This window comes from Aythya fuligula, chromosome 1 (genome assembly GCF_009819795.1).
Source record: "Aythya fuligula isolate bAytFul2 chromosome 1, bAytFul2.pri, whole genome shotgun sequence".
NCBI lineage: Eukaryota > Metazoa > Chordata > Aves > Anseriformes > Anatidae > Aythya > Aythya fuligula.
Genome location: NC_045559.1, coordinates 82,077,933 through 82,147,594, shown reverse-complemented (window position 1 = coordinate 82,147,594; position 69,662 = coordinate 82,077,933). Strand labels below are relative to the sequence as shown.

General features: G+C 39.0%; 2 protein-coding genes across 2 annotated transcripts; one reads left to right on the top strand and one right to left on the bottom strand.

Annotated features, from left to right (window-relative positions):
- Positions 1–18,747: 18,747 nt before the first annotated feature.
- On the bottom strand, positions 18,748–19,683 carry LOC116502002 (taste receptor type 2 member 40-like). Its single transcript, XM_032207679.1, has one exon. It carries the CDS (start codon positions 19,681–19,683, stop codon positions 18,748–18,750), a length of 936 nt encoding a protein of 311 aa, XP_032063570.1.
- A 20,423-nt stretch (positions 19,684–40,106) lies between these two features.
- Positions 40,107–65,433, top strand: KEL (Kell metallo-endopeptidase (Kell blood group)). Its single transcript, XM_032201832.1, has 18 exons — positions 40,107–40,176; positions 46,587–46,728; positions 48,247–48,450; positions 49,053–49,177; positions 52,184–52,330; positions 52,933–52,995; positions 54,136–54,324; positions 54,734–54,879; positions 56,329–56,452; positions 56,906–57,016; positions 58,122–58,220; positions 58,699–58,776; positions 59,207–59,310; positions 60,199–60,309; positions 62,459–62,526; positions 62,767–62,924; positions 63,816–63,908; positions 65,112–65,433. Exons 1-18 carry the CDS (start codon positions 40,159–40,161, stop codon positions 65,286–65,288), a joined length of 2,157 nt encoding a protein of 718 aa, XP_032057723.1. The 5' UTR covers positions 40,107–40,158; the 3' UTR covers positions 65,289–65,433.
- The last annotated feature ends 4,229 nt before the right edge of the window (positions 65,434–69,662 follow it).

Sequence of the window (69,662 nt, the reverse complement as noted above, 5' to 3'; positions counted from 1 at the left end):
CCGTTATTTCTCACCCAATAAAGCATTGTGAAAATGCAGAACATTGGTCACTTTGTGAATCATTTTGGAAGGTAAAAAGGGAAAGAAAATTCGTAAATTTGCAACTCATCAATCTCATTGGGAGCAATTATACTCTCATGATATAATCCCCAACTGGAGTTTATCACTGGCGGTAGTTTTGTAAGTAACAAATGACATCCACTCTGTCTTTGAGGCAAGGGCCCTTCAAGTGTTGAAAGAACATCTTCCTTAGTATTAAAATTGTAGGACTTCCTGTATTTTCTGCTGAGTTTCTTTTTGTTATGTACCACCATTTCTGGTAGTTCCGCCTACTCTCTCTTTCACTCTATTTATAACACATATATATATATGTATATAAGTAAAAATAAACAATGAATTTAGGGAATAAAAGCTGCTTCTAATTTTAACTCTGGCTACTTGGCACGTTCTTGGAAACTGGAACAAGTTGCAACGTTCTGTCTGTTTGCACCAATGTGAACACACAGTTTATGACACTGATATACCTGTGGTTGTTACCTGATGGAATCTATCTGATGTTCATCCCAAATCTCAGGTTTAGTGAGATTTAGTTTCATTGGCTGCTCTTAGAACTCTTTTCCTTACTGATTAGTGGCCATGAACAGAATTCTTATTAACATTTGAAACCCTCTAAGAGTGAGATCTGTTCTTCGTCATGCAGGCCCTTGATGACCAGAGTATGGCTCCTGGGCATTACAACCAATTAACCAGGTACATGGATGCTATCTACTGACACCAGGATGTTTTTATAGTTAAATGACCAAGAGAAGGCATTTATTTAAGGACAAGATCAATGGCAACATGACAGCATGTCTGCCATCCAGCCTTATGTACCTAGCAGCATTTATGAAGGACCTCAAGGGTATCTTCTCACTTGACCTGGACATGACATATTTCTTTATGGAGAAGTAATCCATAGGTTACCTTTGCACAACTCATCATTACTGTTGGTGTTCTCTGTCTGGATGGAGTGACATTCTGCAATAGCACTGATGGCAGTAGTTACAGGGCCAGCCTGAATATACTGAGAAAATACTGATATAAAATGGCTGCTAAACACTGACAGAAGAAAATAACTGCCAGTTTGGGAACTCAGCCTGGGAACTTGGCCTTTGACTTCAAAACTTGGCCTGGGAACCAGGGACATCTTTGTGGCACTTTAAGAACTGGAGACATTTTGAAGATACCATTGATAAAACAAGAAGTTGAGGAACAACTGAAAAAGTGGGTGGTTCAGAAAAACTTATCATCTGTTTTGTTGCGGATGGGCAGTGAGACAGAGGCTGTATGATGTTTAGGTAACCATTGCTGTTAAACCATCACACTGTCAAGTAGATGCTTCAATATATACTGATGCCCATGCAGCACTCTTGGCTGTGTCATAGTTTAATGACAAAAAGAGCTGCCAGTTCATCATGTATGTTTCCTACACTGGCACAGTATACTTGAAGCTAGGCCAGCTCCATAATTAAAGCCCTCTACTGTATCTCAGCTGTTAAGTTATGCACCAGGAATGCTTGTCATCTACATTCCTTATATCACAGCTTCTGTGGCCAGATGTGCACCTTCATGGTAAATATGGTAAAGTAGGCAAGGAAATAACCAGGAATGAAGTCTGCTTCACAGCATATGGAATTTTTGTTGTTTTCATAATGGCAAAATCAGGTGGCTTATCTCATGTCGAGGAAAGCCACTTCTGGAGGACCTTAAGCCAGGTGAGAGAGATCAGCTCTGCTATTATCCTATTCATGAGACATGTAAAAATAGTAGCACAAATGAGTGTTCTTTCTAAGAGCACAGCACTTACAACACAAACTTCACTACATGGCATCATGGTGCAAGCAGAAGGAAAGAGTGGAATTAGCAATATTGTTGCTAAAGTGCAGTTGGAAAATATCTCCAGGCACAGCAGTAAATCCTTCACTTTAAAGGAAAATCTAGAACTTTGTTAGAAGAAAGACTTTTTTGTCTATTCTCTTAAAGAGTACAAACAAACAAACAATCACGATGATTGCTAAGCATCCATTAAAATTTTCTAAGAACACATAAGAACCTCTGAACCTTCATTTGGTGGTCACAAAACATAAAACATCACTGCTAAGAATGTCTAAGACTTTTCTGTCTTCTGTGCATAGCTCTCTTCTGTGGACAAACACCTCTTGTCTCTGACAGATGGTTGATATACAACTGAGAGCCAACATCAAGGTAGCAATACAGGAAGTCCTAGGGAGCAGCTCTGAAAGTGTGTGTGTGTTACAAGATATGTGTAAGTCAAACTTGAGACATTTGTATTATTACATTTATTTGATGTGATTATCTCAGAGCTTGTCCCTAAAAATGTTTGCTATAATCAATAGAAAACAAAAGAAATAATGTATACTTTCAGGAAATCAGCAAACACACAAACATGTAGCTCCAGAAAGACTTTTCTCAGGTAGCTACTTAAAACATTATCAGTCCTATACAAGATTTAATCTTCTAAAAGACAGCACTTCACTGTAGAGACACAGTAAATACCTCTTACTCTGACTTCTTTCTTACTCACAAATACATCCAGCAAGACAGAGACAGGAAAAAGTGGTTTCCCCTAGCTGCTTTCCTCTGGCCCCAGCTGATCACTTCCCCTCAGGAAATGCAATTCTCATTCTCACTACCAACTTTGCAGCTACGTTTGCAACCTCAGTTGAAATTAAACAGGGACTTCAAAAAAGCATTTACAGAGAACTTTGAAAGCTCTGTAATTCTTTTCCTAACCGTTTCTATGGAATATATAGCTGGTTTCACAATTGACATCATATTACCATAGGTAGTGACTGATGACCAATATTCATTAATAGGAAGAGAAAGCATTCATGGCTGGAAGGAAGGGAGACACTGTCAAACCTTCCCTAAAACCCCACTGCAATGCCAGCCTAGGAAGGGAACAGGATCTGTGATGCTATACAAGACATTTTAAAAGCTGTAATGATGTAAATTACTCAGATACCACAGCCTTATTGTCAGATATCCAAACACATGTTGTAAATTCACAGTAGAAATTAGTCAATCAGTTCAAGAGGTCTCTATCATCAATGTAAAAATACACGACCACAGAAATCTGGTCACTTGGCACACTCCTGGCCATCCCCATTAACAGCTTTGCTCAAATTGTTTTCAGTGACTTAGATTACTAAATCATGCTTCTGAGAGATGTGATTTGGGTCACTACCACGCCTAATACAGTCCTCAACATCTTCTGGGAGGTTGTGTGGGACAGCTTCACCCATCACAGTTTTTGTCACAGCCTGCTACATGAAATCCCTGAAAGATGTGATTTCCCTCACAGTTGTCTGCAAAATAGCCTCTTAAATTCTCTTGGAGTTATCTTGGGGTAGCCTGATCAATGTGTATTTTTTTGACAACCAGTTCTGAAACAGTATACTTTAGGGTCACCTGTGACAAAAAATAGGGTCACAGAAGATCATTGCCAACAGCCCACATGAATACCTTGCATTTTGTGCCAGTTGTGTTGAAAATCCTTTCAACCAAGGACATGGCTGGTAGCTTCCCCATTGATTCTGCAGGTCCTTTAAGGCTGGCAGGGTTAAAACAGTCTCAGCTACACAGAATTACTATGTTATTGTGTTGAACGTGTTGTCCTGGCACTCAGTGATCTGTGAACGTGACAGGAATTTATTTACCTACGTACTATAAACAATGAAGCTCCTACGCCAGCTTGCATAACCAAAACATAACTCAGCAGCACCACTGACCATACTAAGACAAGACAAAAGGTGCATAATGTCCATGGGTCCAAGCAAGACTACGTGGAGGTACTGCAGTAACTCTGACCCTGCAACTGCTCTTCATTAGGAATGATACTGTAAGACACAGGTCACCAGATACGCATAAATCACCAGATACACATAAATCTTAAGAAGATTTATGGTGGTTTTACTTAGGCGGGCATCTGAGCTTCACCACAACTGCTCTCTCACTCCTCATTCTCAAAGGGAAAGAGGGAGAAAATACGATGCAAAGGGCTTAACGGTTGAGATAAGGACAGGCAGCTTGCTGAACAATTATTGTGACTGGCAAAACAGACTCAGATTAGTTTTAGATTTAGGGAGATTAGTAAAATTGATTGCCTATTACTAACAAGATAAAGAAGTGAGAATCAAATGAAAGAAATCAAAAACACCTTCACTCCATCTACCCTCTTCCACCCCCTCCCCCCGAGTGGCGCAGGAGAACAGGGGGATAGGGATTGTGGTCAGTGTATAGTACTTTGCTGCCACTCCTTCACAGTCTCTTCCCCTGCTCCATGTGGTGTCCCTCCCATGGGATGTTGTCCTTTCCGAGCTGATCCTATGTGGACTTCCCACAGGCAGCAGCTCTTCAAGAACTGCTCCAGATATCAGTTCGTACCACAGGGTCCATCCATCAGGGGCAAACTGCTCCAACATAAGTCCCCCATGGGTGGCAACTCCCCCCAGAACCCCTGCTCCTGCGTGGGCTCCTCTCCACGGGCTGCAGCATGAAAGCATGAAACCCTGCTCTACCATGGTACACCACAGGCTGCAGGGGGACAGCCTGCTCCACCATGGTCCTCTCCACAGGCTGCAGGAGAGGCTGCACTTCTATTCCGGCAGAAGTCCTGGAGCACCTCCTCTCTTTCCTTCTTCACCGATCTTGGTGTCTGCAGGGCTGGTTCTCACTCCTCACTCTCCCAACTGCTGTTGTTGCAGTAGTTTTTTTTTTCTTTTTTTCTTCTTTTTTTTTTTTTTTTTTTTTTCTCTTTCCGTTCTTATGCTCTTGCAGAGGCACAAACAACATCATTTTTTGGCTCGGCTCTGGCCAGTGGTGAGCCCCATATCTATCATGGGGCAGCTTCTGGAATTTTCTCACAGAAGCCACCTTGCCACATAAACCCACTACAAACTCATATGCTCAGATGTCAGCAGCTGGGGGGAATTGGGAATTCAAGGACTAGCAACTGGATAGATTGCACATGGAGGTACGTATACTGTATGTATACATTTCACAGTCTTCAACCTGGTAAGCCAAAGAGGGGCACAGAATGAGGCCACTGGTGCTGTTCATGCTTGCATAAGTGTTGGATGTTTCTGTCTGTGATATTCTGTGGCCAGCTGTGTGTATGTATGTATGTGTATTGTATACATGTGTTTGTTTTTGTGACTACTGGAACACATGCTCAGCCTCACTACTAGTTGGACCCACAGTACTGTTCTGTCTGTCTTGCTGCTGTTGGGGTCCCAGATTTGGAAACACCCTAATTTCAGGAACAGCACACAACTGTATTTCAAGATATACTCTACTGAGTTTTCCTTTTAGGTCATGATTATATCTTTACTTTTGTTTTTATTCTTAGAATCTTCCTGTCACCTCAGTCTTCTGAGGTCAATTTCTGAAGAAATTTCAGATTTTTTCATTATTTCTAGGTTTTTGCTTGTTTTCCATATATTTCCCCTTCCATCCTTCATTTCTTCTTTCCTGCTCTAATACTGTTGTGTAGCATCATTCAGATCTGATTCAAATGTCCACATTTTTGTGATCCCCAGACCTGGTCTTCTTTATCTAACATTAAATTCTGATCTGTTTTATTTATTTATTTATTTATTTATATTTATATTTTTATTTATTTATTTATTTTTTTTACCTTGTGCTCTTCTACCTTTCCCTGTATATCAGACTTCATCTGTACATCTGTGCTATTTTCCAATACTTCCAGTTTCTCAGTTTCTCGGAATTAGCATGTTTCTTCTCTCTTTCTCTCTCTTTTTTTTTTTTTTTCTTTTAAATTTTATAACTTTTTTTTTTCTTCCCTTTTTTCTTTTTGATGGTAAAAGTACTTTTGAATGGAAATTTCCACATCTATCTAGATAGTCTACAGAAACAAGTATGCTGTTCCTTTAAGAAAGTGGGAAAACTGTCTTGGGCTGGTGGAGCAAAGTTAGCATGCATTAACTGTGCAAAGGAGGATCCTATTGGAAGTGGCTAATCTGAGGATGACAGTGAATTGGCTGTAGGAAATATATCACAGAACAGGATGGTTTCATTAGTAGAATTATATTTTTTCCTCATTAATGGTTCAAGCCAGGAGAGAAAAATATAATCAATGTATGTTAGATCACATTTTGCTAGTTAAACTGCTATCCATAGGATTAAGCTGTTATTATAATAGCAGATAACAATTCACACAGTATGTTCAATTATTGCCTCACACACAGACATTCAATAACAGTTAGCTGTTTACAGCAGGATCCAAGAAACTCATCCCAGAAGCAGAGGGATGCTGTACCAGAAGGTTCTGACTGATGCTCAGAAAGGCTTCTGAGGGTATATTTTTCAACAGGATAAACCAATCTTTATCTTTGTACGTAGCAGTCACTGCATCCTAGGACTAAGATACACAACACACTGTTGAGATTATTGTGTGCTGGGTGACTGTCTAATCTGTCTGACTCTTGATGTTCTGACTTAGTCTGTTCTTGCGGATCCACAAGACTGCTAGTCTCCACATCTTATATATTCTTGGGAGGATAGGCAAGAATACTCATCTTACGTATTTTGGGAGACCATTACGTGCTGCCTTTCAGCACCTACGTCTCCTTTCTTTGACGTCCTTATTTCTGGTTACTGTTTCTCCCTTCACACGCATAGGCACAGCTCACTCACACAAATTTGCCTAGTAGGATCTTTTATGACATTATGACAGAAATGCAGTATCTAAGCAGAGGCATAAACCAGCATGTGTCCCATAAGGTGCCCCTTATCCCAGGATTTCAGCTTGCAAAAATAATCTTTAGCTTTGACTCCTCTGGACACAATTCTCTTCTATTTACGTGAAATGTATACCAGTGATATGGTACAGTAAAACTTAGAATCGCAACTTACTGCAACATAACTAGGAAGTAAATAGCTCCTGTCTGATTTTTTTGATACCCTCTACTACATGCTGACACAGTCTTCTCCACAAATAACATGAACTGTATCACTCTACAGCTATTTTCCACACTTTGGACTCCAGGCGTGCACAGCTTTCCAATTAAAATTGACAGAGCATGGCAGATCTTTGTAATTTTTCAGTCTCCATCCAGAAAAGTTAGGCAGCATTCCTGTGACTGTCGTCTTGCAGCTGCTTTTGTTGCCCCTTGGCTGCCTACCCTCACCAGCCTATACAGCATGCTATAAGTAGGCAGGTGAAGGGGCTACTGCCCCAACAATGTGCCAATTTCTGCTCTATAGTGTTCAGAAAAAGCCACTGTACTCTCTGCTTACTAGACAATGGTTTCTGGTAAGATTTCAAATCATCAGGCTTACAGGTGAAAACCAAAACCAAAACCAAAAACTCTTAGGTATTTGTCCTATAGTACTATTAAATGGATTTAATCAGAATGCAGAACCTTTTTGTACAAATTTATAAAAACCTCCAGGTATTAAGACCTTCAGGCCCATACATCTGTGAAAAGTGAGTGAGGAGGATAAACATATATAAAGTCATATCTTGTGGTTCAAAATTTATACAGGGTGTTACAAATCTTGTTTTGGGGCTAGAAAAGTACACACATCTTTGAACTGCTGTTATCTTTAAACTAAAGATATATATATATATATTTTATAAGAGATGGAGCTAATATATGTAATGATAAGGTAAAGATGGGGAGGGAGTGGGTCTGAAGGAAAATGAGCAGTTAGGAAGGAAACCACCTTCTTCCTTGCTCAGGTTGTGCTGGATGAATTTAGAATTTCAGAGAAATTAAATGTATTCTGTGGTTAAGTTAAACCTGAACTTTGAGAGGATCTCTGTATCTCAAACTGACAATGGTTTAAACAAACATCTAAAATGAGGTTATCTGGAATCACTTGCCTTTGTAAATTCTTATGACTGTATTTTTCAGAAACTTCCAAAAGTTAGTCACACATTTGCTGCTGTCTAGTGGACCCAAATTCTTTTGGAGGAACGACAATTAAATTTTATAATAAAAGTATGTATCTAAAAACAATGATTTAAGGAAAGCATATTTTAAAGAAACACATAGATTTGACACAATTTGTTTTTAGAGACTGCACAAGTACAAGCCAATTTGCTATGTTTTTTAAGCCATGTTATAATGTCATTCAGTTTAAGAATAAACCACATCTTGATTCGATAATATATGAAGCATTTGTCCCCAAGAGTTAAAAAACAAATTGAAATTAAAGTTTTATTTATTTTATTTTATTTTATTTTATTTTATTTTATTTTATTTTATTTTATTTTATTTTATTTTATTATTCTGTTTTGGATTATGGTCTAAGGCAGACATTTTCTGTGAACTTTCTCTGAGATATTTTATTTTATACATAGAAACTTTGGTAGTTTCTTTTTGTAGCTGTTATTAAATGTCAGGATCTCAGTTCTTAAGACCAAATGATTCCAGTTCCAAAAGGAAGGAGATGATATATGCATGCTTGTGCTTGTCTCTCTTTATAAGTTAAGTTTTTCTTTTATCTGAATATTTAAACCTTTCATTCCTGATTTTGAAGGCACAGATAAAAAACAGTGGATAAGGCATCTCTGGTAGCTGCCTTCCAGACCTTCAGATTCATCCAAAATTTCTTGTGTTACTGACAAGCTAGTCCAGCTTGAATTTTGCTGACAAACCACACACAAGAGGAAATAGAGAACATACTTACATGAAAATAGGTAGAGTTTAATAAGGAAACAAGACAGCCTGTAGTGATCAGGTGCAAGGATTGGCCAGACTAATTCTATACTAATGTACAACTGCTTTTTTATACTCCACTTCCCCCATTTTTCTATTTCCCTCCATGATCCACCCCTATCCCTGTAAGCAACCCATAATTTCTCCTGTGCCCCTCAAAATTGCATTGTTCAATCCCCAAATTCTCCTCTTCCCCCAAGCACCCCATTTTAACTGCTTTACATTTTTATGCAATAGTCTGCCTTAGTTTTTACAGCATTCCAAAGAGAATTGAATCACCAATGAGTATTTTAGAACGGGAGCAATTACTAAATTATTCAGTGGTTTTAGGAGTAGCTGATTCAGAGTGATTAGTTTGTCTGAGTTCCTAATTTGTCACTGTTTTTCCTATTGATTTATGCTTATTTGCATAGCTGTTAGCCAGATTTCCTTAAACAGATTTTTGTTTAGTAATCTGAAGTATATATATCCTATGAACTTAATTGTCTCAGGAATCTTGATGACTGAAAAGTGTTTTTTGTTGTTGTTGTTGTTTGTTTGTTTGTTTGTTTTTAATAGTCCTGAAATTTGCTATTTATAGTATGGGAACTCGGAATATGTATTGAAGCATACACTTCTGAACTTCTAGAATGTTATTAGGAAAAGTATCAACAAATCCTCAAAAGAAACGTTCACTTCTTGGGTAGATCTCAGTTTGACTTATGACCCTCCATAAAGGAGCAAAGAGATCGAGAGGAGAAAGAAACCATGGCCACCTCAATCAGCATCTGTGTGGTGCCACACTAAAAAAAAAAAAAAAAAGGGCTACAAAACACCCCTAAATGTGAGAAACTATCTGTAAAGGCACAACAACTGCTGAAGCCAAAATAGTACAGTGTACCTCCTGGAGATCCAATATAGTTGGTTGTGTCCTAAAATGTCAGGGAAAGGGTGATGCCTCATATATGCAAATTTCCTTCTGAAGGATCAGTGATACTAGCTGTGGTGGTTTTACCTTGCTAGGTAGCTGAACTCCACCACAATAATAAAAATACACAAGTGACAAACATTAAATAAGGGTCATAAACAATGATTTGCCATGTATTCATCATGGATCTTAAGGGAAACTCTAGAAAACACCTTTTAAAAATGAGTCTTGGGATTAAAATTCATTATTGTTTAAGATTTTTAAAATCTTGGACTTTATGACTTTATGACCCCTTACAAATATACTGATTTTCCACTTCCTGCTAGTCTCTGTCATTTCTACAGAGTCTCTCTGAGCTTTCATATTTGTATCCCAACTACCTCTCTTCTGGTTTCTTCAGAGATACTAACAAATCTTTTCTTTCAAATTATCTAACTGACTGACATAATACGGTTAAAGCAATTATTACTAGCCCTTACTGATGTGATATTTGAGTTTTCATTTCTACCTCTGTAAAGCACTTTATTTATTTACTTCAGTTATATTTTTTGCCATAAGGAATATATGTCATAATCTAGAAGGATATTTTATCTGCTTAATGAGGTAAGTTTCATGAAGCCCACTTCAGGCTAAAAAAAAAAAAAAAAAAAAAAAGTGAAAATATACATAGAAAGATGTCAAGAAGCAGAAGTTGTTGAATTTAGTTGTCTTTGTGGAAGTAATCACTTAAAGAGAGACACTGAAAAATATGAGATATTTTTATATTATATACCACATATATATACTACATATATTTATACATTTTCTACACACTCTTAAAATTATTTTCCAGTTTTTACATATTTACTATAAGTGTACAGGCATTAAGGGAATTAAAATCAGGATAATATTACCGCTTTTAAGATAAAGTGCCCAGAACTCTGTGAAAGCCTCAGAGATACAAGAGGATTTTCTACTTCTCTTCACTCAATAAATAGTACTTTGATTTTAAAAGTCCAATCAGTAATCACAAAGATGCAAACTACAGTGCATGCCTGTTTGCATATCCTCTTTTCATAATTTAACTCTTTCTATGGTCAATCTGTGTATCACCTTTCTGTAACATGCACCCAGAAAGAACAGGCAATTAAAAAATTTCAAGCTGTGCCAGTTAATTTGTATCTTTTATGTAGCTGGTGGCTAGAGAGTCTGCAAAGAATTGAGTATTTTACACCTGGAGTAGAATAGACCTTGCTCATATCAACATCAAGGCTCTTGGCAGTTGTAAGAAATTGATTTGGTAATGCAAAATGATAGGATTCCCACAAGGAAGCAGTAATCCATATACAAACAAGGAATACTTCGGGTTGTTTTGTTGAAAAATATAGGCCAAAATGGATAACTAAAGCATGAATATGACATCACATTCCCAGGAAGACATTTAATTGTCTACATGTTGTATTGTCTTTTTTTTTTTTTTTCTTTTTTTTTTTTTTTTTTTCCCCCAAATACTACTGGATATTAATTCCATAAACATTTCGTGTAAAACTGATAATCTATCAATAGGAAGGGTCTGGAAACAAGGACTCTTTTCTCCTAGACCCAGACACTTTATGTTAAATGGTAGTCATGTTCTCTGTCCAATTAGTATTACACCATGAAACATCATTAAATGAATGGAAAGAACTTCCTTTGCAGCCAACCCCCTCAATGCATAGCAAGCATCCTGAAGTTAAGAATGCTTGTTTGCCTGTTATCAGGTTGAAGAGAACATTAAATACTGCTCCTCTTCCTTGAAGAAATACTCTAGACAGTAGACTAAGAAAGGGAGGAGAAGCACATTCCTCTCCTACCAACTTTTAATGAAAGTAAGTCAGTTGTGATTCAGTCTTTGGATCTGCTAGCTATGGACAGGACAAATATAATGCATGAAGAAGGTATATGCTGCCTTACCTAGGTTTTATTTTATCTTCTCCAGAATTAAAATGAGAAATAGGATAGACTATTTCTCAGTTCTTACACAACTGAAATTCAAAATTCACAGATTCACAAATAAGCAGACAATATGGAATCTAGCAAATTTTATAAGTTTCTTCCAGTGCTTTTTGTACCTCTCTTTAGTATTTGGCTTTCATACAACATGCTATATCAAGGAAATAATGAGGGTTTTAAGTCCTCTTCTGGCTTGCAGAAACAGTGTGGTTGTTGATTCTAAAAGAGTGACAATGACTTATATGTGACAATACCAATGTTCAAGCTGAGTTATTGCTGGCAAACCTCAAAAACATAAAAAAGTGCAACAATAACTAGAGGAAGAGACCACTATCACACCATTTTTATGTATGAGCAGGTAGCCTGTGGCCCTACAACTTCCTATCAGGAACATGGGCACCTGGGAGTTTTTACAAACTCATGTCAGTGAAAGGAGAAAAATGATTCCTTGAGAATAGCAGACCTGTAAATGTAATGTTGTTCATACATGAGACAAGCACATATCACAGTTCATGAATGTTTTGATTAACCCATTAGTAAAGATAAACTACACTATTTAACAGCAACTACAGTACACCTTTTTGATTTCAAATTCTCAGTCAGTGTTCTCAGGCAAACTTGTACAAATAGTCTGTGAAAAACCCACACAGATACCATATGCCTGTACATTTGTATATGAGATATAGAACACTTTAATCTATAGCACAGTGTTATTTGATGAAAGAAGTTACAGGACTAAAAACAGCTTTAGCATTAGAAAGTTTTCCCTACAAATACAAAACCTAAAATTATTCAAGCTATGAAGTATCTGAAACTGTATGTAAATACAGTATGAAACTACAATGCCAGTTACAGGAAGAACTTATATTCAAAGCAAATAATTATACAATTATATGATACATGTACAAAGGAGTTTCAAAACAGTTTGAAAGATTATCTTGTATTAATTTATTTTAAAAATATTTGGTACATTAAAAAGTGTGTATAGAGTTTCAAGTCACCCATTTAACTGTTAAGACTCATTTGTATTTAACAAGCAGAAGAATGTACAAAATCCCACCTCATTTATGGCATGACTCTAAGACTAAGCTACTCTCCTAAAAAAAAAAAGTTAAACAAAGAACCTTTGATTTTCTCAGAAGTACATTCCTTCAATCATTTTTCAAATGATCAGGGAAGATCCACGTGTCTGATTTTTTTCTATAATACAATGTCTTTCTTGCTTCCTAAGAGACACTATATTGTTCTTCTAAAATTGGCACATGCGTGAACATGTTACCCTCACTGTTTCTTTTCCAGACAATGACCCCATTTTGCCATAAGAGAACCAATCTATTGAGAAATGACATAGGCCATTCTTATAATGTGTCCTTATTCTCCTGCATTTGGTTAGAAGAAAAGTGCCAGACAGTGAAGACTTTGATGATACTGACTGTCAAGGAGTTGAAAAATGATTTTACCTCCAACACAAATGGGGAAGAAGTACTCATCCAAATGCTGAGAAAAAAAATAAATTAAAGGTTAATATTAGTCACTCTGACCCTTTTGCTGGCTCTGTCTCCTGCACATGGTATGTGTCTTGCTTGTGTTCTTTTCCAACTGTCTCCAAGTTAGAGTGTGTGAGTTACTTCATGCCTTACTCTTATGCAGTGGGATCTTATTAAGCTTTGTTCAAACCATGTTGAAAAGAATTTGGTACCTAATTCTTCTTGTACTATTAAGTATGATGTCTGTCACTCCATTTTTTCAAAGCTGAGTGCCTGGGTATAAATGGGAGAATTTAAATTTAGAAGTTTTAGAAAAGCGATTTCTGCAGACAATGGATTTGACAAAATATGTACTTTCAGGAACATTTTACACACACACACTGTACAGATGCTGAGTTGTCTTTAAATGAACATTTTTAGTGGGAAAGGGCATGTTTTCCAGCATTTCAGTCATGAAAACTCCAGCTGTGTTTATAAACATGCAAATTTAAAGAGGATGCTGCAGTGAGCTGTCAATTTCATTGCATATCTTTGCATTTCTTGTCCTGAGCTACTTAATACAATCAAATTACTGTTTCATTACTTGAAAAAGAGGCCAGACTGTCAGACTGTGATTTAGAAAACAAATGAGTGTTGATGTTCCTTTTTCTCTGAATGGCTCTTTGATTTTATTTATTTATTTTTATTTTTTAATCATTATGAAGGATTTTGTGATTTATCAGGGATCTATAGGTTAGTTTAGTACAATATGTGGATATTGTCACAAAACTGAAGTTCTGACTGTGACTCCTTCCATTAATCATTTTTTTTCAGTGCCTTTACTGCAAATAGTTCATTAGTATCCAATAGTCCATAGTCCCATGTAGTATAACATACAGTGATTTTCTGTCTTCTACAAAGGAATCTCAAGGCTTCTCATAGACATTGTTAAAATACAGTCATAATGTTGTAGTTGTATAGTACTTTTTCAGGGAACTGAAATCACATCACACAGCAGTTTACAAGGAAGTTGTTCTTTTGGCAAAAACAAAGGTTTTGCTGAGTGTCCAGGAGAAAAAGAGAGTTTATGTCTGGTAGAGGGAGAAAAAGAGTTTATGTCCAGTGGAAGAAGGGGCAGGCAACTTGGGGAGAGCACAAGGAAGTTGTCAGCATATGCAGAGAAAAAAATCAGGAGGGCCGAAACCCAGTACAAGCTTAACCTGGCCGCTATGGTTAAAGATAACAAAAAATGTTTTATAAATAAATTAAATTCAAGACAAGGGCAAAGGAGAATCTCCATCCATTACTGGATGCAGGGGAGAACTTGACTATAGAGTATACATGTAAGGAAAAGGCTGAGGTTCTTAATGCCTTTATCTTTATAATGCCTTTAATGCCTCTATCTTTACTAGACAGAGCACTTATCCTTGGGGTACTCAGCCTCCTGACCTGGAAGTCTGTGACAGAGGAGAAGAAACCCCCATAGTTCAGGTGGAAAGAGAGACCAGCTGCTCCACCTGGGCTGCCACAAGTCCATGGGGCCAGATGGGATCCACCTGAGGGTGCTGAGGGAGCTGGTGGATGGGCTTCTTTCCATCATCTATAAGAGACTGTGGTTGTCTGGAGATGTCCTGGATGACTGGAGACTTGCTAGGGTAAAGCCTGTCTAGGAAGGGTTGTAAGGAAGAAACAGGGAACTACAGGCCTGTCAGTCTGATCTTGGTGTCAGGGAAGGTTATGGAACAAATCGTCTTGAGTGCCATCATAAAGCATGTACAAAACAGCCAGGGGATCAGACCCAGTCAGCACGGTTTCATGAAAGGCAAGTCCTGCCTCACCAACCTCATCTCCTTCTATGACCAGGTAACCCACCTGGAGAATGAAGAAAAGGCTGTTGACATAGTCAACAGATTTCAGCAAAGCCTTTGACACAGTCTTCTCCTGGAGAAGCTGGCAGCCCATGGTTTGGACAGGTATACTCTTTGCTGGGTTAAAAACTGACTGGATGGCTGGGCCCAGAGAGTAGTGGTGAATGGAGTGAAATCCAGCTGGTGACTGGCCACAAGTTGTGTTCCCCAGGGGTCAGTGTTGGGCTCATCCTCTTTAATATCTTCATTGATGATTTGGATGAGGGAATTGAGTGCACCCTCAGTAAGTTTGCAGATGACACCAAATTGGGGGGAAGTGTCAATCTGCTGGAGGATAGGAAGGCCCTGCAGAGGGATCTGGACAGGTTGGGTTGATGGGCAGAGGCCAGTGGGATGAGGTTCAATGTGGCTAAGTGCTGGGTCCTGCATTTGGAGCACAACAGCTCCATGCTCCAGCTACAGGCCTGGGGCAGAGTGGCTTGAAAGTTGTGCGGGGGAAAAGGATCTGGGGGTGCTGATTGATGCTCGCCTGAACATGAGCCGACAGTGTGCCCAGGTGGCCAAAGGCATCCTGGCTTGTATCAGGAATAGTGTAGCCAGCCAGGCCAGGGAGGTGATCGTCCCCCTGTACTTGGCTCTGGTGAGGCCACACCTTGAGTACTGTGTTCAGTTTTGGGCTCTTCAGTACAAGAAGGACATAAAGGCCCTGGAGCATGTCCAGAGAAGGGCTATGAAGCTGGTAAAGGGTCTGGAACACAAGTCCTGTGAGGATTGGCTGAGGGAACTGGGGTTGTTTAATATGGAGAAGAGGAGGCTCAGGGGAGACCTTGTTGCTCTCTAAAGCTACCTGAAAAGCAGCTGTGGGGAGCTGGTGGTCAGCTTCTTCTTGCATATAACTAGTGATGGGACTAGAGAAAGTGGCATCAAATTGTGCCAGGGGATGTTTGGGTTAGAAATTAGGAGACATTTCTTTTCAAAAAGAGTGGTCAGGCATTGGAAAGGGGTTGCCCAGGGAGGTGGTGAAGTCACCATCCCTGGGGGTGTTTAAGGAAAGGTTGGATGTGGTACTTAGGAACATAGTTTAGAGGCTGACATTGGTAGTAAGGGGATGGTTGGACCAGATGATTTTATAGGTCTTTTCTAACCTTAATGAATTTTCTATGGTTCTAGGATTAAACCAGCAACTTATAGAAACCCAGAAAAATCTACTTAATGGAAAAGGGTTTGGTTCCAAAAGCTGACATCTGTTTTATGCTCCATCGTAACAATAGCTTAGAAAATATTGTAGTTTTTCTGGAATCCCAATGAAAACAGTTACAGGATTACATGATTTTTATCATCTCTAGATTTCTAGATTAAAAAACTTCTATGAAAGAGAAAAATGCCTCCTATGAGATAAGATACTTGACTTGAAAGAATCATAGACTCTGTTAACTATATCTTTTTCCTACTAACAAGAGTGTTATTTTTTTTCCCTAGGAAAAAAAAAAAAAGAAAAAGCTCATAAATCTTATTTAATCTTTTGTCAAAAAGAGCAAAACAGATTTGGTAAACAGTTTAGAAAACATATATTAAATAGATTTTATTAATATGACAATTTAGTTAACTGGGCAATGGAAGAAAAATAATAATAATAATAATAATAAATGTTTAGCAGAAGGTAGACCTTAGAAGTTGCCTTCCAGTATTTCTGTCTACTTTCCCTCTTAGATTCCAGAATCCTCCCTCTAAAGAAATTTGTGGAGGAAAGCCTTTAAAACAATATAACAATCTCTTTCAAATTTCATGTCCACTAAAAAATGTAAGTTGTTTGCAAAGAAAGAATATGAAGTAAAACACGTGATGTGATAGATATTGTTCAGGGTGCCTCTGTTGAGTAGCCACATACCTGATAACACCCTGGAGCAGGACAAAATACCTGTTTAATGGGTTGACCATAAACCCGTATGCCTTGTTTGTTCTTGTGCTCAGGGAGATATGAGATGCTTTTGCTATGGCAGCAAGAAAGGAGAGAGAAGACTAAACCTCCAAAAATGTTTCATGGTGCTAAGCTGGGAACCACTGCTATTCATGGATGCTTCCCTAACAATGGTGTCATTGTTTTCATTCTAAATTTTCATCAGCTATGTTAAATGCCAAAAAAAAAAAAAATTTAAAAAAACCAAAACCATCACCCGTGCAACAGTTTATGTTGTAAGGGAAAGAAAGACTCCAAGAGAAATAATTCTCTAATCTGGCATTTTAAAAATTAAAAAACAGATAACAAAAGCACATTCCAGCACAAAACAAGATTAAATACACATAAATTGCTTTTAACAGATTGGCTGTAACTACATATTATACATGAGAATGGGCTTAGTCCAATGCTAATCACAACAGAAGGCTCAAACCATATATAAAAGTTTTAGCGATGATCACTTTAAGAGAATGTAAACTTTGCATACCACTGCAACTGAAAGGGATCATAAAATTCCACTTCTAGTGTAACAATAATGTGCTGAGTTTCAGATTCACAAATATATGATTTGTACAGGAAGTAGCAGTATATTTCTAAAGGTGAAGGAATCCCTCTGTAGAAGAATTTTACAGGACACACCATTATCAGAAGCAAGACACTTTATGGAGATGGGCCTGTTTCAAGAAACATTTAAAGAGTTTCAAACCATATATTTAATTTTTTTTTGTTTAACACTGAAAATGGTGAATTAATTTCTCAACAATGATGATTAATTTCAATATTAAAATAGTAAGTATTTTAATACATTTTGACAATATTTATATGGTACACATATGCAGTGATTCTAAATTTGAGGAATTTATTTTCCATAGCAAAATCTGAAATATTAATCTTTATGTTCATTCTTCAGAGAAGTCTGTTATTAAGAAAAAAAATATTTATGTTTTTTATATTAGCCTTAATCATATGTTTTTAGACAATTTTCTGATACATCTTTTTCTTGGGGACACAGACACTGATTATTAATTCAACAATTCCGAGAAGCTCAAAACCTGCTACTTTTTACTGACTCAATTTGAATCTTCCAGTTTCAGAATCAACAAGCAGTCAAAAATGATCTGTAAGAAATTTCCAGATTCTTGGGTCTCAGCATCCTCATTACATGCGTGTACTCACCAAAAACAGCCTTCAAGCCTCAAATTCACATATGATGTTTGAGCATGTCTATGCTTAAGCAGGTCTGTTCTATTAGCATCGTGAGAATCTGATTTGTAACCCAGAATATAAATAATTCTGTAGAATCATAAAATCATAGAATGATTTGGGTTGAAAAGGACCTTAAAGATCACCTAATTCCAACCCCGTGCCGTGGGCAGGGACACCTCCCACCACACCAGGTTGCCCAAAGCCCCATCCAACCTGGCCCTGAACACTTCAAGGGATGGGCATTCACAACTCTGGGCAAGAGAGAAGAATTAAGAGAGAATTTCATGAGATTACATTATTGTTTGCATCTTTTTTTATTTATTTATTATTATTATTATTATCATTATTTTTTTCCCTGCTGTCTTTCAGAAACAATAGAGATTTCCAAACAAAAATACAGCAGGTACAGTACTTACATGCTGCAGGCAATCATCTTTTAAAACAGGAGAGAGTTTATGAAGTTCTTCATTGCAAGGGTCACATTCAAACAAAGCAAAATCCCATTTCATAATTCCAGATTAGGACTATAGACTACTCTTTTGTGTTTCTATAATTTTACAACTACAGTGACTTCAATTTAATTTATTTGAATCTAAATAGAAAGTCCTACACAGCTCATGGTCTTTTACATGGATCTAGTTCTAACATGACAGTTTATGTGTTGTAAAATCCTAGCTGGCATCTCTCGAAATTTGGGGTTGCTCCAGATTAAGACCATAGAGTGTCCTGCAGGACAGGCAGCCATTACAACTATACATATGGCTTCTCCAATGCTGAAAGGTAAGAAAGCATCGGATAAAATGAGAACCAAAGCAATAAAATTTGTAATGTACAGGATGAGGAAGGAAAAGACTGACTTGATAGCACCAATATGGGCCTCTTGGCTAGGATCCCTGAAACCAGTTGCATTATTTTGCATCTGCCTGGTGTGTCTCCAGAGAGACTTAATCAACAGGATACTTGAAACAACAAACATTATTAAAGGTAAAGCTATACCAGCATTACAGAGAAGGATCAATATTAACAAACTAGTTTTCATTGTGCCTCTCCTTTCTGAAGAGTTTCTCATGGTTAAAGGAGTAGTCAAGTTGTTGTGCACATCATAGATATCCCAGGAAAAAGGCAGAGAGATTACAAAGGAGAAAAGAGATGATGTTATCAGCATCCAGGGCACGAAACTGGAAAACCGTTGCTTCAGCCAGACGAAGAATGATTGAGTAAAACTGGCAACCTTGATACAATAGAAGACACTAAGCCAGGCAGCAAACCAGAGGCTGGAGTAGTTCAGAAACACAAAAACTGTCTTGAAAGTTACATACAAGTTTTCTTCATAATAGGAGGCTTCACAAAACAGACTTAGGAAGAAATCCAGCATCATCCAGGACTGCAAAAATAATCTGGATAAACTCAGAAAAATCATAATCATATCATAGGAGGACGATAGTTTGCTCCTGATGCAGCTAGTTGAACTGACAGCCAAAATAGTCGCATTTCCAAGAAGTCCCATCATTGATTCAATTATAGCAATTATTAGGCATATAGCAGAAAATAAATCAGACATATTGGACATATCAAGAACTCAGAATTTTTACTCAGCTTCTCATAGGCTCTTGAAAGATCTAGACATACAGAGCAATGCTACACCCAACTTAGCACTTGTCCATCTATTTATCTCAGGGGAAGAACTCTTATAACAAGTCATTAAATATTTATGCTATTTTACATTTGTTTGATGATAAATAGCTCAGCTGCTATCTCTAAACATGCAAATTGGATAAGTATTCAATTACTGTCTTTTCAGTTTAGAGAAAGGATTTGCATTTAAAGGGCTCAGATGGATTTTTAAGATTGTGTTGTAATCCGGTTGTTACAGAGACCTCTGAAATTATTTATGTAAAGATGGAGAAAAGTTTCAAATGTCTGCGTTCTCCCATATGACCGTGTTGGGGTAGAAAAAAAGATCATTTCAATATTAGAAAGTGCAAGAAATGTAAGACATTTTCAAAAAGTATACAGTGAACTCTGTGTAGGAGAGTATCTATTATCTCTTTCACTTCCTTGAGAGAGATTTGGCCATTTTCTTTCCTTTTCTTCCTTTGTGTCTGTCTTCAGTGATCACTGGGAAAGTGTGTGATTTCTCTTGCACTGGCAGAGGAAGAGGAGACACAACAACATATCCCAAGATCCTAACACTATGAAATACAGAAGTTTAGGATTATGCAGTAGCCAAGCTGTTGGTTTTTGTGTTTTTGTTTTTTAACTACAGTTTTGAAATCAGGTAACTGAAGTGCCACTTTATAGACCTATATTCGTATTTTATATCTGATGCCTTAACTTCTCCCTGAATTGCATAATTTCTTGATGTATCACTTCTGAGTTTATAAGAAATATTTACCATGGGCTCTTTTACATTAAGAAATAAAATGGATGTCCTTATACTATAGCATCAGATCAGCTCTTTATATTTATCAGATACATTAAAATGGTTATTACAAAGTGGATTATCATGTTTTTCTCATGTGCGTAGACATTTTTAAACATTATAATTATCATTACATGCTTGTTCTGAGTGCCGCAAATTATAACCATTAATTTGTAGGAAGATATGAACAGGGAAAATAAAAATTATTGGAAGTACTGCACTTGACCATTTTGTTCTACTGTCCTGTGAAAAAATATCAAATTCACCTTTGGAATGTGAAGTCTGGACATGTACAAAATTATGTTTGGGGAAATGGCATGAGTGTTAATAGAGTCAGTGTCTTGCTCCAATATGGAATCACAGAATCACAGAATTTCTAGGTTGGAAGAGACCTCAAGATCATCGAGTCCAACCTCTGACCTAATGCTAACAGTCCCCACTAAACCAGATCCCTAAGCTCTACATCTAAACTTCTTTTAAAGACTTCCAGGGATGGTGACTCCACCACTTCACTGGGCAGCCTGTTCCAATGTCCAACAACCCTTTCAGTAAAGAAGTTCTTCCTAACATCCAGCCTAAAACTCCCCTGGCGCAACTTAAGCCCATTCCCCCTCATCCTGTCACCAGGCACGTGGGAGAACAGACCAACCCCCACCTTGCTACAGCCTCCTTTAAGGTATCTGTAAAGAGCAATAAGGTCACCCCTGAGCCTCCTTTTCTCCAGGCTGAACAAGCCCAGCTCCCTCAGCCGCTCCTCGTAGAACTTGTTCTCCAGGCCCCTCGCCAGCTTCGTCGCCATTCTCTGGACTCTTCTGAGCACCTCGATGTCCTTCTTGTAGTGAGGGGCCCAAAACTGAACACAGTACTCGATTTGCGGCCTCACCAGAGCCAAGTACAGGGGGACGATCACCTCCCTAGCCCTGCTGGCCACACTGTTTCTTATGCAAGCCAGGATGCTGTTGGCCTTTTTGGCCACCTGAGCACACTGCTGGCCCCTATTCAGCCAACTGTCAACCATCATTCACAGGTCCTTCTCTGCCTGGCAGCTCTCCAACCACTCATCTCCCAGCCTGTAGCTCTGCTTAGGGTTATTGCGCCCCAGGTGCAGGACCTGGCACTTGGCCTTGTTAAACTTCATGCAGTTGACCTCAGCCCATCGGTTCAGCCTATCCATATCCTCCTGAGAGCCTTCCTACCCTCAAGCAGATCGACACACGCGCATAGCTTTGTGTCATCTGCAAACTTGCTGAGGGTGCACTCAATGCCCTCGTCCAGATCATCGATGAAGATATTAAAGAGGACTGGCCCCAGCACTGAGCCCAGGGGAACGCCACAGGTGACTGGCCTCCAACTGGACTTGACTCCATTTACCACGACTCTTTGGGCCCGGCTATCCAGCCAGTTTCTAACCCAACGACGCGTACGCCAGTCCAAGCCAAGAGCAGCCAGTTTCTTGAGGAGAATGCTGTGGGAGACGGTGTCAAAAGCCTTGCTGAAGTCAAGGTAGACCACATCCACAGCCTTTCCCTCATCCACCCAGCGCGCCACTTTGTCATAGAAGGAGATCAGGTTCGTCAAGCAGGACCTGCCTTTCATAAACCCATGCTGACTGGGCCTGATCGCCTGCTTGCTCTGCAAGTGCTGCGTGATGACTCTCAAGAGGATCTGCTCCATGAGCTTCCCTGGTACTGAGGTCAAACTGACAGGCCTGTAGTTCCCCGGGTCTGCCCTCCAGTCCTTCTTGTAGATGGGTGTCACGTTTGCTAGCTGCCAGTCAACTGGGACCTTCCCCGATAGCCAGGACTGCTGAAATTGCATACTTTCGAAAATCTGTTGTGCTTGATAAAAGAAGTGAATTTAAACACTTTCCAGATATAACAAGAAAAATATTAAATGTTCTTCTGAATGGACAGGTTGGGGTTTAGTGAAAAAGCTGGGGAGGGATGTTTTATATGTAGGATAGAACACAGGAAAGAGCACAAAGCCTTTTTAGAAATGAAGTCACAGAAATTTCTGTCAGTAATATGGTAGATATGGACAGTTATGAACGGAAGTTTTTTTGAAATATTTTCTTCAAAACAGTTTCTTTATGTAATGTGAATTTAAAAATATTTTAATGTAATCTATGTTTGCCTAGGAGAGTAGTCTCCAAACTTTTTTGATTGTGCACCTCTACTGGTAAAAAATTTTTGAGCATGCAATCCCTGATATATGCATATTTATTGTTAAAGAATTTAAATGTACTATTGTGCATGTGTACATGTACGTATTATGTACGTATTATGTACATATTATACCCATTTGCATAATAAAACATACAAAAATAGAAAAAATCAATAAAAATATTTTATTTTTATTTTACTTGACTTCTTAATGGTACAAGACTTTTTTTTTTTTTGTGCTAAAATATTAACAAATTTTATTAGTTAGAATAGTGTGATTGAATATGGTTCATACAGTGACTCAGGGTCTGGCTGTAAGTTTAATTTGTTTCACAACTTGGCTTTAATGGCTGTCAGAGCTGAAAAGATACCTCACAAATATTGAAATGGGAGAAATGCATCTTTGGCTGCAGTTACTAAAAAATGATACTGATTTTTCAGTTCCACTCAATATTTATGTAGTTGTTTTTGCTGTAATTTAGCTAATAGATTTCCATCTTCCCTGAAGTCAGTCGGTTGATCTTGCAAATTAATTGAATTTTTATATCTTTAACAAATGGGTTCAAAATCCACTGAAACTTTCCTCTGGAAGGAAACAGGTTAGAAAATTGTTTTCAAGTTTGTAGAGATATGAGAATTTTTATAGGTAGCCCAAATAATTTTCAACAAGAAAATCTTAAAATCTCCACAGCAAAAGATTCTTTTGAAAAACACTTACTTTCTCACTCATTGTTAAAATGTCACTTTAACCTTGAAGGGACAGATTAGATATGTTTATTTCTCTGAAAATATCTGCTGGGTAGCATACTATTGACAGCCACTTGTCATCACAAAAAGGTCAGTAGATTCAGAACACTTTTTTTGTAAAAGAAATATGTGTAAAAATGTTGTCTTTAAATTTGACATCTCTTTTAAGCCCTTTGCCATGAAATGATGAATGAAACTCTTCGTGGTACAAAACATCTTTATGGTTGTGGTGTAAATGCCTGAAGTAACTAGGAAAATAAAACTAACATTCAAATTTTTAAGGAAAAGGTACAGCATTGAAGAGGCTTTCAGGGTAGGGCATAACTGCATTATCTGAGCGTTCCCTAGGCTCCCAACCTTAGATGCTATCGCGCTGGGGAAACTTGGTGTGTTAGCTCTAAGGAACAGCACAGAGCGTAGAGTGGAGTGGAGACACCACGGCTAGGCTCTATAATCAGGCGGGGCCTCGACTGTTCTTGTGCACAAAGCTGCACTTTTTGCCACCCTGAGCCAAAGACCTGTCATGTTTTGACAAATGCTGTACCCTAGTGTACTTTTTGCTCATTATAATATCATTATAATACCAAAACACACCTCCATCCCAAAAGCTACCTGCCTCCAAGGTGCGACCACCCCTCACTGAGCATGCGCTCTGAATTTCTCGGAGCCTATTACTTTAAACGGAGACGGGAAAACTTTACACCAATCATAACTAAGATATGCTTGACTAGAGCCACTCAAGCTCCACCTAAAAGATAGAAAATAATATAAATCGGCCCAAGAGAAAGGGGATGTTAGGGAAGATACTACCGTCAGGGGAGATACCATCCCGAGGAAATACAACATCCTTAGGACCTCCTGACTCCTGGGATCAGTTGATGGGCTGAGCCTCTCTTCCCCCCCCATTGGGACGCCTTTGGGTGAGATCTGAATACTTGCTTATAAATCTCTCTAGAGTCTTTGATCCTTTTAACGCGTTTATTTCTAGGCTGTGCACCTGTGACATCTGTGACACCTGTAAACACCTGTAACATCTGTAACATCTATAACATCTATAACACCTGTAACATCTGTAACACCTACAACACCTATAACACCTGTAACATCTGTAACACCTATAACACCTGTGTATTTCATGCATACTAGCTTGCTTTTGCAGACAGCCCCTATCACCGGCAATCCAAAAGAACGTGATTATCTGTTGCTGTAATAAACCATACTTGATTGCATTGTGATAACTCTCATTAAGTGCAACGAGGGTGAGGGTGGTTATCCGTGATAGTTTAGTGTTCTGAATCTAACCAGACCCCCAGACGGTTAATGCATTTTTGGTGAATGTCTGAACGGACCCCCAGATGGTTAATGTGTTGATGGTGAATGTCTGACGGGACCCCCAGACGGTTAACGTGTTTTTGGTGAATGTCCAACTGGTTCAGTACTCTGAATCCGACCGGGCCCGTAATGGTTAATCAGCTACACCCCTTAACGCGACAATGGTCATCCCTATCCTGAATACAAAGCATTGTAAAGTTTCTACTGTTTTAAGGTTTGTTTTTATAAAATTAGCCACATTGATGACATCCTGTGTACTTCTGGCTCCCATTTCCTTGCTGCAATAGTTTAGCTCTGAACCATGTAAGGAGCACACCCAAGATCATAAAACCTGAAACCCTGAACATAGCACCAACTATGAAGCCAATCATTCATGTGATGTGCATGCTGCCTCCTCCTTGAGTCCCAGTCTCCAGCTGGGAGGATTGAGGAGAACAGTACTTGTGCTCCTGATCCCTTCACCATCTTTCCAAGGGACATAAAGTCCCTTCCGATGTTTTGGAGTCTCCTTGATGTGGCCTCAGCTGTGCCTACATCAAAGAGCGGGAACAAGTCCGGTTTGACCAAGTTCAGTAGCCTTTTTGTGATGTCACAAATGCAGGCCCCAGGCAGGCAGCAAACCTCCGTCTAGAGATTGCCCGGGTGGCAAATGGGTGCCTCTCAGAGAGGAGTATTCAATTACCAACACACTCCATTCTTTTTTTTTTTTTTTTTTTTTTTTGTGGCACTGGCTCTTGTACAAGTGGTTTGCTGGTCCACTTTTTCTGAGTTGTCCTTTCCTGGGTCTTGTACATTACCATTGCTGTTATTGACACTATCTCATTTTTTTGAGCCCCAGAGAATCATATCTGTTGTGTAGGGACACTTCAAGGATGTAGGGGATGCTTCTCACTCTGCTCTGAGCAGAGATGAGGATCCAGCCTCTTGTGTCTTGCGAGTCCATGAATTCTGATGGTTTTGGGTCAGAATCCACTTTACCACTCCCTTTTGAGGACTTATGGTAAGGCTATTGCTCAGCGTGTGCCAGTGCATAATACCACATGCTAATCTCCTGCTTGGATTCCTGGATGCATTGCAGCCTGCCAAGCTCGTCTCGCGACCTCGCAACTTGCTCAGAGCTCATCTGCCTGGTCACACTTGCACCCATGACACCCAACTCTGCCTTCAGGCCCTATGGGGACCTTAAGATACTGACATTCCCTGCAACAGATAGTCTGAGCAGCTCTTTTGGTCCTTGGGAGGTCTGTCTGGATATAGATGTCTGCCCGGGTGGGTCATGGCTCCTCCATCTGGGTTTCAGTCTCAACCCAGCAGGTGAGGCAGGTGGACAACATTTATGCCTCACTGGAAAGCCACTTCTTGATACTTCCAGAGGAATAGGGTAGAGATCTGCCTGCCTACAGCCCTCCCTGCTTGCCCTGATGTGAAAATTACTGTGCCAAAAAAAAAAAAAAAAAAAAAAAAGAAACATTTGAACATTTGTGTTAAAGTTAGCACTGGTCATATACTCTGTCTTCTCACGTATCTACTGGAAAATCACTCATGGGACTAGTGACAGAATACTAACAGTGGCCCCAGTCATCTAATGAGTTTGTTCCCAGGGGCATTCTCACCTCTTCCATATCCCTTTCTTTTCCAGCAACAGCTGTTCCACAGTGTTATTAAATACACATCTAAACACCGCTTGCCATGAGGTGGCCTACCCTCCCATAGTTTCTTTTGTTTTATGGAATCATCTTGCATATGACTCTTGAAAGTAACAAAGCCCCTAAAGCTAAAAACAGGATGGCTAGGTGTGGTGGTTTGACCCAGCTGGGCAGCCGAACTCCATCCCAACCTCTCTCTCACTCCCCCTCCTCAAAAGGGAAGGGGGAGAATATATGATGTAAAGGGCTCAAGGGTTGAGATGAGGACAGGGAGGTCGCTCAACAATTGTCATCACAGGCAAAACAAACTCAGCATAGAGAGATTAATATAATGTATTGCCTGTTACTAACAGACTAGAACAGAGAGAAACTAAAAGCAAGCTGAAAACACCTTCCCCCCATCCACCCTCTTCTACAACCTCCCCCCAAACAGTGCAGGGGAAGGCATAATGGGGGCTGCAGTCAGTCCATAATGCTTTGTCCCTGCTACTCCTTCATGCTCAATCTCTGCCCCTGCTCCAGCATGGAGTCCCTCCCATGGGATGCAGTCCTTCCTGAACTGATCTTGCATGGGCTTCCTACAAGCAGCAGCTCTTCAAGAACTGCTCCAATATGGGTCTGTACCATGGGGTCCATCCTTCAGGAGCAAACTGCTCCAACATGGGTCCCCCACAGTCAGTAGCTCCTGCCAGACCATCTGCTCATGTGTGGGCTCCTCTCAATGGGCTGCAGCTCGGGCTCAGACTCTGCTCCGGCAGGGGTTCTCCTTAGGCTCTCCTTCACGTCAAATCCATGTACCCCAGAGGAGGGCAACAATTCTGATTTCTCCTTCTTTTGCCAGGAGGCCTGTGTGGATGAACAAGGAGCTCCTATTTGAATTCAAACACAAAAAGGAGGCTTATAGAGTGTGGAAGCAAGGACAGGTAGCTTGGTAGGAATACAGAGACATTGTCCAAGTATGCAGGAATGAAGTGAGGAAAGCCAAAGCCCTACTGGAATTGAATTTCGCCGGGGATTGAAGAGAACAAGAAGGGTTTCTGTAAGTGTATCAGTGACAAAAAAAAAGACTAGGGGTGATGTGAATGTGTTACTAAATGAGATGAGGGACCATCCATACTGTATTTATCAAGATCAGTTTGTCTGTGTTTTGTTTTTTTTTTTTTTTTTTTTTTGTTCGTATGAGAACTGTGTTTATATGTATGCTGGTAAGATAATTATTTTCTATGTGTGGTGATCTGTGTGACTGTGTGTGTGACTGTGTGTGCTTGTGTGTGTTTCTGTAGATGTGTAAGGAGTATGTGCTCTGCTTTATGACCAGACCAACCTCAGGAAAACAGACACAGTTCCATGCCTCTGCTGGGATAATGGATTCATCAAGCTGTAGCAGTACAGTTATTAAGAAAAATAGTAGGCTTAAATACTGCTTTTATCAAGTATTATAAATACCATCTATGCTGGTGATGTTTCAACATTCAATGAAATTATGTAACAATTTATAATCTGTTAATACAGTTATTAACATACTACAGTGCCATCTTAATGCTTTAAATTACTCGTACATTTGTAGAACTGGACACAGTTCATGTCACCAAATTGCTGAGAGAAATAGTCTTTGTTTTTTGTTGACTATTAGTATATTATAATTCATCCCCTATGCAACAAGCAAATTAAAGATCTTGTAACTATTTCATCAACTTTCTCTTGCCCTGGTGATCTGCTACAGAACTTTCCATATGCAAATACTCACTACACAGCTCAAAAGCCAGACTATGATTACCATGTCTGGCAACTGAGTAACAAGCTGACTGATCCTGCTGCCATTCTCACTGCTGTTTTTGATTCTACTGCTGCTGTATTCTCAATTACATTCATGCTCAGGAAGCATCTAGAAAGAACTGAACCAGTCTTTTCCTCCAGGAAGTGAGATGCTGTAGGGCAGATATTTTCTTCACTCTGCAGAAAATGACCCTCCATTACTTGGGGTCATATTGTGTTGAGCATCTGGATGGACCAACAGAAAATATAGAATTTTGACATAAGGAAGGTCACCTTCAAGGTTCTATGCAATGTTCTAGTGCCTACTGTCACGTGTCACCATACCACATTCTGGGTGCTAACACCTGTGGAGAAAGTCCTCCACTGCATTTTTAAGCCTCACTATCTTGGTGCTTATTGGTAGGCAGCCATACTGAAGTCCATAGTGCATAAGGCTGATATATCCCGGAGATCTCCCATGCTTCCCTTCAGTCTATCTACCCATGAGTAAACAACAACACAGAGGTCATATGTACATTAGCCCAACCTGAACTCCCCATCTGTGCGGAGGCAATTAACAAATTAGGTGTCCTCCCACTGTTTATAGAGAAAATACTAGCAGGTCATCTATTTCAAAAGCTACTGAACATTCTTCAAGTCCTGATGAGTCACAGAAGGATAATTATGGATGAAGCATGTATTTGCATCAGGGAACAGCAGGACAGGCTGTTCCATAATGCAAGGTGAGCCAGGAAGTTAGTGTCACCACAAGGTATGCAAGAACAGTAACAGCACTGTAAGGTATACAAGAGTGTAAGGTCCAAGAGTGTATGAGCAAGAATAACAGCTAAGTTCTGTGATAGTACCTAGGGTCAGCCAGCAGTCCAGTGATTGCCAGACAAGTCCATAGAGCACCAGACAGGGCAGAGCCAAGATCAGACCAAAAAGTCAAGTCCACAGGTCAGGATCAAGTACCCGGATCAGCTAAACACATATAAAAACATAGGCATATCTGTAACATAGCTTAAGTAAAGACCAAGGGTGAGATCCCTGCTTAGAAGCAAAGTAAGGGGACAGGCCCAACTGAGGCTTCTCACAGTGATTTGATTTAAGGTCCAACAGCTGAACTATGAAAATTGGACCTGAACCTAGGGAGCTAAAACCCAGGCAGCCAAAACCCCAGGAGCAGTGCAAAAGGAATGAAAATCTGCATTACTGGGAACTTCACCAATGAGTCCATACCAGTACTATCTTCCTACATCTGATGGTGAAAAGAATAATAACAGTGCTGTTCTAAAAAAGTATATTCCAAAGGTTGACCAAGAAAACAGTTTGCGTAAACAAATTTAACTACCACAGCAGTTAAACATTAAGGTACTTAAAGAAATTCAGTAAATGTACAGAGACTATATGCACAGTATACAGTATTCTGTGCTGTTTTAACACCAACATAACTAGTACATCTATGGAAGTGATAATCTCCCTCTTTTCAGCACTTTTTTAGACAACATCTTAAATACTGCATTCAATATTCAAGTCCCTGATAGAAGAAAGACATTGAAAAATTGCCATAAGTAAGTAGAGGAGCACCAAGATAGGGGGCTGGAGCACTCACCCTAAGAAGAGAGGCTGGGGGAACTGAGCTTGTTCAGCCTTGAGAAGAGAAAATGTAAGGGATACCTAATTAATTGTCTTTCAGTACCTACAAGGAGGTAATCAAGAAAATGGGCCCAGGCTTTCCATAATGGTGTGTGGTGGGAAAATGGATATAAACTGATACTGGAAAGGTTCCAACCAGGTAAGAACAACCTTTTCTACTGTGAGGACCTCCAACACTGGAACAGTTTTCTCAGAGACGTTGTGCAGTCTCCATCCTTGTAGATATTCAAGACCAGGTGTTGTGGTTTAACCTCAGTAGGCAGTTAAGCACCATACATCTACTTGCATACTCCCACCCCAGCAGGATGGAGGAGAAAATCACAATGGTAAAAGTGTGAGAATTCATGGGTTAAGAAAAAGACAGTTGGCTAGATAAAGGAAAAGCAGCATGTGCAACAAAGCAAATTAAGGAGTTCATTGCCATCAGCAGGTGTATGTTCAGCCATTTCCAGGAAAGCAGGGCTCTATCACATGTAATGGTTACTTTGGAAGACAGATGCCATTATTTACAACACTCCCTCTTCTTCCTTCTTTTCCCCCAGTTTTTGTTGCTGAACATGACATCATTTGATATGGAATATCTCAGTTTGAGTCAGTTGAGTCAGTTTGAGTCAGCTGTCCTGGCTCTGTTCCCTCACAGCTTCTTTTGCAGTTCCAGGTATCTCACTGACATGGCAGCATGAGAAGCAGAAAAGTTCTTGACTTAGTGTAAGCACCGCTTACACTGCAACAGTCAAACATTGGTGTGTTAACAACTTTATTTTCATCACAAATCCAAAACACCACACCATACAAGCCTTTGAAAAAAATTAACGCTATCCCAGACAAAACCAGGACACTAGGATGCATAAAGCCCTGAGTGACTTGGTCTGACCTAAGACCTTATCCTGTTCTGAGGAAGTCAGGCTAGAGACCCCCTGAGGTTCCTGCTGAACTTAATTGTTCTCCATTTCCACTGTTGGTAGTTTTGTCTTTCCTAAACCATAGCAGTTTATGCAGTTGTTTAGAAAAGACATGTATATAGAGAAATTATTCTTCCTCATTTACTCAAATGAATTACTTTTACTATTTGGATGTGCAAAGACAGAAAGGATTCTTATTTACATTAATGTATATATATATTAATGCTGTGTTACTGGGAATCCTCTGAATTTGAATTTTTACTATGAGAAATTTAATCTCATTTCATTATCATTGCAGGATAAGATACACTTTTCAGAATGAAAAAAAAAACAACTGAGGACAATTTTAAAAAAACATTTTTTGATTGCTAATTTTGTAAAGTCTCCTTTTGTTTAGATTCTTTAGAAAAGGCAAGTACCTCATTACGGAGTCTCATATGGTAATATATATCCTTGTTAGAAATCTAAGAGTCCTATTCTTTTCTCTGTGACTATCTGTAATAGTATAGTCCTTCAAATTCCAAAGACAAAGAACATAGCAAAAAGCTGGAAGAAACTTTTGATTTGTTTCCTTAAGTGGTCAGCTGATATCAGATAGCTAGTATCATTTGCATCAGCAACATAAAAAAAAAAAAAAGGTGCTGGGTTGTAATAGGAAAATAATGTGTTACAAAATACTTAGAAGTGTAGACGTTCTTAATTCAGCTGATCTTGATAGAATTTAACCAGGGTATTTTACTAAAGGTTGAAGAGATGTCAGAAGCATTCCAGTAATCCCTGAGACCACCTGAAGAAAAAATCCTTAATAGCATGTAGAAGGAAATGAATAAATGAATAATAGCTGACTATATCAATAAGGAATTATGTTAAACTTCTCTAATTTTTCTCTTGACAAAGTAGGAGGCTGTGGATTAGGGAGTAAATTTGAAAGTGATACAGCTTCACTCCTGTTTTTTTTTTTTTTTTTTTTAACATTCAAATGATAATCCCATAGGCAAACTGGGAAACCTATCTTGTAAACTGAATGAAACACTCATTGAAAAATTCAGACCTAAAGAGTCATATAAATACTTCACTATCAGAACTGGAGAAGAGAATGGGGAAAATTCCTCAGGGATTGAACAAAGGATTCTGATAGCTTGCCAATTTATTAATAACTTTGAGTAGTATTTTTATTTTTCTGGTCACTGGAGACTATTAATTCTGCAAATAACACCAGGTTGGGACTGGTTGGAAAATTTTTTGGAAAACATATTCAGAACAAAACTTTGGAAGACATGTTCAGTGGACAAACTGGAGAAGCAGACCGAAAAAATATGAACAAATGAACAGACATCTACAAATGTACCAGATGGGGAAGACACTGTCATTTAGCAGAAGAATCTGGTGGATACAATGGATCAGAAGAAAAAAAGAAACAGTTGTGAAGACAATTGAAAAAAAGACAAATGACGTGCTGGAATATAAACAGCACATTTGTTTATTGCACAGATTAAGACATTACCTTTTTCTATATGGCTTTATTAAAACTGTGCAACAGAACTGTAAAAAATGGAAAAAAATGCAAAAAATGAAAGGAATGGCCTTATTTAGTTTAAAGAAATCTACAAAAGAGCTTAAATAATGAAAAGATAACTCTGAAAATACAGGAATAAACTTTTCTCCATGTATATTATGGATAGAGCAAGGAGTGGCAGGCTTCATAATGACAAAGTTGGATCTTTCTTATGACTAGAGGCAAAAAACATGGGGAAAAAAATCATATATAGTCTCTTTGCAAGCTTTTTAGAAGAGTTTGAACAAGAATGTCACAGGAGTTTCACAGGGAAAGTTGATCCTGCTTTTGAGAAATTAGTGAAAGTACAACTTACTCATTTAACTATATAAGAGTCTACTGAAAAAGATTCATTTCATCAGTCTGGGACATAATCCATTTTAGAAATGCACTGGTAAGTTAGCAGATCATTCATGATAACACATTATGAATCAATGATAAGAGTGGAACTTGAAATCTCCATAATCCTAAATTTAGACCTTAATCTCTAAAGGACAGTGCAATACCTGGATATACCAAAGAGGATGAAAAGATGTCCTGGTTTTGGGTGGGAGAGTCAATGTTCCTCATAGCAGCATGTATGGTGCTATGTTTTGAATTTGTGTTTAAAACAATGCTAATACCACACCAGTATTTTAGCTATTTCTAGACAGTGCTTACATAACATCAAAGGCTTTTTTGCTTCTTACACTGCCCTGCAAGTGAGAAGACTGGGAATGCACAAGGAGCTTGGAGGGGACACATCAAGACAACTGATCCCAAATGTGCAAAGGGATATTCTGGATATTCTGTACCATATGATGTAGTATTCAATAAATAAATAAATAAATAAATAAATAAATAAATAAAATAAATAAAACAAAACTGTTTGGAGGGGGGAGGGAGTTGCCTGGTCTGTCATTGTGCATTAATTAGCTGGTGGTGAGTGACTACATCACTTGTTTTGATTTGTGCTGTGTTTTTTTTTTTTTTATATTTTATTTTTATTTTTATTTTTATTTTTTCCTTTTTGACTTACTAAACTCTTACCCTGACCCCACAAGTTTTCTTTAGCCCTTGTGAGTTTCTCTTGGATCCTGCTGTTAACTTAAAACAAAAGAGTATGAACATAAAATGACAAATTTGTGGAACCAGAGGAAATTGAGGGTTCTGCTCAGGAAAGATAAGGTCATTTTCTTTTCTTTTTCTTTTTTTTCTTTCTTTTCTTTTCTTGTTTTTTTTTTTTTTTTTTTTTTTTTAATGTCTATCTTCTTTGTGTTTCACAAACATTATTTGTGACATTGCAAAGTAATGTTAAATATGATCTAAAATGCAAATGGAGACAGCAGATTTGGGGACTGGATAGAAAGAATAATTTCTATGACTGAAGACCGTTAGATACCCAGTTCACAGCTGTAACTATTGGTAAATAATATGGATATACTTCTGTCCAAAACAATTCTGAAAAAGTGTTCTTACTGACACCTGCTAAAGCATAGCCAATAGCTATGGAATTTTTATGTTACCTAACTAAACTGTAAATATTGTGGTTTTGCATAATCTATTTTTGTGACAATACAGTTAAAACAAAATGTTGATATGCATGCTTCTCAGTTGTAATTGTCTATTGCACTGTAACAGCCATGTCTCGAGTGAAATTAATTAGTAAATAATGGAATAGCTAAATATTGCATGTACTCAAGTTCAAACACTTGCAAAAAGTACACATACATGCAATCTGAATGCTTTTATCACTCATTTCCTTTTAACTGCCTTGTCTTCAGACAGTGCTAAATACCTATGTGCTTCTATTCTGCTACTCAGAGTTAGCAGTTTGTTTTAAAAATGGATTAATTTATGCTTAGTACTTACTCTAGGTCAATTACACATTTTTAAGTCATCATTTTTCTTGCAAAATTCTTCTGGGCTTGCTTCTTTTTCCTGGATACTGTCCTGCTCAACTTTCATCCTTTGAGTAGTACAGCCCCCAAAAGATTCCTAAGGATTTGCAGTACTTCCTAAGAAACTAAACTAATTGCTTTATTATTTACATTCACAAACTTTTTCTGGAACACAAGCATACTGTGGCAGTATTTGACAGTGGTTAACATGAGACCATTGCAATTTCTGTTGTTCATTCCTGCACATTCAGTTCTCAAATCCCTTTTTTCCTTCCAATATGACTCTCCTTATGTTCATTTTCATCAGAGTTTAGCATGGATTTTCCAGGGAACAACTGATTTAAGAAAGCCAGCTTGAAGTCTTGTAACTGAAATTGATTCTTCTTAGAGGAATAGCGATTGCAAATTATAGTTTTTTAGTGATTCATCATCAAAATAACATAATCTACACTTGAAATTTAATTGTTTCTGCTTATTAGACCAATAATCTCTGAAATTCAAGGCCCTTTTCACCTCACACATTAGCATCCAGAGTTTAGGTTCTAAGGCTTAGTTTAAATTTACTCTCATGAGCACAGATCTTATCCTGAATTTGCCACAGGTAAAAATTAGTCCGCTTCTCCAGTTCAATGTCCCTTCGGGACAGATAATGAGAAAATACTTTTTTGTAATATTCCTAGATTAACAGCCATCCTGAATGTATTGTAACAATATCTGCTAAATACATACTAATGCACTTAATTCCACATTTCTATGAACCAGAATCAAGGAGATATCTGGAAGATAATTGCCATTTTTGTGTGACAGCTGAAAGATATATCCAACACTTTATTCTTGTGCTGATCAGTGATACACTTGGAAAACCTAACGCACTGTATAGAGAAGCGAAAGAAGTTGGAGATTCTGTCACAAAGAAAAAAGCTAGAGGTCCTCTCACGAACTTGTGGACTTCGGAGAGCACAGCAGGCATCTGCGCCTTAAAGATAAGAAGGGAATCAATTGATAAGGATTACTTATGACGTCTCCCTCCACACACACTGCCAACCACTCTTTCTACCTCTCAGTAATTAGAAAACAAGGAAACTTTTTGTCTTTACTTTCAGAAGTTGATAAGCGTGTCTTCAAATAAATTTACATGCTAACAGGAAAAAACTTTACTTAAACAATACTGTATTCATGTATATGTGGATAATTCATGTATTCACCTCACAAGTTTTCCAGACCTGTACAGGCTGTATATGCAATAAAGACATTATTGCACACTAACAATATGCAGATTCCTCCATGGTAGACCTTTCTCAAGGCTTAAATGTATATACAGATATTCCACTGACTGGTGGCACCTGACAAGAAAAAGACTTGCATATCCAGTTGGTAGTTTTGGACATATAAGATATGCTTGCTTCCTTGGATTATTGCTGCCAGATGAAAATGTGTTTTGTCCTTACCCTGAGTTAGCCAGATGCAGGAGGGTCTGCTTAAAAAGGCACATAACTACAGTGTCTGAGTTACACAGCTTCAGTTAAATGACCACAGGCAAGCAGATTTTTATGATGTGTGAGTCACATAATTTTGGATAAAATACTTGGATATCTCAGAACACAGGCACAGAGAGTGCACCTATGTGAAATGAATCCACATTCTCTCCAAAGGAAGACAGGAATTTTGGAGTAAATGAAAGTTTTAGCATCTTGATTCTCTCCATAACATTGTCACTTTCCCGTTTAACTATTCAACAAACTCTGTTGCAGCAGAATGCTACTCAAGAACACGCTCTCCAAAGGAAATCATAAGAAGAGCAGTTATGCAGTGCTATTATGGTCTGTAATGACTGAAGAGAGGAAACCTTACCTCCTGCATCTTTTCTACTAGGATGAAGAAACAGCTGAAGTATTTAATGTCTTTTTTTTTTTTTTTTTTTTTTTTTTTTACCAATTTTTAATATTTATGATAGATCTTGGGCTGCCTGGTCATTTGAGTTGGACAAACATGACTGGGAAGTAGTGACTTTCCATTTGTGGCAAATAAAATTGTAAGGGAATGGTTTTATCAGCTGAATGTTTGTATCACCTGATGCAACTCACCATAGAGTACTGAAGGAGTTAGCAGATCCTAACTAGAGCTCTCTCAACAATCTACCAAAGGACCTGGGAGTATGAGAAGGTCCAATCTGAATGGAAGTAAGCCAATGTTATACAACATTGCTATGATGCATCTTCTCATGCTACAAAAAGGGTGTGTGAGAAGACACAGAAAAATACAGACCTGTTAGTCTAACCTCATTGCCTGGAAACATTATGGGAAAGATTATTCTGTGTGCTACTGAAAGGCATCCAAATAATAAAGCTGTTATTTGGCATAGTCAAAATGAGTTAATGAAGGGAAAGTCCTGTCTTAGTAATTCAATTTTCTACAACAATATTACTCACTTAGTGGCTGAAGGGAAGGTGGTGCATAAAGTTTTTCTGGATTTTAGTAAGGCCTTTGATACCATCCCTCACAGTGTCCTTAAGGAGAATTCTCCAACTCTGAGATGAATGGGTTCATAATATGATGAATGACTAACTGGCTGAACAGCAGAGCTCACAGTGTGGCAGCCTGTAATCTGGCTGATGGCCAGTCACCTGTGGTGTTCCCCAGGGCCCAATTCTAGGGCCAGTCCTGTTCAACATTTTTGTCAATGATCTGGATGCAGAAGTTGAATGCAGCAAGTTTGCTGATGACATTAGACTGGGAGAGGCTGTTGACTCTCTGGAAGGGTGAGAGGCCTTGCAGAGAGATCTAGACAAATTGGAGCATTGGGCAATTGGCAACGGCATGAAGGTCAACAAAGGAAAATGTTGGGTTCTGCACCTGGGACAGAGTAATATCAGATGCAGGTACAGGCTGGAAGAAGAGTGTCTAGAGAGCAGCTCATCAGGAAGGGATCTGGGAGTGCTGGTTGACAGTAGGCTTAACATGAGGCATCACTGCACCCTGGCAGCCAAGAGAACAAACTGCATTTTGGGGTGCCTTAAACACAGCATAGCCCGCCAGTCAAAAGAGATAATTCTTACACTGTGTTTAGCATTGGTGTGGACTCAATTTGAACATTTTGTACAGTTCTGGTCTCCACAATATAAAAATGATAGTAAGATACTTGAATGAAGAGGGCAACAAAACTGGTAAAGGGTCTGGAAGGCACATCCTATGGGGAGAGGCTGAGGACACTTGATTTGTCTAGTCTGGAGAAAAGAAGGCTAACAGGTCACTTCATTGCTCTCTACAGCTTCCTGAGCAGGGGAATCACAGAGGGAGGTGCTGGTCTCTTCTCCCTGTTAACCAACATTAGGACACAAGGGAACTGAAGTTGTCAGGCAGTTGGAACTCAACTATATTTCTAGGTGCCTTCCAGCTCCTGTCCTGTCCTGTCCTGTCCTGTCCTGTCCTGTCCTGTCCTGTCCTGTCCTGTCCTGTCCTCTCCTCTCCTCTCCTCTCCTCTCCTCTCCTCTGTCCCTCTTCTTCTTCTTGCAAGATACCTTTCTCAGCATCTCATGACCAATGAAATTCACCCAGAGATTCAAAGACCAATACTGTTCTCTGAAATAGTAGCACCACTTCCTGAAACATTCTATCTGAACTGAAAATGAGGTTTTAATCTAACTGCTTTTTCAGACGTGTCTTGATTGGTTTACAAGGTGCAGAAAGTTCATACACATATATACATTCAAAGTATTTTTAGATAGTATATGTGGGAGGATCCATATGGTGTGGCAATACCAATGTAGAATTTTCTTAATTTATATGTTAAATCGCATTTAACCACAAAGAAACAGAGGATCTGTGTAAAAGATACCAGCTTATGAAACCAGGAAACTGCAGTCACATTGCATTAGCATATTGACAAACAGGCTTTTTTGGTCTTCTTACATTATGTTTTAAAACTTAATACTTCAGCCAAGATTTTACCTGTTTTAATTGAAATCATATTGTGTTCTACATGATCATAGCCATTGTATACTAAAAAGGCAATAAATTCCTTGCCTAGAGAGTTTATAAAGCTTAGATAGTTATCATTAGAGAAAGTACAAGTTAAGATACAAAAATATCTCCACTGTAAGATCACTTGTAGTTAAAACTAATCAGGTCCCTACACACATATTCATAACATTTCTTTGTACACAGTTCAACTACTGAAAAACGTTTGTGAAAGACTACTAGAACTATAGCTATTGTGAGAGAAGATTTAAAGTAGAGAAGAGTAAAAAAGGCACAAAGGCAAAAGTGGCAGAAAATACAAAAACATACAAAAGACTTAAAGATGTATTGAAAAAAAGGATTACAATATCATATATATATTTTTAAGACATATTCACATTTTTCAGTTTGCATAAAGATTTGGGATCTGACTAGCTGCAAATTACTTTAGGCCATCATGAACAAAGCACCTTTGCATCTATTGGATGGTTTGAATCACGGTAATGCTCATTCCAGTGATGTAGGAATTGTGACTACAAAAAACGATGTCTTACAGCTTCCCGTAAGACAAATCTCAATCACTTATGCAAGAAGTATTTCAAATTGGAGTCTGAAGTTAAGCTGAAGGGAGGTGACCTATTGCAAGGAAAGAAAGGTCAGTAAGGATCTTTTTTGCTGTATGCAATAATTTTTACAATATTTAGAGATGTTAATTAAATATAGAAATACATAACTACCATTGACCTCAGAAGTAGAAAAAACTGGGTCTATGTAACTGGTCTCAGACATATAACAAGTGTTTTTGTCACAGTATACCAAAAGTTTCAGCACTACTCGAACACAGATTAAAATTTGATTGGTGGTGGGAAGAAGATTTGGATTTTAGGAAAGCTTCCCAAAATTTTTCCCAGAGCTTTTTTGGGAAGCTCTGAACAACTGAACTGATATCTGTTTATTTCCAAACTAGTGAACCAAGACACTGTGCTCCTCTGAGATACTCACAAGGTAGGGAGGTAAACTGTCCTGTCCCAGTGTTCTGCTTGCTTCGGTCATTTTGGAAACTGACACCAAACTCGTGTCTACCATCCCTCTCAAATCCCGGCACCCACTTGATCAGGTCTCAGCTCCCAACTTCCATTACTCTGTTTTTAATGTCTCAGGGAAGTGATGCTTGTTCTCATTACTCAAAGTAAATTAACTGTGTGCCTTAATCTCTCCAATATACATTCTTAAGGAAGCAAATACACACAGGCTGCCATCACCTGAGAAGCAACATTCAATTGCAAATAGAGTCAGTAACAATTTATTTATTTATCTATCTATTTATTTATTTATTATGCCTCTTAATGCAAAAGAAAAAGAACCAGAAATGGATTTCTGTTCATGCCTTTGAATTAATTTAGATGCAGATGAGACAGAGAAAAAAAAAAAGGCAGCATGTCAACCTTCCTTTTGGGGGGAGGAGGAACAACAGGATCCATATCCTGCAGAATCTTGCAGTAGACAGAGGCCTCTAGGCCACAGAGCATCAGGTTGGAACAGCCTAGTAGCAGTGAAAATATCAGACCAAAACAGGCTTGTTGGGTGGACAGGATAGTAAGGCTGTCGGAGAGAAAAGAAGAAGCAAATAATTGAGAAGAGGCTGGAGGAGACAGAATCACATACTTCTTTTCAAATAGATTTCAGTATAAAGCCAAAAGAGAGAAAGACCTTGGGCTGCAGAGAGATGCAGAAGGGAACAATAAAGCTAGTTTTATGAGAAACAGGGGTGTTAGGAAGAGAAGGTGGGTGGAGAGTTGCAGAAATATATCCATTTCCCTCCCTCCCATTTTCTTTAAGGGTGTTTTTCTCAGAGCTTTTCCTTGCTTTTCCCCTCCCCACAGCAATCAGCCAAGCTGGGAAGAAGAGATTGTCTCTGAACTCAGTAGTGTGCCATGAGCACAGAAGACTGATAGTAAACAAGTAAACAGAGCTGACAACTGCGGTAACTATAGAGGCAAAGCCAGCTCAGTGACAAAAATGAAGACTGTTTCAGAGGTAAGGAAGGTTTGTCTTATTTTCTTTCCCTGTCACAGCAGCTCTTCTTCTTATTACTGCCCTAGGGTACTGAAGTAATTGAAATTTGAGACTTTGCATCCAGAAGGACCTTGCCGAGGTCTCAGAATTACTGATGTGGTGGGGTATGTTGTGAGGATTTAGGGATTCTTGCTCTTCCTGTTAGTCATCCTAACAGCCATTCCAAGGCTCTATTCAGACTTGTTTGAAGCCCTGGCAATAAGTAATAATAAGCTTAATAAGCTGATTATTTGCTTCTTATTTTGTATCCTCATTTTTCAACAAACAAATTATTCAAATTATTTTCAGAAAGCACTTATGCAGAAATGTGCTTTTTTTTTTTTTTTTTTTTTTTTTTTTTTTTTTTTTTTTCCTCTCAAAAAATTGTGGGTAAATGTGGCATAGCTTTCTGAACATGAAAATGGCTATTTGCTCTCCATGAAGCATGGTGTCCTTTTCCTGGTTTTACATCTCACAGATGATTAGTAGATGATTAGTAGAGTGTTAATTGGATATTTATAGACAAATTACTAACTAAACTGTTAGCTGAAGGTTGCTAAAAGGTACAAAACATTCATATATAATAACAACAGTAATATTTTCAATATAACTAGATTATATTAAAAAGAAACATATTTTGTTGTGTTGAAAACTGTTCAGTGTTGCAAGAGCTATGTTTTTATTGCAAATGGTCATTCACTTTATCTCATCTGCATTTTTCTAGCTAAAGAATTTGCAGAAACGTTTGGTTTGTATATCCATTCTCGTATTACTGTGTGATAGAGATCAGCCAACAATCACAATTTCAAATAGTTGTTGCCTTTTGTTATGTTTCTGACTTTTAGTAGTTCAGAATATAATTCAACACACTTTCTGTTTAGTTTCTCATGTTAGGAGGTAGGATACTTTGAACACGGTCTAAAACATTATTTCTGAAATGCCATTCAGTGTGCTCAACTTATGTGCTTAAATGATTTGCTGACAAAAGATAAATTTAAGAAAATGCTAAATTAATTTTAAGGCATTAGTTTGAAAACATCATCCACTTAACTAATGTGATATAGACAATTTGGGCAACTATTCAAGTCAGTAATTCCTGAATAGTCTACTGGCTGATAAACAATACCCTTAAATTGTCTGGTAAACATTTATGAAAAATAGCTCCAATTCTCCCTCCTTTGGGTCTCTTTATTTTAATGAATTTAATTTTCCTCCAAGTTACAGTCATCTTTTTCTGCAGCAGTACTAAACACTGGGGAAATAAGAGATGGGAGAGAATGCGGCAGAGGAACATCAACCTCTGCAGAATTCAGAGATGTCTTGGAAAGAGAAAGAAGGAGATGCTGAAGAAAAATCAAATTCTTTGGCTGATTTAATTGCATCAAACTGTTTTTTCTTTAATGTTACCCAGTACCTGTAAGGATTCTGCTAGCATGCTCTCATTCAAATGGGATAATTTGTGTAGTACATATCTTCAAAGTTGTTCATTTTATAACTAATTCATTTGTTTTATAACTAATGACGATTAGAAGTCTGCTTTTAGTGATTTCACAGGCATTTGATCTCACTTAGCTACAGTGAAGCCATTTAAATTTAAGCACTTGTACATTCTTCAAAGAAAAACATGAAAGAACTGAAACTGTAGTGGAAATTTATCTTCAACTTCATGCAAATACTAATCATACTTCTCACTCACTCAGATGAGGTCCATATGTAAGAGCTCTGTCAGAGATTAAAGGCTCTTTATCCTCTTGCACAGGCTTCTTCAGGCCATTCACTTGTCTCTTTATATGGGGCGTGGTGGGTGATGCAACCAAACCTCAAATATACCACATAAAATGCTTCTGCTTCCTGCAAGCTTTGTAACTGTGTCCTGTGCCCTGGGAGTTTGTATAGCCCAGTTCTGGCTCCACCTAGTTAAATCCACAGTTTCTTGCCAAGGATCACTGAATTAGGATGGACTTTATATTTCACTCTAAACTTCACAATGTCAAAGCCAGCCCCAGTAACAGAGGCCAGATTAGAGAGACACTCCTTAGGGAAGGTGAGGTGCTTAAAGAAATTTTTTTATCCTTATGGCTCACATAACACAGACCTTAAAATCCAGTTTCTAATAGAGAAGTAAAATAATAGAGTCATATGATTCTACAATTCTATGATAACATAGACCTTAGACTCCAGTTTTTAATCTAGAGGTACACAACCAATTTCAATTTCCCCCGGCAATGTTCAAGAGGCATTTGGATAATGCCCTCAATAATATGCTTTAAATTTTAGTTAGCCTTGAAGTGGTCAAGCAGTTGGACTCAATTATCTTTCAAGGTTCCTTCCTCCTCTCCTCTCCTCTCCTCTCCTCTCCTCTCCTCTCCTCTCCTCTCCTCTCCTCTCCTCTCCTCTCCTCTCCTCTCCTCTCCTCTCCTCTCCTCTCCTCTCCTCTCCTCTCCTCTCCTCTCCTCTCCTCTCCTCTCCTCTCCTCTCCTTTTTTTTTTTTTTTTTTTTTTTTTTTTTTTTTTTTTTTTTTTGTGGTGTGCAATATTCTGCTATTCTCAGTCTGGTAAATGTGCAATTCTTTAGTCATTTCACACTGGAGTTTTGAGGGGGACAGTCTGGTTTTCTTACAGGTTTTAAAGAAAAGTGGTTATTTGTGAAATTTTCATTTTCAAACGGAATGTAATTTATAGGACTGATGTAGACCTACTGTTAACAAATACTTTGATCTTGAGCATTGATTTCTCAGATTCATTAGTATCTGTGTGTTAGCAGAGGGTATCTATTTCTCTCTTTTGAGTAGTAAATAGCATAATTAGCACTCAAAAGAGAGAAATAGTTATCCTCTAACAGTGTGAGACTGAAGAACTGCAAAATGCTAATCATTTTGTTATAGGTATAGGACAGATTTTCAGTGTTAAAGACAAGATGTATTCCAGAACTCCAGAAAATTCTGGAGCATAGTGAATATAAATAGTTCACTCTTTCCTAAATGGTGAGAGACAAGGGCTTGGATTTTCTTTTTCCATTCAGCAAAGCAAATTTTCTTTTGCTCACTTCCCTCACTTTGTCTGTACTTGGAGAGTAAAAGATAAAATGTTTTACTACAGAAGCATTTGAAAGGAATTTAGATTTCTTCTTTTATATTTCCTACACTATACTTTGCCAGTATGTTCGTGTTTTGTATTTTGCACCTTTTAATGCCAGGATTCACTTGTATGCACTTGCTCTCTGCTTAGTTATCCTGTATCCTGTCTTAAGAAGTCATCAGAAAAGGATTATAAAGGGATAAAAGTAGTTAGGCATTTAACCCTTGTTACAGCTGTCAAATAAGCTGCTTTTGAGAAGTCAATGATTGAATAAATGGACATTTGAAATATATCAAATAATAGGGTCTGTTTTGTTGTTTTGTTGTTATTTTGTTTGTTTTCTGTTTCTTTCTATATTTTCTGTTCTGTTAATGTTTTTGAGCAGAAATCACCACCACAGTGTCCAAACATACTCCAGAAGTGTATTTCCGGAAATGATTTACTAAGATGGTTAACAGCAGGCTGTTCATTTTCTTAGCCTTTCCTTAGAGGAAGGGGCCTATGCTGTGAAGTATATGGCTACATCTTGTAGGGTTTTGTTCTTTTTGTAAAGATATATGTTTTCTGATTTTTGTTTGTTTGTTTGTTTGTTTGTTTTTGCCTAATAAGCATGATGATGAATGCATTTTAACATCATCTTTATCTTCTCCATGTAAGTGAGAAGAAAGGGCAAACAAGGAAAAATTCTGGAAGCTGAGAGCCATGATGAGACAAGTACTGGCCTTAACAGCAAAGGGCGTAAACCCACAGTATGGGAATGAAGGGAGTAAGGCAGGATTGGTGCCAGTAGCCAGGGTCAACCAAGAGTCTAGATTGCAAAGTAAGTCCATTGTGAGGAGGCAAGTCCAAGGTCAAACCTGCACAATCAAGTCTGTAGGTCAGGGTTCAGATCAATGGGGTACATGGCCAGCCGTAGGTGGGGCTATAATGCTGCTGAAGCATAGCTGAGATGAAGATCATACATGAGATCTGCAAAAAGCAGCTCCCACTTAAGGCACTCAGTGGCATTTGGCGGGCACCTCTACCGAGGTTTCTTCTAGCTTTCTCTGTCAAGATTTCTCAAACAACTTTATTATATTGGAGAGGCAGGCTTGAGCACAGGGAGCTAAGCTGGAATTGTGGTGGAGGAAGTGCAAGCCAGGTTCTAACAGTGATATGTAAGAATTTCAGACTAGCACTACCTTCAGCTTTCAAGGCTATTAGGTTTACTCCTTATTTGCTATACTATTTCCTCATTATCCTCTTAGTCTCAGGTTTTCCTTTATTTTCTGCTTTTTTTTTTTTTTTTTCCCCTTCTGCCTTCTTTTTCGCCCTGTATATTCTTTTCAATCATTCTACTTTTCATTTTTTCAGTTCTTTTCCTTTTATTAGACTACCAACATGCATTCCCATGTCTGTTCCCTTGTGGTATGCTGTAACCTACTGTTCTTGTCCACGTTCATGCACACCAAAGTAGGTAAAAGCAGTGAATACACACTGCAAAGGTAACTTTATGTAACTTTACCCAGGTGGAATTTAGAAGTGTAAAATGACATAGTCATGTTGCTTCCTTTGCAGTCAATGGAGAAAAGGACTGGTATCTTTGGAGAATGCTTCAGTTTATCTTAAGACATGTTTGAAATAGAAGCAGTACTCATAACATGGCTAACCTTTTCCACTGACTAAATTGCAAATACAACCGAATTTAAGAGCAATGTAAAGTCTGTAAAAAAGATACTCCCTGTGACTTACAGCATACTGCACTTTTTAGAATGGGACAAATCTCTCTCATTTGAACTTGACTACAGGGCTTAGGGTTCAGATGCTCTTTCTTGAGAAGAGATTAGTGCTCATGTTGAAATTAGTGCTCAAGTAGACAAACATTAAAGAACCACTAGTCCTAGTGTACTGGGTTTATGTGGCCAGGTTTTGGTAGCAGGGAAGCTGCAGATGTGGCCTCTGTGAGAAGAGTCCAGAAGTTGCCCCATTTAGAGAAGGGCCAGTTTTAGCCAGCTCCAAAAGGGACCCACCACTGGCCAGAGCCAAGCTAATAAACAATTGTATTTGCACCTCTGTGAGAGCACTTTTAAGAAAGTGAAAAACCCACTACACAACAGCAGCTGGGAGAGCAAGGAGAGAGAAATAGCCCTATAGACACCAAGGTCAGTGAAGAAGGAGGGAGAGCAGATGCTCCAGGCACCAGAGCAATAGTTCCCTGTGGCCTGTGGAGAAGATCATGATAGAGCAGGATGTTCCCATGCAGCCCATGGTGTAGTGCAACAGAGCAGATCTCCATGCTGCAGCCTGTGGAGGAGCACATGGTGGAGCACATGGATTTGACGTGAAGGAGAGCCTAAGGAGAACCCCTGCCGGAGCAGAGTCTGAGCCCGAGCTGCAGCCCATTGAGAGGAGCCCACACATGAGCAGATGGTCTGGCAGGAGCTACTGACTGTGGGGGACCCATGTTGGAGCAGTTTGCTCCTGAAGGATGGACCCCATGGTACAGACCCATATTGGAGCAGTTCTTGAAGAGCTGCTGCTTGTAGGAAGCCCATGCAAGATCAGTTCAGGAAGGACTGCATCCCATGGGAGGGACTCCATGCTGGAGCAGGGGCAGAGATTGAGCATGAAGGAGTAGCAGGGACAAAGCATTATGGACTGACTGCAGCCCCCATTATGCCTTCCCCTGCACTGTTTGGGGGGAGGTTGTAGAAGAGGGTGGATGGGGGGAAGGTGTTTTCAGCTTGCTTTTAGTTTCTCTCTGTTCTAGTCTGTTAGTAACAGGCAATACATTATATTAATCTCTCTATGCTGAGTTTGTTTTGCCTGTGATGACAATTGTTGAGCGACCTCCCTGTCCTCATCTCAACCCTTGAGCCCTTTACATCATATATTCTCCCCCTTCCCTTTTGAGGAGGGGGAGTGAGAGAGAGGTTGGGATGGAGTTCGGCTGCCCAGCTGGGTCAAACCACCACACCTAGCCATCCTGTTTTTAGCTTTAGGGGCTTTGTTACTTTCAAGAGTCATATGCAAGATGATTCCATAAAACAAAAGAAACTATGGGAGGGTAGGCCACCTCATGGCAAGCGGTGTTTAGATGTGTATTTAATAACACTGTGGAACAGCTGTTGCTGGAAAAGAAAGGGATATGGAAGAGGTGAGAATGCCCCTGGGAACAAACTCATTAGATGACTGGGGCCACTGTTAGTATTCTGTCACTAGTCCCATGAGTGATTTTCCAGTAGATACGTGAGAAGACAGAGTATATGACCAGTGCTAACTTTAACACAAATATTTTTTAATTTTTTTCTGTTTGTCTTATTTTTCTCTCCTCAGACCTATGACCAGGAGCTGAGAACAGGTGCAAAGAAGGAACGATGTCTTCAACGGAAAAGCCTACTTCTGTGTGCACTTCTTCTCAGTACTCTCCTTGGTTTTACATTACTTATCACCTACATCATGATGACTTGTGGTCTAGGTATAATATGGGATATCCTTTTCCCTGCTTCCTCATACAATCTATTTTTAAGTACCCTTCCTCTCCTATCTGCCTCCAATGCTTATTAGGCTTAGCATTTTTTTAAGAATCAGACTTTCAGGATCTTGAAGAAACATATGAAGACACCAGTTGTGAAAAGGTACACTCTTCTGCCTTCTCTTTTTCTCATAGCAGGGATATATCCCCACACTCCTCCTCCTCCTCTGCCTGTCATTTAATAAGCCTGGGTTCAGCTTTGTGGGACAGCAGCATTATATTGTCAAGATGTTCTTCTTGAATCTCCTTGTCCTGGCCTCCAGCTTCTATGACCCTGTAGTAACTTCCGGGAAACTGGTGCAGAATTTGAGATTTGTAGCTCCTCCTCCGCTTTTCCATCCCTGACTTAATAGGTCTAGTCTGGGCTCCCCAGTAAAATAGGGAAGCAGAACTACTGGAGCAAGTTCAGAGAAGGGCTACGAAGAAAATTGGAGGACTGAAGCATCTGTTGTACAAGCTGAAAGTAGGAGGGCAAGTTAGCCTGGAAAAGAGAAGATTGAGGGGAGACCTCATTAATGTATATAAATATCTGAGGGAAGGGTGTCAAGAAGATGGAGCCAGCCTCTTTTCAATTGTGCCCCGTGACAGTACGAGAAGGAACAGGCACAAACCCATTCCAGCCCCTGTTGTACATTGGAAACCATTTATTATAGAGACTAAGGAAAGATATTGGTTAGCTTAGATATTGCTTATTTTCACTTTGCATATTTTCTCCTATGAGAACTGCTGAAACCACAGAATGGAAAGTCTTACCTTGATTTACAAATGGCTTATTTAACAATTGAGCTGATCTGTTGTTGTTACAAGATACCCTGACCCCAAAAGAGAACACATACCCAGGGGTTCACAGCACCTTAGATAAGGAGGGTGGAGGTGGGGAGGGGGGTGTTGATCCCCCTTTATCTAAGGAGGAATACAAGAAACACTAGGAAATTTTTATTCTGTTTTAAGAAATGTCATTTATAAGAAATGTTTGTTTCCTACGCTTGAACATCTCCCTCTATGTATTAAGCTTATCTCTTAATTCTCTGTACTATGTCTTTTCTTTGCTCCATTTGTTGACATCATCAGTAGCTTCTTATCATTTGGCCAAATCACTGTGTGCTGTTTCAGAGAGAGCACACTGAGAAGGCAGAATAATCCAACCTGTTACTGCCTAGATAGAATGGAGGGCACCACCTCTGGACTGACTACCTGTCTTTTATTTAAAGAATCTCCCTTACAAAGTGCAATGGCAGCCTTGTTGTAAAGTTAAAGACAGAATACGTATTGTTCCATCTTCAGCAAAAACTTACAAGGAATTCAACAGTCTGTATGCAAAAGAGTTTGTACCAAAAATAAATCTGGAGGGAGGGGAAAGGCATGTCCCACAGACAACTCCTTTTTATTATTTTTTTTTGTGCATGTGTGGAGTTGTTCTCACTGCCACTGCTCAGTTCTCTCTTGTTTACTTCTGTCCAGGATCATGTGATGCTGAGCTGAGGCTTGCACTGCTGTCCAGACTCCTGAATTCTAGGAATGATGCTGTAGACCCCTGTGAGGATTTCTACAAGTATGCTTGCAGCAACTGGGAAAGCAATCACTCAAGCAGAACCACAGAAGAGTCACAAAACGTCTTTGATATATTGTTGGAGGAAAACCAGCTTGTCCTGAAAAGGCTTTTAGGTAGAGAGAGATGGTTGTTGTGTTACTTTCAGCATCTTTCTGAGTCAGAGCTGAGAATATTTATAACTGAGAGCACAATCATTCCTGTCAGGGACTGAGTCCAGTCTCTTCATTTTCTGTTATTACAGGTGCAGGTATATTCTTGAGAGATCATATTAAAATAGTTGCATTTCAAACATTTCAATTCTCCTTGCCAAGTGTAAGAAATGGAAGTCACACTTCAAAATTCAGGAAACTAAACCATTTTCCTACTGCCTTGTAAAAGTAGACCCTTTTTGCTGTGTATGTCTGAGTGTGCACTGTGACCTTGTCCTGACTCCATGTGGGACCAAAACCTAGGTATGATCAACCTTTCTGTTGTGCTCCAGTCTCCATGCAAAGAAAGTCACATATTTGATCTCAGGAAGAGTCATAGCAAACACTAGAAAACGTCTTGCTTTGGGTTACTTGGCAAAGTGTAGATATATTTACTAAACTGCTCTGAAAGTGCAAGGTGATATTTTCTTACAACCTTCCTCTGCTCTAGTACTGCCCATCTTTCTTTATTATCACCTTTATCACTCTTGTAGTTTTTCATTTTTATTTTATTTTTTTTTCCTCAGAGGCCCCACAGTTTGAGATAAGAGGTTCAGCTAAAGAGAAAGCAATCCAGTTCTATCGTTCCTGCATGGATACACAAAAGATAGAATCCCAAGGAAATCAAACATGGAAGAACCTCCTAAATCAGGTGAATGTTTCTGCTGCATCTTCTACATGCAGAAGACAATTCCTGTAAGAAAAAAGAAAAAAAAAAAAAAAAAAAGGAAAGAGTGAAATTTAGGCCATATATTCCTGCATGGTGGAATTTTGCTAGCATCTGGTTTTGAAATAAGCTCATGGTTCGCAGCCTGACTTCTACAAGATAAATCTCAATTTGAATGCTGTTTAAAGATTTGGCTTTCTGACATCAGGTACATAAATCTGCCCTCATGACCTTACATTTTACAACTGCTCAACAACCAAGACTGCAGAGAGGGATTACTTAATCTCAGAAGCTCAGTTCAATACAATTTGACTTACAGATCAGGAAACATCTTGCAAAATGGGTGAAACGCTTGTCTAAGATCTGACAGCCATCCACTACTCCAGGCTTCAGGAAAACTTGTCTGAAGAGGAAAATGCTTCTATTGCCATTCTGGGAGCTTCCTCCCAGTGCCAGGGAGAATTCCTGTTAGCAGATTGCAGTTATGCCCTGTCTCCAAGGCTGATGTGGAAACTTTCAGCAGAAGGAACAGTGACAGCAAGGCCCCCTGAGTATCTGCCTGTTAGGGAGGAGGAACCCTAAATTCCTGATCTCTGTTTGCCCACCTGGATAACTTTAGAAAAATATATTCTTTTTCGCTCCCTCCTTCACTGCCTTTTTATTTATTTTATTATTATATTTTTCCAGTGTACCCTGTTCTGTTGATAATTATCATTTGTTTTCGCTGTCACAGAATCACAGAATGGTTGAGGTTGGAAGAGACCTCTGGAGGTCATTTGATCCAACTCCCCTGCTCAAGCAGGGCCACCTACAGCCAGCATCTAGGACCTTCTCCAGATGACTTTTGAATATCTCCAAGGAGGGAGACCCCACAATGTCTCTGGGTAACACGTGCCAGTGCTCAGTCACGCACACAGTAAAAATATTTTCTGATGTTCAGAATCTCTTGTGTTTTAGTGTGTGCTCATTACCTCTCACCATGTCACTGGGCACCACTGAAAAGAGCCTGACTATATTCCTTCCATCTTCGGACATTTATATAGATTGATAAGATTCCCTTTGAGCCTTCATTTCTTCAGGCTAAGCAGTCCCAGCTCTATCAGACTTTCCTCATATGTAAAATGCTCCAGCCCCTTAGCCATTTCTGTGGCCCTTGATTGGACTCTCTCCAGTAGCTCCATATCTCTCCTGAATTGCCGAGCCCACTAGCCCAGCACCTGGACACAATACTTCAGGTGTGACCTCACCAATGCTGAGTACAGTGCTGATCACCTCCCTCAACCTGGTGATACTTTGCGTAATGCAGCCCAGGATACCATGAACCTTCTTTGTGGTAAGGGCACATTTCTGGCTCATGTTCTAGTTGGTGGCCACCGGAACCCCCTACAGCTTTCCAGCAAGGAGTCCCCCGGCATGTACTGGTGCCTGCAGTTGTTCCTCCCGAAGTGCAGGAATTTGCACTTTCCCTTGTTGAACTTTATAAGGTTCCTGTCAGCCCATTTTACCAGCCTGTCCAGGTCTCTTTGGATGGCAGCATGATGCTTTGGTGAATCAACCCCTTCTCCCAGTGTTATGTCATCTGCATACTTGCTGAGGACACACTTGGACCCATCATCCAGATCATTAATGAAGACGTTGAACAGGGCTGGACACAGAAGGGACCACTGGAGTACACTGCTAGGTGGTGGCCTCCAACTAGACTGATCACCATGCTCTGGGCCTGGCTGTTCAACCAGTTTTCAATCCATTTCACTCATCTGCCCATACAGCCCATGCAGCTTGTCAATGAGGATTATTTTGGAGACAATGTCAAAAACCTTATTGAAGTGCAGGAAGATAATTCCTAATGACCCTTCCCTCATCCACCATCCACCAGGGCAGTCATTTCATTGCAGAAGCTTATCCTGTTGATCAAGCATGACTTCTCCTTGGTGAAGCCATGCTGACTACTCCAGATGATCTTCTTCTTCATGTGCCTGCAAGTGATTTCCAGGTTTAGCCATTTCATCACCTTCCCAGGGACTGAGGTGAGGCTGACCAACCTGCAGTTCCCTGGGTCTTCCTTTGTGCCCTTCTTGCAGACAGGAATGATGTTTGCTTTCCAGGTATTTTTCCCAGTCTCCATGATCAATCAGATTATTGAGAGTGGTCTCACAATAATATCTGCCAGCTCCTGCAACATTCATGGGTGCATCCTATCAATGGTCATGGGCTCTGTAAATCCAGTTTGCCAAAATATTTCCTGACGTGATGGTCTTCCACCAAGGGTATGTCTTCCTTACTGCAGCCTTTCCTCTTTGTCTCTGTGACCTGGGTTTCTAGTCTTTCTAGTAAAAACTCTGGCAAAGAAGGCATTCAGAATCTCAGCCATCTTAATTTTCTGTGTAACCAGGTTCCCCATCTTGTTTAGCAACAGACTCACATCTTTCCTGGCCTTTGTTTTTTAATTGATACACTTACAGAAGCCCTTCTTGTTGTCTTCAACATACCTGGCAAAATTCAATTCCATTAGGGCTTTAGCTTTCTTAACTTCATCCCGGCATATTTGGACATCTCGGTATTCCTCCCAGGATACCTGTCTTGCTTCCACTCTTTGTAGGCTTCCTTTTTGTGATTGAGTTTGGCCAGGAGCTCCTTGTTAATCCACTCAGGCCTCCTGGCATTTTTGTCTTACTTCCTATTCATTGGGGTGGACCATTCTTGAACTTGGAGGAGGTGATCCTTGAATATTAACCAGCTTTCTTTTTTTTTTTTTCTATCTCTTTCCCCTCCAGTGTCATCTTGAAATTCATTACTTTCCTTAAGTGAAAGTGACAGGTAGTTTTAAAGCAGGGTATGTAGAAACCTTCATGAGTTTCCCTGCTGCTATTTGCTCTATTGTTTCTCTGTTGTCATAATGACTGAGTTCATAGGAGTGAAAAAAATGTTTGTAAATAAGAATCAAAAAAGTGTTTTTCTCACCTGTGGTTATGCTGTCTATCCCTTCTCTAGGTTGTTGGATGGAATATCACAGGCATAGGGAAAGCAAAAGATTTTAATGAAACTCTTCGGATTCTCATGGGCAGATACAACACCTTTCCCTTTTTCAGAGTGCATGTGGGACCTAGTCCTTTTGATCCCAAGACCAATGTAATTCAGGTGAGTGGATTAACGAAAGAGAGTTATCAGGAAGTGCCAGGAACAAAGAGTCAGTAACACAGTTCATGAGATCCAGGCTTGCTCAAGTTCTTCTTTGAAGAAAGTTTTCATAAAATTTTCTGTAATCTTCATAATTTTATTGCAAAAAAGACCCCTTAATTCTGGAGAATGAGGAGATGAGGAGGAATAGATCGCTTGCTTTCACCTCTTCTGGTTGATTGGTGTAAATTTCTGCTTTGTTGTGGAATTGTCACTTGTTCACAGGTGTGGCTAGTAGAGCAGTGTACTCTACAAAAGCACTCTAACTGTTAAGCATCTAATACATTATTATACTATTAATTTTGCATCTCATGAGAAATATTTAACAATGTGGTTTATATTTGAATGTCAGTCACCACAGATTTGTAATGAGATTGTAAATAAGCTGCAGAATGCGATAGATCCACAAAAAGTACCTAGGAAACATTTTTGAATCTTTCAGGCAATTTATTAACATTTCAAATGCTGTGACACAGAGACAAAGAAAGCCTATTTAACATAGTCTTAACACTTCTAGTGTTTCTGGAAATAGCCAGATATTTGTCCTTTACTCCTTTTTGCAGATTGACCATCCTGAGTTTGAGATGCCACCTGAGAGTAAATTCAAAGAGAAAAATTATCCTGAGGTAACATATCAGAGACTGACGAAAGGTAAAAATAGTAATTTGGTGTAGGGATCTCTTTGAATTTCTTCCTGATTCAGAGTGACCTATTTCCATGAGGTATGGTCGATGGCCTCTAAAAATGTCTCCAGATGGAATTTGTTATAAAATAGTCTGCTTTTGTAAAATACTAGCTTCTATAATGCAACCAATTTTAGATGCCATTTTTAAAACTTCTAGTATAGAAAGAGAATGTTACAATTTTGAGATATGATTGAGATATAAAATTGAGATGTGATTTAGTAGCTTAGTGGGTAGTATTGGTGATAGGAGGATGGTTGGACTAGATGACCTTGTAGGTCCTTTCAAATCTTGTGTTTCTATGATTTTTATGAATTTTATTTTGTATTTACTAGGTAATATGAATCTGGGGCTCCCTCTATGTTGAATGAATGTTTCAAAACTTTTTTCTTGTTCAAAATAAAGGCTTTATAATCTATTAACATTGGTGTAGTAGGGGAGTAATTTTAAAATGTTTTAACCTAAGCTAGGGAAATAAGGTCTTTGAACATGGGAGTCATTGCAGCAAAGATAATTTCATCACAACTATCTAATTTTTCTGAACTGCATAAAAACTGAGCTGATTTCAGTTTCTCAGTCTGACTCTTTCAGAAGAGTTCTCAAAAAATAAACCCTTTTAGCCATCACAAGTATTCCTGTGATAACTCATTAACATATAAGCAAGACTGCCATTTCCTCTCCATCCAAAATACTGAATTGTGTCACTGTCTACTACAGCTCTCCTAACTCCAGAGACAACAAGCCTGCAGCCCTAAAGTGATTCTGGTGTTTAAAGCAACTGTTAGCTGGGACAAATTAAAATTATTACCTTTTGAGAATTCACTGTTCTTCACTGAGAAAGGAGCTGTACTTGGCAAAGTGTGTTCCACTTGAAGAATTACATGAGGATGTTGTGGTGAAGATGACAGTTTTCAGGACAAGTGCTACATTGTTTTTGAAAGAGTGAATCTTATGTGGTCAAGATGGGTGGATGGATGGATGGATGGATGGATGGATGGATGGATGGATGGATGGATGGATGGATGGATGAGGTGACTAACTTTCAGTCATGTTTCTCCCCCGGTCATATGCTCTGTATTGCAGGTTCTCCGTGTCTATCTCTCATACCTGGAAAAAATTGGAGGGCTACTTGGAGGTCCACAGGATGGTTTCCCTCATTCATTTTCCCTTACCTTGTCCTTCATCTCTAAACTCCAGCGTGTTGTTACCCCACTGCAGGAAAGACAGAAGAGGGGGATGCTGTTCTTTCGCACTAACATTAAGGAGCTACAGGTATCTATCTGTGCCTTAGAACTTGAGAAACACAATTACATGTGATGTTCACATTCTGAAGATCCAGATCAAAAGAGATGTGAGCTACACTGTTTAGATGCCCTTCTTGCAAATTACCCTTGGAGACTGTTGAATTTTAAATAACCTATTAACTTACTGTCTCTTATTGATAGCAGTTGGAATTTCCAGGTCCCCAAATCCACTCCCTGTCTCCCCCATGCTGTTCTGATAAAAGAAATAAATGTCTATTCTCCTTTTCTAGTATAATCAATACCCACACCATAAAAACAGCTCAACTTGTTGAAAGTATCCATTACCAGTATCAAGGAGACAATCCCAGTTTCCCTGTTATTTCTTGACAATCTGTTTAGGCTGACAGCTCAGCATGTAAGCTTTGTTTTACTTCTAGGAAAAGGCACCTGCTATTGATTGGTTGTCATGTCTCCAGGCCCTCTTCCATCCTATGCCAATGAACCTTTCTCAGCCAATTGCAGTGCATGACATGGATTACTTAAGAGGCATGTCACAGCTCATTGAAGGCTGGAACAATGAAAGGTAGGAGTTGTACAAATCTGTGGTTGAGGTTATTCATGCCTTAAGAAATATTTACTTCTGATAACGTAAGTTAATGAGTTGCAAGCCTGCTGTGTCTCTGTATTCACAGGTCCAGTGCTGAGGATTAGCATATACTCCCAATAGGCTTGCACATGCATACAACGTATATGTACACATATAAGGATATATATTGCCCCCCACCACCACCCATGCAAACATGAATAGCGCAGTCAGCCTGATCCTAGTCCTCCTCTGCACATGATCAGGATTGGACTACACTAGTGAAATATAAAAAATATATATTTACGTACACACACAATATGGATTACTGCAGTATTTGGCCTTTGATACTCAGAATGTTCAGTAGCCTGCCCCAGATGCCCTGATCTCCACAGCTGCTGGCACCTGGATATGCGGGCCACTGAGACTTGCAGCCCAACTCTGGTTGCTGGTATTCAGATATCTTCTAGTTACAAATACACATTAAAAACAGATCTCTCCAGTAGCTGGTCAAACTGTTGTTCTCTCCAATAGCCAACCTTGTCTCCCTGGTATCCAGTCCCATTCCCACAAACAAACTCACCCACAAACAAAGATATTTAAAAATAACTTGATGAGACAGACTCTGGTGACCATGCACAGGACTCAACCAGACAGACATACTGACAAGACACAAGTTTACTCTAGTCCATTCTCTGTTATCACCTTTCCCCTTAACTTTACCATGCATAAACTCCTCTCAGTCCACCATGATCCTTTCCTTTCTCTGCCTTTGGTGCTTCGTACAAGCATCCCATATTAAGTCTCACAGAATCCTACAGTCCCCTCAAAGTATCCCATAAGAAGTATTACCCAGTCCTAAAGTGCTCTTTCCCCTTCTTCCCATAATGAATCCTGTACTCAAGTAGGTAATTATCCCTTGGGTATTCAGGGTGTTCTTGAGTGTGAGTTTCTTTGGTTGACTCATGTCAGCGGCTTTCATAGCAAAATGAATGAGCAAATCATCGTTCTTTTGTTAACCCCAGGAGTAGTCCATTCAGGATACTTTGTTGTCACTGTTCAGGTTACCAGGTTTCCTCTGCCTCAGATTATTCCTCTGACACTTGCCATGCTTCTGTGTTTATGGTGACCTCTTAACGCCATAATCTGACTGTTGCTGAAAAAAATCACTGTATTGACTTTGTTCTCCTCTTAGAGTTATTCATGATTTTTGTCATTTCCATCAAGCTTTTGCATGGTATCCTGTCCACATATTTGCTTTTAATTCATAACATTGAATATTGTTTGCTGTTCAGTGCTGACTGGTTTCTGCTTATTTTTTTTAGGTCCAGGTTTTTGATGGAATAACTGCTTAAATATTTGACTTCATCCAGCTAGGAGGTGATCCCATCTTAATGTGGGCTAAAGTGGTCCTCTCTATTGGTCTTCCTAAATGTCATGTTCCTACAGGGTCCTTTCCATCTATATGATTCTTTGTCTGGTTGGGAATCTCTCCCCTGCCCTTGACAGTCGATTCCAAGATGCACGCTTGGAGCTATCTAGGACTCTTCATGGGAAAATGGGATCTAGAGTGGTGAGTTAGCTTTTAAACATCTTCACTTCCACAGCGCACACCTTCTGGATATTCTCTTGATCCCTCACCTGGATGGAGCTTCTTAGATCTGGGGTGGAGAACCACTCCTACTAGGCCAATTAAGGCTTCACATTTCTCAAGGATTTGTAAACATGACACAAAAAAGATTTCAAGGGCTAATTGCACTGTATCATGGGGTGAGGAACAATGTATAGATAGCCACCTTCCTTCTATTTATTTGTTACAGTCAGAATATGAGTATTCATCTTGTGTGAATACAAGTAGGGTAAATAATTCTTTGTTTTACTGTATTAAAATTTTCAGTATTTATGGCTGTCATTTTTAAATAACAACATATAAACTACTGACAGCGTGTTTATTTATCTTTTTACCATCTTCATCTTTCTGTCTCTTCACTCTCAGCTGTCTTTATTTTTTTCTCTATTCTTACAGACCCCAGTTGAGCGCTGGAAGAAGTGTTTGACTGATACCAGCTCTTTCTTTGAGCCAGTCCTAGGGCAGATGTTTGTGAAGGAAATTTTCCCTCAGCAAACCAAGAAACTTGTAAGTATTCATCCTCTTAAACCCCAAAACCCCAAGCATAGCTCAGCTTTGTTCCTTTTTTTTTTTTTTTTTTTTTTTTTTGCCTTGTCAGCTTAGAACAGCATCAAGGCAGCAAAAGCTTTTGTACCTTTTTATGTATTCCTGTATGTTACATACTTCTCTTCTGTTTGGGGGAAATGTGTGATATCAACAGAACAAGAGCACTGTCACTGCTAGAATAATCAATGTTAAAATACCACTTAGAATCTTTATCTCATCTGTTAGCAAAGCTATATGGACTGCAGAAATACCTATGAGAACCCTGTGAGTGCATGCCATTTCAGTGTGTTTAACTGAAATGGCAGTTATTATTCATCAGAAATCCTGAGGTATTTAAATAAACTTTTCAGTCATAAAGCCAATAAGGGAATGGTGGGTGAACAAGGACTGCATAATATTTATGACCAGTTTTACAGAAACAAATCAATATCAAAACATTCTGAGAGGATCCACAGTAAACGGAACACCTGTTGGCACTGTGGAAAAGATATCTTTCTTTACTTTGATGATGAGACTTTTTTTTTTTTTTTTTTTTTTTTATTTAATGGAGGGAAATTAGTGTAGGCATCAAGTTTTTTGAGGTTTTCAGTGTATACAAGTAACAAGGATGATAATAATAACTCCAAGAAAGAGACTATGTACTGAAGCAAAAAGCTGAATAAGCAAAGCACAATTTTGTGAAGGAGAGACTCAGACTGCTGTAACTTTGGAAAGGGAGACACCAATAAGAAATTATTGTGGATGTTTTGTGAAATGGGACAATCATTTGATCCATTCCCATCCCGAAAGGGATTTAATGAAAAGGGATTATGTTTCCCCTCTTACTATGATGGTCGAGAGGAAAAGGTGTGTGGGAAAGAATGATGACATCTGTGAGGAACCACTGGATGCCTAAGAAACTTAAGCCTAAATAGATATAGAAGCTGCTATTTCTTCTTTCATCAAGAGAAGAGGAATAATATTCCAACTATTGTATGGTTGAATTGCTGGAACATGGGAAGACAATAACTAGGCCTGAACAATGTTTTTCTGCAGTTCTGAATGTGCCTTCTGTTCTCCATGGCAGGCTGAAGAGATGTTCTCTGAGATCCAAGATGCTCTCTACAGCCAACTGGATCAGTTGGAGTGGATGGATGAGCAAACACGCCAACAAGCTAAAGTTTTGGTGCGTGCAGAAGGCAGAAGTTACTGAGGCCAAACTTTCCCTATAGTCTCTGGAGAAAAATGGAAGGGGCCTACATATTTCTACCTGTTCCTACAGGCACACAATTTTAAATAGATTCCTTATACACACTAAAACCTTTATGTGGTTCTATAGGTGTCATCACGCACAAGACACTGATACATAGGCCACAGATACTGTGAATTAATGTAATGTGATGAGTTACATAGTACCTTCAGATTTACACATCTATAGAATTTTAAAAATATAAACTGAATTCCAGAAAACTGTACTAAAAAAAAAAAAAAAAAGTAGAACAGAATAACAAGAGGAGATGTCTTGTTGAAAAAGAGCAGTTGTTTTTGTAAACTGCTGATTAATAGATCCTATTTTTGTTTAGAAATAGAGTTTAAAAGGGACTTCCAGAATGTAAAACTCCCTGTTGGTCACATTTTTTTTTTTTTTTTAATTATGATTTTAGATGTCCACGCTACAAGTGGAGATTGGCTATCCAGCTTACATACTTCAGACTGCCAAAGTGAACCTGGAATACCAGAATGTGAGCTATATAATGTAAACCTGTCTGTCTCACTACTGGCAGTTTACTTGTACTAACTGCTGTCTTGTCTGCTGATAAAAGAGGCCATAACCTCTGAGCAATGCACATATCACTTTCTGAGAAGAGGTGGATCCAGACAACCCGTATCTATTGCTTCTGCATTGTCCAGTGTTGCCTGTGCTGCCTCCTACTGACTGTGACCTGTTTGTATGTTCTATTTGAAGATAATGTTCTGGTCACATCTTAAATCAAAAGTCTTTTGAACTGGGAGAGGAAAAAAAAAACAACACAACAAAAACAACAAGTGTTGCATTAGTTTGTCTTTTGATGAAACTCTTTTTTACCTGTGGGACTTTCCTCTCTCTCATACTGTCCAATTCATTCCTCTCTCATGCTCTGTGACATTGACATTTCCCAACTCTTCCCTCAGCTGGAGATAAATGAAGACACTTTTTTCCTCAATGTGGTGGCTTGCTTGAAGACAATGAGGGAGAATTCCTACTCAAAACTCCTTCAGCATCATTCACATGTTAAGTAAGTGTCAGATGTTGATATGAAGAAAACAGATTACCTGAGGTTGGAAGGTAATTGTGGTGATCTCCTAGTCCAATCCTCCTGCTCAAAGCAGGATCAGCTGGAAGAGGTCACTCAGGAGTGTATCCAGATGTCTGTCTATATCTCTCTTTTATTAAGGATGGGAAAGGCTCTGGCAGAACTGGACACAGTACTTACAGCTGTGGTTACACTAGTCGTGAACAAAGGTTCATAACCACCTCTTGACCTAGTGGTGACTTTTCTCCTAATGCAGGGCAGGATGCCGTTGTCCTTTTCTGCAAGGACACATTCCTGCCTCATCTTAAAAAAAAACCCTGAACATGGCACTCTATCTTGTGTTCAGCATGAGTTCCTGCTATCAAAACCACCACTGTTGTGGAGGGAATCCCAAACCCTTCAAAATGGAATCTTTTCTGCTTATTGTCATAAAGCCGTAATACAGAGGAATATCTGGTGTTCCTGGGCTGAGCTATCTGACAGTAAAGCATTATGTGGAGATGAATATTGGCAGGAACACCTCGAAGTCAGGACATGGATGCTTCTGAAGGCAGGGAGTGGAGATAGGCATACTTGGGACTTGAGGTGTATTCTGTGCAGGACGTTACAGAAGGTTAATAATTCTGACTTATTTGACAGTGAAATTGTGAAGGTGAATCTCTAAATGTGTGTGAAAGCTAAGCTACCAGCTCTGTCTGTAAATGAGTAAAGATTTGTTTCAAGCACCTTTAACTCTAGATAATGTGAATTTCATCATTTTCCTTCATTGTGTGAACAGTTGTATGGAGCAAAGCATTTCTGCGCACCCAATGGAGGAAAGGAGCAAGGTATGAGATACAGATTAATACATTCTCTCATTTCTGCTTCTAGCTGGCAGGTGTTCCCCTGGGCTGTCCATTCATACTACTCACTAAGGCACCACATGGTGGTCTTTCCTGCTGGAATGTTCCGCAGCCCTTTTTTCCACATGGAGTTTCCCAGGTATGAAGGGGCTGCAAAAGTGGAAGCTGAATGTAGTCCTTTTGCTACACCATGTTTCCAGGAAGAATCTCAGTGAATGTGTCCTGAACCTCTATTTCTAACTGCATCCCAGAAAGATCAAGTATAAGGGGAAAAATAGCTTTTTTCTAAAGCCACATGGATGTGGCTTGCCAGTTCTGCTCTATGAACTCTGAAAGAGTGTGATCTTTCTCTGGAAGCAGAGAAAGAGTTTGCTGGAGCAATATTAGAATATAGGTGAAAGTAAGCTGAGACAAGTGTATCATCCCAAAGCAAAGAGGTAGAAGTCTTGCATAGGTTAACTGAAAAAAACAATAAAATAAAAAAAAACACCTCTGCCTTTCTTTTTCTAGATTCCAAGTATTTCTTCAATCTAATTCATAGAAATACAACCCAGAGCAAATAGGAACAACTTCTTGTAAAAAGTCTTTTCAAATGGATCAAACACAGTTCTGTTCTTCCTTTTCTTCAAGAAACCTCCTCTAATTAGCAGACATATTTTTCATTCTGAGACTTCTCCTGCAACAACGATACCTCTATAGACTATACTTTCATAGTTTGGTTCTTTCATCATACTGAACAGTTCTTTTAAACTTTTTTTTTTTTTTTTTTTTTTTCTGGTATTAAAAAGCACTTAAACATCTGACTGTAAAAATATTATCTGATGTCCTTTTTTTGCATGATAACTGACAGAGACTTGACATAATCCCATCATACTCCAAAGATCAGTTCACACAGTGGGAAGAGACTGAAGTCTGAAAGAAACCCATCTCAGTTAAAGTAATTATTTTTTCCATGGTAATCTTCTGCCACTACTTGTATGACATTTGCTAGTGTTTGCATTGTTTCATGAATTCATTATATTATGGAGAATAGGAAAAGAATAATAGGAAAAAAATCCAGTGGTGTAGGTTTTCACATTATTGTTCCTCTGAAAAAAAAAAAAAAAAGAAGAAGAAGAAGAGAGAGAAAGTGTCTGCAGCTTCTTATTCCTTTTGTATTTGGTGTTAGTAAAATATATTTTTCTCACCTTCATTCTGGGTCAGTAGACTCATAAGTCAAACTTGTGTTGGCACATTAACAGTTGGTCAGATGATGCTCCAGAATTTAAATTTTACTGTCAAAAATAATTTGCCAGTTCAGATAACTATGAGTATACTTGTTAAAACTAAAATTTGGCAAGACAGTTCAATCATTATAAGCTCCAGAGTTTCTGCAAGAGCAACTCTAAAATAAGATAAATTATCCTGTCCTTGTCGGTGTCCTAATGAGTTCCTGTTGATATAATAATGATACCCCATCTCTGGAAGTATTCATGTCCAGGTTGCATAGGGCTTTGAGCAACCTGGTCTAGTGGAAGGTGTCCCCATTGGCAGGGGGGTTGGAACTAGATGATTTTCAAGGTCTGTTCCAACCCAAACCTTTCTATGACACTATGATTCTAGACCCATTTCATGCTTTAGTAGTGTTAATCAGTGGCTGTAAAACAAACAAACAAACAAACAAAATCATCATTTTGTATTATGGAAATATATTTTAATTGTACTCATGCTTGTGTGACTGTAAATTCATTGCACAGAATGATAGAAATTCATATTGGAAAGAACCTCCTGCTTGTAGTGAGTGGAAAGATTACCAGTGCTAGGCCTGAGTAATTTTAGTAAAGCCTTCATGATTTTAATTTGCCTTACCAGTTTTATGTATTGTGTTTCACAAGATGACTGCTGCAAGACTGCCTTTCCAACCATCCTGCTCTTGTATTTTGCCATTGCAGTTACTGTTTATGTAGCAGTTCAGCCAATAATGGGTAACTAAGGATGTATCTCAACAGTGTATCACATTACAGTTAATAAGGACAGAATTTAATTCTCTCTTATTAAGATGGCTTATTAGCTAGGAATGCTTTAATGCAAGTCCATTGTGCAATTTCAAGCATTGGTAGAGTAATTTACATTTGTGTTCATATTTTTACAGAGTACCACATCTGGGAGGCAATAAACAGAAAGTGCTTCTGTGGTCTCTCAGAGTAGAATGCTTCTTTGCGGTACACAATTGTGCTCAGTGGTGATAAAGAATGCTCACCTGTTCTTCTTTTATTTTCAAAATCATTCTTTTCATGTTTATTTTTCAGTGCTGTGAACTTTGGAGCTATTGGGGTCTTCATGGCGCATGAACTTCTTCATGCATTCTATGGTTATGGTGGGTACCAGCTGCAGGGTAAAGCTTATCCTCTTCGTTTACTGTTCTAGGCCCCCAGTGGTAGTTTCCCTTAGGGGTTCTTCAGTCCTGGCCCCTATATCCATATATACATACATTATTAAAGCAGGTGAAGCTAAGGAAATCCACTCCATACCAAATGAAGAAAACTCAGTGTCGGGAATACAAGTGAACATCAGAAATAGCTTTACTTTTTAGGATTTTTTTTTTTTTTCCCTACAGTGCTGCCTGGTGGCTGTCCTACATGCAACAGCAGTGTGCTACAGAAATCTATAGATTGCTTTGTTGAACAGTATGAAAGCTTTGACTTTAAGGTCAACGGTACTATTACGCTCTTGGAGAATACAGCTGACAATGGAGGGCTTGCCATTGCTTACCAGGTATTGTAGTTTACTTATTTCTCTGATGTCATTTTTATGATCTCAGAGTCTCACCAGACAGCTCAACTGGCATGTCCTAAGACTGCCCTGTAATATCCCTGTCCTACATACTGCTCCAGTCCCAGATTTCTTGCATGTCTGTGCCAGTGCAGCATATGCTTTACATTTCCTCTGGTATTCCAAACATAGGTTCTTCACAGAGCTGTGCTTATAATCTCACTACCACCATATAAGACTGCTTATCCCCTTCACCTGTTCTGGGGTGGTCCTTTTTTTACATCCCTAATTATGTAATGCATACAAAACAAGTTATTATTTTATATTAGGTTATTATATATTTATGTTAAACCTAAGGAATTAAGTTGAGATAAGAACTAGAATTCTGTATTGTGATAAAATTACTCTACTGTCATGTTTTCAGCAATATTTCTGTCTAGAACTCCTGCAGGAATTCAGAGGTTTAGTTAATTAATGAGTGCAGAGTGCTCTGAGTTATCTGGGTGTCAAATGGCACTTGTTGCATTTCTGTGTGAAGAACTTTGAGACTGTTACAGACACAAAGATTTTTTGATGGCATTCATAGCACCAATAAATAAAGTTTTTCAGGTATCTGTAACTTTCTTTGAAAGTAATTTTCATTTTTTTTCATAGTGCAGTCATCATATCTCTTCTGACCAGCTGTGTACAGTAGTGTCAGAAAATGGAAGCAAAGGAATTAACATTGTTATTCTCCCTTCTTACAGCTATTAGGCACATCAGAGTGAGCAGAAAGAGATACAAGCATGCTAAATATATTAAAAATATACCAGACTGATATATTTAATTGACAGAAGACATGTTTCTTGGACACTGTCTGAAGTGGAGTTTACTATTAATTTTCTCTCTCCACAGGCCTATAAGAATTGGATGAATAAGCACAAAGAGGAGGATTTACCCAAGATCGGACTTTCATACGACCAGCTTTTCTACTTCAGTTTTGCTCATGTAATGAATTCTAGGCTAGTCATGTGTCTCTCACTCTCCATTATCTTTTACATTATTACAGTCTGTCCTTCTCAATATTCAGTCTTTTTTTCTTTTTTTTTTTTTTTTTTCCCCACTCTTCCTAGAACTGGGAATGATAGATGTTGTTGGAAGACTCAGAATCTTATTTAGAAAGCTAAAATTTACATATGGGGCTCTTAATCTGTCATGGATCTCACTGCAAACAAGATGCCTGTCTGTAAATATATCTTTTACAAAGCTCTGAAGTCTACCAAAATTAAGTTGTAGCAGACAAGTTGTGTCAGAGAAAGAAGACTTCTTTGCCATCCTCAGTACTTTTGCTACTCTGAGCAATCTTACTAATAGAAAATGAAATTTTAGTAGAAAACACACATAGGTCTCCATCCCTTGCTCCATCCATCTCTTTGTCAAGTTGTAAGGTCATTCTGAGTGACTGGTAGAGAAAAAAGTTTAGAATATAGATATAGTTTAGAGATAAAGAATGAGAAATACATGCACACATAGTTGGAGATTTTTGTGGGAACATGGTTTAAGGATTTGTGCAAAGTTGTGTGGTTTTGCAGGTGAGTTTTTTTAATTTCATCATCATGCCATTGGATTTCTGTGCTCAGAAAGGTCATACCCATATTAAAGACTGTAAATGTGCAAAAGGAAAATTTTCAAATCACAAGAGTGAAAATTTGGATTTCCAGTTGTAACACCAATAAAGTCACATAATCTTCCCCCCACTGTCTGTAGTAGTAATGGGATGTTGTAATGAGTGCTCACCTTTCCTAATGAGATATAATTCATTTTTGTTAATAAACTAAGTCTGGACACTTAGGCTACATCTATACTGTCACAGTAGGACAACAGTAGGACACAATAGGAACTTTGGAGTCCAAGGCTGCATGAACCCAAAACCCAATTCATTTTGTTGTGGACTGTGTAGCTTAGAGAAAAAGCAGGTGGCTGGTTGGGTAGGAAAATTGGGAATGAGATGTTTAGGGAAAGGGAAGGGAAAATAGTCATAAAATGTGGCTGTGAAGGGAAGTATCTGAACATTGTTGGCACCCATGTATGTGGTTCTTAGTTTATTTCAGCAGCCTCAGTGATGTGGAATGTGCAGAGGCATAAGAACTTATGATTTATTTACATGAGGACAGTCACCCAAACTGACTTTTCTGTTTTACTTTCCTTCAGGCAATGTGTGGACACCAGGATCCTGAGGAATTACAGTCTTCCTTGAACACAGATCCACACAGTCCCTTGTCACTTCGCATCCGTGGACCTGTTAGCAATAGCAAGGACTTTTCCAAGCACTTCCACTGTCCCAGTAGATCACCAATGAACCCAGACAGCAAGTGCCACATTTGGTAACCTGTACGGAGGAGGAAGAATGATACAACTCCAGGAAGATGAAGGCCTGACCTATGCAAGTATGACCCATGGGGTCATACTCAGGGCCCATGGGGTGACATGGGGCTTTTATTCACTCTTCTGCCTTCTTTTTCTTGATATCCTTTTCTTGTCAGTTTATGGTAGCAAAAGCCTCAAATTGAGCTCATAAGGGGAAAAGGTGTCTTCCCACTGCTCCCAGCACTGTCCCCCAAATGGGACAACTCTGTAGACCAGCAAGTCCCAAGGTAAAAAGATGACTAGCCAGTCTCTAGTAGGTAACAACTTCTGATGAGTTGTAAACAGAAGTACTGTTGCATTATCACACTATCTGTTCAGTGCATTTCCCTGACTATTCTAGCAACCTCGGTCATGTAGAATGGGCACGGCAACATATTAGACTCCTAACATTTGATCATACAAGTTTGCCTCTTCGGAAAATTCTGTGTTACTATGCAAACTACACATGTAAGTTATCAGAGAAGGAAGAGTCCACTTCTATTCAATCTGCTGATAAGTAGTAGGGAAAACTCAGTGGCTGCATTTTCTAGGCTGGAAGAGAGTTACTAAATAATGAAGGTTACTCATGTAATCTAGGAAAGCATCGTCTTCGAGGAAAGTGAGACTGGGAGCTGAGAACTAATTCTCTTTCTGCTTTGTTTCTTTTCCATCAAGATTCCTTTTTTCTTTCTTAGTCTCTGTTTAAGGTTGAGGATATGGTTAAGGGTGAAGTGTGGAACAGTAACAGGAGTTGCTAGGGGTCTCTGAAGATCATTAACTTGAATATTAAGAATTCCAAGAACTTCTCTAGACCCAAACCAGTTTCTCTCATCCCTCCAAGTTTTCTTATCCCCGCATTTGTAAATATTTACCATCCAAAAAGAGGAGCTTGTCAGAAATAGAATTTCACTATCTACTTGAAACTGAATTTTAGATATTAATTTACTCCAGAAAAAATAAAGAGTAAGAAATAATATATTTTAGGGTAGAGAGAGACATGATTAAAGCACATTCTCAAGAACAACATATTAATTTCATCAATTTCACCTTCTGATAATTTAAATATATATATATATACATACATCAATCTTCTACACATTTTACCAAAATTAATAAGTATACAAAACTCTCCTTTTTGCATTAACTTCAAACTATTCCATTTATTTTACTTAATATATTGTATGCCTTGGGTTTGTTTGTAGAATAGATGATGGCAAGTGAAAACACCCCTTATCAATATAAGCATAATGACCATTATGGAAATCTTAATAACTGTGTTACTCCTTTTGAGGTACTGACCAATGCAGCAAAGTATTTTCCAAGAGTTGACTGTTCAGAGATTTTTTCATTTATTAAAAACTAAAATTTTAATAATGAATATGCTTCAGGAAAAAAAAAAATATACTTTGATTAGAAACTCTTTATGGCCAGGTTTTGTTTCTTTGTTCTTTATTTGTACAGTTCCCAGCATAACCAGAGTTTGTAGCTGAACTTCACTAATAATAAATAATTCCTCAGAATAATGGGATTTATTTACTCATCATAAAAAATAACAAAATTCAGATTTTGCTTATCTTTATCTTTTAAACAGTGCATGCTACTCCTCTACTTGCTTAATTAAGTTTGTCCTACCAGCATGTTCAAAATGTTTGGTCTTTCTATCAGGTGCTATAATAATTAGTTATATGCATCATTATACCAGAACTTGTGTGTATTATAGCAGTTATTTCACTGGACTGAGAAAGCTTGGCTTCTTTGTTTATAATGTGTATAAAAAGCAAAGGCTCGTCTTAATGAGATTTTTTTTTTTTTTTTTTTTTTTTTTTTTTAATCAAAATAGAACAGAATAGAACCAAGTAGTTCAATTGGGGAAGAGATCTTCAAAGGTCTTGTAGTCCAACTGCCTGACCACTTCAGGGCTAACCAAAAGTTAAAGTATATTAATGAAGGCATTGTCCAAATGCCTCTTAAACACTGACAGGTGTGGGGCATCATTCCCCTCACTAGGAAGTCTGTTGCAGTGTTTGAACACCCTTGCAGTTAAGAAATTTTCTTAATATCTGGTCTGAACATCCCCTGGTGCTGCTTTGGGCTGTTCCCTCGTGACCTAATGTTGGTTAACAGGGAGAAGAGACCAGCACCTCCCTCTGTGATTCCCCTGCTCAGGAAGCTGTAGAGAGCAATGAAGTGACCTGTTAGCCTTCTTTTCTCCAGACCAGACAAATCAAGTGTCCTCAGCCTCTCCCCATAGGATGTGCCTTCCAGACCCTTTACCAGTTTTGTTGCCCTCCTCATTCAAGTATCTTACTATCATTTTTATATTGTGGAGACCAGAACTGTACAAAATGTTCAAATTGAGTCCACACCAATGCTAAACACAGTGTAAGAATTATCTCTTTTGACTGGCGGGCTATGCTGTGTTTAAGGCACCCCAAAATGCAGTTTGTTCTCTTGGCTGCCAGGGTGCAGTGATGCCTCATGTTAAGCCTACTGTCAACCAGCACTCCCAGATCCCTTCCTGATGAGCTGCTCTCTAGACACTCTTCTTCCAGCCTGTACCTGCATCTGATATTACTCTGTCCCAGGTGCAGAACCCAACATTTTCCTTTGTTGACCTTCATGCCGTTGCCAATTGCCCAATGCTCCAATTTGTCTAGATCTCTCTGCAAGGCCTCTCACCCTTCCAGAGAGTCAACAGCCTCTCCCAGTCTAATGTCATCAGCAAACTTGCTGCATTCAACTTCTGCATCCAGATCATTGACAAAAATGTTGAACAGGACTGGCCCTAGAATTGGGCCCTGGGGAACACCACAGGTGACTGGCCATCAAACCAGATAAATGGCCATCACTATATTCCTATGACCTCTACCATCGAGTCAGTTTATCACACAGTGTAGTGTGAACCTTTTCATGTCACAGTTGAAAAGTATGTGAGAAATGCAAGAAGGGAGGTCTGGGTTAGAAAACAATTGCATGAGCCCTTACTGAATTTATTGGTTAATTTTTTCAAGGGGAGAAGAAAGAAGCACTTTCAGTATGTGCACAAGGTCTCTGTCCTTTTTGCTTAGTGTTGTGGATTCAGTGGGATGTGGGTGGTGAAAAGAAGCCTTGCTGCCTAGTAGGTGATCTTGAAACACAAGTAGATGTTCACATTGCCATCATCTGTGACCACAACAATGATTTCACACTTTATGTCATGCATTGAAGAAACAGCACGGTAATGATAATGTTCAAGAAAAGGGCCTGATTCAACAGCAGATCCTTCACAGCTGAATTCCTCAGTCTCTGATAGTCCTCCTGTTGGACCATATTGATCAGCTCCATTCCTTCTCCTGTAGACGAGGCCACAAACATTTCTTCCATTTGCTCCCAGCCTGCAGCTAGAGATGGGTATGGACAACATAAATTTTCTTCTTTCTCCCATTTTGTATTAAAATATTCTTTTGGACTCTTTTGAGCTTTGAGTCCTTATCTCTTTTCTCTACCTGCTTTCTAAACTTAAGACTTCACTTTACTCTTACTGCGTGTCCATTTTCTCCTTCATAGTAAGGAGCTTTTCATTCACACCACTCTCTGTCTCTTTCCCTTGGTCTTTCCTTGGATTTATTCTTCTCAATTCTGTATGCATTCCTCAATGCTCGCCCTCCCCACAGTGTTCTCATAATTTGCAAATGTTGTTCCTCAATGTATGTGGGTATGTGTGTAAACCTGGCCTGAATTTCTCTCCCTCTGCCCTCATAAGTTCATGCCATTGCTACAGGGTAGTAAGCTGCCATTGAGGAGGGGGAGACCATCTTTATTGCTATTTTACCAGGGGAACTGAGGTGCAGTGAAGCAAGGCATTGGAAGAACTGGGTACTGGCATCTGGATTCCAGTGGTTTGTGACTTGTAGGATTATTTTTTTTTTTTTTTGTATCTTTTCTAAACACAATCTTTCCCATTCTCTTGTTACAAGTGTAACAGGAATGATTTTCTCTTCCCTCCTTCTTGCATTTGGGCAGTTTCCCCATTTCCTTCTCAACACACCTTCTCCCTGACTCTTGCATGTCTTGCTTTCTCTCTTCCCACGCTGGCCTAACTTCTCAGACTTGTCCCTGAATTACTGCACTTTGATCCTGTTTCCTGGGTATACTGTGTATGGGTATGCTTTGTCTCTTTGTCTCTTTGTCTCTTTGTCTCTTTCTCTCTTTCTCTCTTTCTTCTTTCTTTCTTTTTAAGAGTGACCTATTGTCACATTGAGAGGAACTGATCACTTCTGAAAAAGATGGGAGAACTTTAGGAGAACCACAATTCCAAAGATAAAAAATCAGATAAAGGTCCAGAGCCATTGCCTTTTCCAGGGCACAGCCAGTCAT

Excerpts from the sequence above, each read along its gene's own strand:
- LOC116502002 (XM_032207679.1), bottom strand. The coding sequence starts at position 19,683 with ATGTCTGATTTATTTTCTGCTATATGCCTAATAATTGCTATAATTGAA.
- KEL (XM_032201832.1), top strand. Across the intron at positions 52,331-52,932 it reads CCAAGACCAATGTAATTCAG|ATTGACCATCCTGAGTTTGA; the intron begins GTGAGTGGATTA and ends TCCTTTTTGCAG. Across the intron at positions 62,925-63,815 it reads GGCTTGCCATTGCTTACCAG|GCCTATAAGAATTGGATGAA; the intron begins GTATTGTAGTTT and ends CTCTCTCCACAG.